Source organism: Nylanderia fulva, unplaced genomic scaffold (genome assembly GCF_048542155.1).
Source record: "Nylanderia fulva isolate GAGA-0341 unplaced genomic scaffold, ASM4854215v1 Scaffold156, whole genome shotgun sequence".
Lineage (NCBI taxonomy): Eukaryota > Metazoa > Arthropoda > Insecta > Hymenoptera > Formicidae > Nylanderia > Nylanderia fulva.
Window position 1 is genome coordinate 134,682 of NW_028189795.1, and position 72,089 is coordinate 206,770.

The 72,089-nt window shown below is 36.2% G+C and overlaps 4 protein-coding genes and 2 long non-coding RNA genes across 9 annotated transcripts; 5 read left to right on the plus strand and 1 right to left on the minus strand.

Annotated features, from left to right (window-relative positions):
• The first annotated feature begins 27,680 nt into the window (after window positions 1-27,680).
• On the plus strand, window positions 27,681-28,847 carry LOC114942155 (uncharacterized). Its single transcript, XR_003821761.2, has 3 exons — window positions 27,681-27,805; window positions 28,091-28,288; window positions 28,528-28,847. It is a non-coding gene; the product is annotated as an uncharacterized LOC114942155 (long non-coding RNA).
• A 2,438-nt stretch (window positions 28,848-31,285) lies between these two features.
• Window positions 31,286-52,712, minus strand: LOC114942154 (fatty-acid amide hydrolase 2-like). The gene is made up of 9 exons (XM_085480675.1): window positions 52,264-52,712; window positions 51,661-51,863; window positions 50,357-50,583; window positions 49,825-50,154; window positions 47,382-47,674; window positions 33,401-33,496; window positions 33,089-33,247; window positions 32,627-32,809; window positions 31,286-31,464 (listed from the first exon to the last, which is right to left on the minus strand). Exons 1-9 carry the CDS (start codon window positions 52,285-52,287, stop codon window positions 31,375-31,377), a joined length of 1,605 nt encoding a protein of 534 aa, XP_085336801.1. The 5' UTR covers window positions 52,288-52,712; the 3' UTR covers window positions 31,286-31,374.
• On the plus strand, window positions 36,455-37,122 carry LOC146723995 (uncharacterized). The gene is made up of 2 exons (XM_085480678.1): window positions 36,455-37,013; window positions 37,103-37,122. The coding sequence occupies exons 1-2, from the start codon at window positions 36,455-36,457 to the stop codon at window positions 37,120-37,122; spliced, it is 579 nt and encodes a 192-aa protein (XP_085336804.1).
• On the plus strand, window positions 43,591-47,195 carry LOC146723996 (uncharacterized). The gene has a single exon (XM_085480674.1). It carries the CDS (start codon window positions 43,838-43,840, stop codon window positions 46,949-46,951), a length of 3,114 nt encoding a protein of 1,037 aa, XP_085336800.1. The 5' UTR covers window positions 43,591-43,837; the 3' UTR covers window positions 46,952-47,195.
• Window positions 52,713-56,699: 3,987 nt separating the features above from the next.
• LOC146723997 (uncharacterized) lies at window positions 56,700-58,811 on the plus strand. Its single transcript, XR_014924251.1, has 4 exons — window positions 56,700-57,232; window positions 57,454-57,609; window positions 57,737-57,817; window positions 58,145-58,811. It is a non-coding gene; the product is annotated as an uncharacterized LOC146723997 (long non-coding RNA).
• A 391-nt stretch (window positions 58,812-59,202) lies between these two features.
• Window positions 59,203-66,667, plus strand: LOC114943181 (uncharacterized). 4 transcript variants are annotated; one of them, XM_029318764.2, is made up of 7 exons: window positions 59,914-60,180; window positions 63,183-63,386; window positions 63,539-63,958; window positions 64,662-64,769; window positions 65,073-65,332; window positions 65,407-65,566; window positions 65,655-66,667. In XM_029318764.2, exons 2-7 carry the CDS (start codon window positions 63,185-63,187, stop codon window positions 65,774-65,776), a joined length of 1,272 nt encoding a protein of 423 aa, XP_029174597.2. In that variant the 5' UTR covers window positions 59,914-60,180; window positions 63,183-63,184; the 3' UTR covers window positions 65,777-66,667. The 4 variants fall into 4 exon arrangements, with proteins under 4 accessions (XP_085336803.1, XP_085336802.1, XP_029174597.2 ...); XM_029318766.2 differs by lacking the exon at window positions 59,914-60,180 and having other exon boundaries at window positions 63,303-63,386; window positions 63,654-63,958; XM_085480677.1 differs by lacking the exons at window positions 63,183-63,386; window positions 63,539-63,958; window positions 64,662-64,769; ... (1 more) ...; window positions 65,407-65,566; window positions 65,655-66,667 and adding exons at window positions 60,986-62,077; window positions 62,145-62,209 and having other exon boundaries at window positions 59,203-60,180.
• The last annotated feature ends 5,422 nt before the right edge of the window (window positions 66,668-72,089 follow it).

Genomic DNA, 72,089 nt, shown 5'->3' on the forward strand with positions numbered 1-72,089 from the left:
ATCAATCTCCACACCATCGAGTTCATATCGAATTTCGTCAAACATGAATGCGATGCAATTATTTCTCAGTGTCACATTGTGTCAATTGGATGATTTATCCGCAATTCTCCTTAATGTAAAGAAAACTCTCATACGGCAACATATACAAATCCTGTTGTTGTATGGGTATTCTTATCTCGTCGCTGTGTCCAAATGTTGTGTTGGCAAACGAGTTGTATGTGTGAGTCTCAATCTTGACGATGCGATCGTCAAAGACTGGCTCTTCCTCGATGTTGAGAATCTCCGTCATTGTTCAGATGGCACGCACCGCAAATTCCAAAGATTGTAAAAACGCAACGTTTGACGAGGTAAGTCTCTTCTTCGTGGTTGATTTGATATTAGCAAATGATGTTGCTGCTAGCCTGATTGTGTTCTTCGTGTCTTTATTCAACACAAGCATCCCGTCACACGAGGTGTTATCGCCGTCGAACGTGCAATCTAACTGTTATCTCTTCGCCTCGAAAATCGAGCAATCGTCCCTCCTAGTCGACAACGCGTAACACTAAATCAGTAATGCTCCGTACAAAGACCGGCAGGTAAATGATCTGTGCCGGCGTTTCCGCCAGCATATATCCACCGAGGGTACCACCAGGATATATCTTATATCCTGGTGGTACCCTCGGTGAAAATTCATTTATTATATGAACGAGTTTACCATTGTTGTATGCACCCGCAGTCACGTTACACTCTATGCGGATAATGTTCACGTTGATAATATTAATCGGCATGTCCGATTCGTACCATTTTTGCGGTTGCAGTATACGATTCGAGAATCCCAGCAGAGATCCAATGTTGTTGAGCATGCAAGGGTCACTATTTATATTTCGGGAATAGGAACAAAAACAAATAGTTAAGCTGCGAATATATTTTTATTGTTTTTTAAAGTACTCGCCACGATGATCGATACACTTTTGCATGCGCTTAAACCAATTTTCAAAGCATTTATTCCATTCCGAATGAGGTATCTCCAAAACATGATTTTTGGACGCTTCAATAGCTTCTTCGGGCGATAAAAATTGTTGACCACGCAGTTTATTCTTCACGGATGGGAACAAAAAGAAATCATTGGGTGCCAAATCAGGGCTGTACGGCGGATGACCCATCAATTCGATGTTTTAAATGCTCAAATAGTCTCTTGTTTGAGCCGATGTGTGAGAGCTCGCATTGTCATGATGAAGAACAATCCGACGTCTCTTGTTTGTTTTCCTTATTTCACCGAAGATTTCTGGCAAACAGATGGTTGTGTACCACTCAGAATTTACTGTTCTACGATCCTCTAGAGGCACTGTTACAATATGACCAGTTTTTCCGAAGAAACAGGCCACCATTTTCTTTGAAATGCTTCGTGCGCGAACAACTTTTGTTGGATTTGGTTCATCTTAGAACACCCATACAGTCGACTGCTGCTTACTTTCGGGCTCATACGAATATATCCATGATTCATCATCTGTAACGATTTTATAAACGTCTTTTGAAGCACCGCGATTGTATTTCTTAAGCATTTCTTTGCACCAATCGACACGAGCCTTTTTTTGAGCGATTGTCAAATTATGTGGGATCCAACGCGAACATAACTTTCGCACAGCTAAGTGTTCATGTAAAATCGCATATATGCTGGTGGAACTAATGCTTAGGGATGCCTCAATCTCACAATAGGTTACATGACGATCTTGCTTAATCATTTCGTGCACAGCATCGATGTTTTCTGGCACTACAGTCGATTTTGGACGACTTTCACGAAACTCGTCGGACAGCGAACTACGACCACGATTGAATTCACTATACCAGCGATACACAGTGGTTTTTGATGGAGCTTCATCGCCAAAAGTCAAATTAAGTTGATTGACGCACTCTTGTTGTGATAATCCACGTCGAAAGTCGTAAAAAATCATCGCACGAAAATGTTCACGATTCAGTTCCATTTTTTGCCGAGACGAAACTTTCAACTAAATATAAAATAAACAAATAGCGTCCGTATGACAAAATGTTCTGAGTACGTATATCGTCAAAAATGTCAAACTTTACGATGGAACCGTCAGATGGACTCACATGACATCAGTATTGCCAATTCCCGAAATATAAATAGTGACCCTCGTAAAGTTTATTCTGTAGGCACATTTAATCTCACTTCTTATCGTGTTGTAATTAGCGCGGAGCACTATCGGGGAATCTTCATCGTCGACACTTTTATCACGAACAGCATTATGTTTCCGGGCAAGTGTGCGTTTCAAAAATTCATGTATCGCTTGCAACTCGTACGATCCCTCGGGAATAGTAATTTCCGCCTCGTCTTTGCCGTAGTAAAATTTATTATTCGAGGAATTCACATTCGATATAATGTAATAAGTTTCAAAGTCCGCCAGACCGAGCTCGTAGTCCGCGTTGCTTAAATCTATGGAGGGAAAGTAATTTGCCGCGAGGACGCTACTCTTCCCAGTCAATGTTAGTGTTAGTGACATGTTGACAAAACTGAGTTAAATAACACAATGTCAGTCTTTAAATTCACGTCAAGTTGAACTAAAATTCAACCTCTCGGAGAAACTGCAAGCACAATTGTCCGCAAATACTCTGATCATACGTTTGATAAGAGGTGTGATTGTATTCCAATTTCGGCACATTTAAATATCGCGCCAATTCCTCGGGTGGTTGAAAATTGCCAAAACTGTCGAAATAGATTGCGCGATCTCTCCTTTTTGCATTTGCCACCCAATGAGTGCCAGGACCGTCTGTGCTGTCTAAATTGACGATACCGCTCTCATTTTCTCGCGCGCCATTTATCGGTAAATTATTGCGCATGAAAACACCTTTAAAATATGGAATGTGCATACGTTTTGCAAGTTGTAATAATTGCACATTTGTAGTTACATCTTTCGGCATTTTAAACGTTTTTTTAACGTTTTTTTTTCCTCGCTCCTCATCCGTATGTGTAAGGGGCGAGATACAGTCCACGGCCTTCCATAGCGCGATTATGGCGTAGTATCTCTTGCAACTGACGTTGCGCGGATTTTCTGTCGTTCACCGCTTTTGCTACGCCAGCCGCTCCGCCAACCAGAGATCCGAGCGCGCCCAGCATTGGTAGAATCGGCAAAAATCCGCCTTGTTTCGCTGCCGAAAGTATCCATTTTCTCTTCTTCGTCCTCGTCTTCTTTTTTGTCCTCGTCTTCAAGCCCATGCCGAGCTTCGTCTTGGCTTTCATCGCTGCCCAGACAACTGTGGCCGCGGCTCTCTCACCGAGACTCGAGTCTTTCGCGACGATGCGAGTTTTCGCTTTCTCGGCGAATACCTTATCCGCCGCGTGTCTCTCGGTGAGATTGTTGTTCCGAGAGTATGCTATATCGTGTTCACGGCACGCCGCGTCCAATGAGTTGACACCTTGATCATCTCTAGCCAATCACTTTTTCAAACGAGTTTCCGGGCCACAAAATTGATAGCCGGGGATATGAAGCTCGACCGGAAGTGCGTTTATCGCACGATTTAATAGACCTGTGCCTATTTTCGTTGACATTTGCTGCAATCTCTAGACAATACTGAGCAAAGCGCGAGTCCGCGCAGCTATAAATAGGCGGACGTTGGAGGTCAAATCGGGAGTGAGAAAATGAAATTTGTGCGACAACCTCTGACGATACAAGTGATGAATTACGACGACAGAGTACGCTGCAGCGTAAACGAAGGTGTGCGCAAACACGGTACGATGCTACCGACAACTATACACGCGATCGTTTGCGGCCCCTCAAACTGCGGTAAAACCAACGTGTTGATAAGCCTGCTGGAAAGTCCGCACGGCGTGCGTTTCGAGAACGTGTACGTGTACTCGAAATCGCTGCAACAGCCGAAATATCGCTATTTGGAAAATTTATTGACGCCGATTGACGAAATCAACTACTTTACATTCTCCAATAACAGTGACGTCATTCCACCGAGCGATGCATGTTCAAATTTAATTTTTGTCTTTGACAATGTGGCATGCGACAAGCAAGATACGATAAGAGAGTACTTCTCAATGGGGCGCTATTCATGACGCGGTATGAGGGAGAGACACCGAAAAAGAGAAAACAAAATCATCAAGCGATATAAAGAGAAGGAGGAAAAGGAGACACCGAAAAAGAGAAAACATGTGCAAGATATTTCGAAGCCATTGGACGCTTCATTGCCGACAACCTCTACACCGAAAAGCATACAACTTGTGATACCCAAAACACTCGTAGACAAAAATGTTTTCAAAACTACGCATAATCCGCCCGAAATACCCCGAAGTACCCCTTCAAAACTGGTTAAAATCGTCGAAAGATCAACAAATGATGCAAAAGGAAGGCCATTAGGACAAGAGTACATAAATGCTCTCCTCGGTGCTGATGAAAAGATGGAATTGATAATGTGTACGGAGTCTATTTCGGCGAGAATGAAATGCGCATCGGAAACAAGCAATTCGCGATTAACAAAGATGACAATATAATCATAGGCGACACGCGGTACATTGAAACGCCAGGATTGTACGAGTTGATCTTCAAGAAAAGGCCTAATTACCGGGATAACGATTTGCGAAAATACAAGCACATATTATTGGCAACAAACGCGCATAAATGCAATTTTGATGCGCAAGGTCGTGTAAAGAGTAGCAAAAGGGATAAGTACAAATATATAATCGCACCGTTGACGCGGGTGGAATCGGACGACCTAAAATCTGGCTAGAGAATGCCTCGCGCTATGACGCTATAAGATTGATTACGTGCACTGGAACGACCCCAACGAGCTAATAAATCGCCTACGATTGCTCGACGCTTCGCACCAAGCCGGCAACAACGTGCATGACAACGACATCCTGTCGATCATCGAGGAACTTCGGGAAGCAAGCATTATTATAAATTAAACGGGGTCCCGACAATCTATTCAGTTTATCGCGTGACACTTTACAAAGCATTGAAAAAATGTCTATCAATAAATTTAAATCATTCGAAAGGAGAAATGATGCAACTCCTGGCACAAGCGAGCATTGGTATAGATTGATTAGAAGATGCGTGCGCAAAAACGCTCTGCATCGCGTCGCTACAGATTATGACACGAGATCGCGCAAGATTCGCCGTGTAGCGCTACCTGAAGCTACTGATGCCGTCAACAAATTGTACCTGGAACAGTGCTTTAAAACATTGATGATCCAACAGATAGAGTCAGATGAGAAGCTGGCTGCGTTAGAGAAGGATGTACGAGCGTTAGAGACTGCGATAAAAGAGTTTCTGTGTGCGCCAAACACTACCTCAGACACAGACATCTAATGAGCGGTTGACTCAGAAACGTCTATCAAACAGTTGTGAAACGGCTAGAAGGGATTCTCGAGTGATTGCAAATAGTTGTTGAACAGCTACAAAGGATTATCAGCGTACTACTAATCTACAATGAGTAGCGACGGTAGTTATGTGACCTCTGAAAACTGCAGTAAAAAGTCTAGCAGTGAACGGCGTATCGGCTGCTGCGAACGAGGCTACGTACAACTCACTAAGGGTTGCGAACGAGGCTACGAACAAGTACTTAAAGGCTGCGATCGCCTCAGATACGGCTGCGAACAGACCAGGGCGGACTTCGAACGAGTCAGAAACGACTTGGAATAAGGCTGCGATCGAGTCAGGAACAATTTTTGAAACTGTCAAAGACGTGAGTGAACGGCTAGCTAACCCGAAAGAACGAGAATCTAACCCGAAAAAAAACGAGGCAAGAACCCGAAAGAACGAGAATCTAACCCGAAAAAACAAGGCACGAACGCAAAAGAACAAAAATTTAACCCGAAAGAACAAGGCAAGAATGAAAATTTAACCCGAAAGACGAGGCAAGAACCCGAAAGAACCCGAAAGAACGAGAATCTAACCCGAAAGAACCCGAAAAAAACGAGAATCTAACCCGAAAGAACGAGATCGTTAAATAAAGAACCAAAATAAATAGTGAAAAGAACAACAAGCAACATTTGGAGAGACGGCAGTTGGTAAACGAGTTGCATGCGTCAGCGAGAAAAAATTTCTCTCGAAGACATGTCATAGTGCGGGGATACGATGATCTGTGGCAAACCGACATTGTCGAGATGCGTCCGTACTCTCGTTTTAACAGAGGTTACCACTACATACTCACCGTTATCGATGTGTTGAGCAAGTATGCGTGGGCTGTACCATTTAAGAGTAAAGGAAGAAGCGAGACAACTGACGCAATTGCCGAGATAATTCGGGATAGCAAGAGATGCCCAAAAAACATGCAAACCGATAACGGGAAGGAATTTTACAACGCCGATGTGCAACGACTTATGCGAAAACATGACATTAATCACTATTCTACATATTCGGTATTGAAGACGTCGGTGGTCGAGCGATTCAATCGCACGCTAAAGAACGACATGTGGAAAATGTTTACGCTAAATGGCACTTACAAGTAGATCGACATGCTGCCGCGTCTCGTATTGGATTACAACGCACGCAAGCATCGAACGATTGGTATGCGACCCGCCGACGTTACTCCCGTGATCGCCGAAAGACTCTTGGCTACCGTGTACAATCGTGTAAAAATTGCGGACCCGGCAAAGTTCAAAGTAGGTGATCAGATACGCGTCAGCAAGTACAAACAACTTTTCAAGAAGGGATACACGCCAAATTGGACAACTGAATTGTTTAAGATTGTTAAAGTGCAGCATACTAATCCCGTAACATATCTACTCAAGGATTATCGCAAGACATCTATCGCTGGAGCGTTTTACGAGCACGAGCTGCATCGCGCAAATTATCCGGATGTGTACCTCGTGGAAAAAATACTGCGCAGGAGGGGTGACAAGGTTTACGTAAAATGGCTGGGATGTCACAGTTTGCACAACTCTTGGATACATAAAAACAATGTTATTTAATGTGCATCATATTTTATTCAATCATTTTATTTTATAACATAATATATATATATATATATATATATATATTGTATAACATATATGAAATATATAACAAAAAATATATAATCCTTATTAATACATCCTTACAATATTTATAAACATGTGAAATATAATAAATATAATATAAATATAATATAAATATAATAAATATAATAAATATAGTTTATTTACAACGGTATTCGATAATGTCCCCACGGCAAGGTGTCGGTTGAATCAAGTACGACATACCGCTTGTCGTCGTAGGGACTTAGAGCAATTTTCGTCTCGCTGATGGTATACACTTTATGCAATTTCGATCTTATACATAACTGCTGACGCGTCATTTCAATTTCTTCATTAAGGCAGCGCGTATAATCGTCGAATGTTATACTATGCGCTACGACGTTACTTTTGACATCTTTTGCCTTTTTAATGTCCTTTTTATTATCCACCTGCAAAGCATACATTTTTGCTCTAAGCCCGACGAATTCGGTCATTATCGCGCCGTTATTCTCATCTTTCATCAGACCCGATACTTTTTTATTCTCAAGCGGTATACCGTACGCATTATTCGCAGCGTAATCGCTGGTATCGAATCAAGCGATATCGCGTTTCAAATTTTCATAGATATCCTGGCATTTAATTTGATATATTAAACTGTCCGTGTCGGTGTACATTACTCGACAATTGTCACGATAGAGCGGTGACATGTATGTATTCGTGATGAAGTTCGTAAAGACATACTTTCGATATGTCAAGTATGCACATGCCGACGTAGATTGGTTTGTAAAATTTAACTTCGAGTTTGCGTAATTCTATGGCAACTCATTTTTCCGAAAATATGCTTGTACTATGAAAATTTAGCTTCGCGATCATTGCCTCCGCACCGTACCGTCCGTCCCATTTTGTTAATAATTTTACATTCACATGATTGCGCACATTTTCCATCGTTTTACCAAATACCGCATTATTCATTAATTTATATAATTTTTTTTCAAAATCATTTTTCACTTCGGTTCTAAACTGTGTATTGAGTTCGATGTATTTTTGAAGCCACGCTGACTGAGTAAATTGTAGTATGCGGTATATTTCTGTTATGCAAAGCCCGTGGCGTGTGCACTGCTGCAGATTACGATGGTGTATTACGTAACGCTTTTTATCGTAAAGCGTTGCAAGGAGTTTATACTCCCGCTTGTCAGGCAGCTTGTCGCGTGTCGGGCAAAACGGTAGATCAATGTGCGCGTCATGAAGATGCTGCGAATACTCTAAATCTACTTCGACAACATAGTCTATAGGCGAATCGAGCGCGATAAATAATATATCAAAATTCGATACATCGTCGATTCATCGAAAATCGGCATACGGCAATGATTGACACATTGCCCATCCGAATACAAATTATTTACATCAAAATACATGATGTAAAATGAGGGTTTCGATGGGTCGTACGATTGCATGTACTTGTTATTAGCCTGTGCGTATCGACCTGAACATTGACTAAGGCCGCCGCGTATACCTCGTTCGACAAACATAACCATATCAATGTCTGTTAATAATTCAAATTTTATATTTGTATGTTTTAACATGGCATCCCATGTATATCCGGGAAGAATATAATAATACGCGGGATCGAGTCCGTAATTTTTTATACAACTGTCGCAAAAATTTTCAAATATATCAGCCAAGACATCTATTTTTAAATATAAATCACTATATTCGCCTAGCGTTCGAAGGGAGAATTGGCTCCAGACGGTCTCGGCGTGCGCGTAATCACTCTCGGATACTGTGTCGCCGGTCAGAGAGCTGTAAAATGAGTCGCGCGGCGGTAAACATGTGTCTTGCAATCTGTCCACGCAGTCTATGTATTCATACGGAAAGACGCCCTTCCGTGTCAATAAATTAAACGTATCTGTCGATAAATTTTGATATTTCGAATGTAAAATTTTTAGTTTTTCTTTATCCAAAAATGACGCTAATTTGTCAAGACTAGCACTGAGAAATTTATACGAATCGATAAACCGTAATTTAATATAATTTTTCGAATTATTGTCTTGCGTCAATCTAACAGTTTTCGAGAATGATATATATTTTTCCTTCGTTAGCGGCAGTAATTCGATTTCCCCTTTGAACGCTGTGGCTATGTCCTCGATAATAAAATGCGCGTAGTAACCTGATAAATTATGAAAGACTATAGGAATACAAAATGATTCTTTGTATATCGTTAGAAGAGATTTTTTAAAATAAATGATTAATCATTCAATTGTATAAATTTTAAAGATTCTATAGTATTTTTTTATTACAAAATATAAAAAAACAAGAAAGATATCAGCGATATCAAACTAATATACTAACTAAATTCGCTCAAATTGTTCATTTCAGATGAACAAGCTCAGAGTTACAGTGGTTACCGCAAAAAAACTTACAAAAAAATGCTCTCAGGAAGATTGCTAATCTTTTTGTTTTTTAATATTTTGTAATAAACAAAATACTATAAAATTGTAACGGTTCACCTTTCCCGACGCCGCGGATCGGCTCGCCGGTTCCAGGATTCGGGAGGAAGGGGGAGATTCAGACTCGCTTATTCCTTATTAACAATACTTTGGTTTATTCAAAAAGAAACAAGTAAACAAAATGATTGTTGGCATAAAGCCTAAATAGAGAAACTTATTGACTACTCGGTATAAACGAAATGTTTGTTGGCATAAAGCCCTAAATAGAGAAACTTATTGACTACTCGGTATAAACAAAATAAGGAGGCGTATAGCCTGTAGCGGTGTCCGGAAAAGATTTACAAATTACCCGGTATAACTTAGAGATACGGTGTACGGAGGCGTATAGCCTATGGCAGGAAGAAACCGGAAACCGGGAAACCCGGCGTAATGACGAGAAACCCGTCACCCGGTGTATAGCAGGAAGAGACCGGAAACCGGGAAACCCGGCGTAACAACGAGAAACCCGTTGCCCGGCGTGTAGCAGGAAGAGACCGGAAACCGGGAAACCCGGCGTAACAACGAGAAACCCGTTGCCCGGCGTGTAGCAGGAAGAACCGGAAACCGGGAAACCCGGCGTAATGACGAGAAACCCGTCACCCGGCGTGTAGCAGGAAGAGACCGGAAACCGGGAAACCCGGCGTAACAACGAGAAACCCGTTGCCCGGCGTGTAGCAGGAAGAGACCGGAAACCGGGAAACCCGGCGTAACAACGAGAAACCCGTTGCCCGGCGTGTAGCAGGAAGAGACCGGAAACCGGGAAACCCGGCGTAATGACGAGAAACCCGTCACCCGGTGTATAGCAGGAAGAGACCGGAAACCGGGAAACCCGGCGTAACAACGAGAAACCCGTTGCCCGATACTAAAGGTAGGAGGCCAGAAACCGAGAAACCCGGCGTAACAACGAGAAGCCCGTTGCCTGGCTAGGAGGTCCGGAACAGGACTGGTGCCGGCTCATCCGTCGAGCCGGCTTATATACCCTGCCGGCGGTTCCCCCACTCTACCTCGAGGCTGTGGTGGGGGTAACGCCGGCGTCGTAGTGGGGCGCCTCTGGGGGTTGTAGTGGGGCGCCCCTGGGGTAGGGTGACCCGTGTATCAGTTATGATTTTGTGCTTAGGGGCGCCTTAGGCGCCATAGCCTCAAGTGGCGGGCGGATGATCGGCCCGCGAGGCGTTAGTAACGGCTACGCCGTTACACTACCCCCTCCCTAGACGGTGGATCGCACGTGATCGGCCGAAACGGTCGAACCGTATCATCCACCGTCCAGTAGGGAAAGTGGCTCGGAACTTCCGAGTGGCGTGGGCGGTATGGCGCTGGAGGAATCACGGCGGCTGGTCCTGTCCTACGCCCCGATGGTTTCCTCGTCCTCTTCCTCGGATGCCGCCTTGAGGTCCTGCACATGGATGTGGCGGTGCCATCGTCCTCGGGCGTCCTTGAGGTCAACAATTACGGGGGATACGATCCTCCGGACAGTCATCGGTCCGCTGTACTTCGGGGCCAGCTTGGCGTTGAACGCGTTGGCCTTGCTGGACAGGGGGCGGTCGCGTTTCCAGACGCGTTCGCCCAGCTGCGGTCGCCAGTCTCGTCGCCGCAGGTTGTACGGCTTCTCTTGCCGCTGGAAGGCCCGGGCGAGGTGGATTCGGACCACCTTGTAGGCGTCCTCCAACTGGGTCTGGCGGGTGCTTGGTCCTGGTGCTGGTGCGGTTCCTGGTCGATCCTCTGGATGTGGGCGGGCGAGCTCTCGGCCGTGCAGGATGTAGGCCGGAGTGTATCCGGTGGCTTCATGTCGGGCGGTGTTGATGGCGAACTGTAAGGCGGGGATTCGCTCGTCCCAGTCTTTGTGCCGCCGGCCTACGTACTGGCTGATCATTGTTTTAACCGTACGGTTCGCTCGCTCTACCGGATTGCATTGCGGAGTGTACACGGGGGATGTCCGATGTTGTATCCCGTAGGAAGCTAGCAAGGCCTTAATGCGTTGCGCGACGAACTGAGTCCCGTTATCGGATACCAGGGCGACCGGACACCCGTGCCGGTATATCAGGCGGTCGGTGAGTGCTCGGGCTACGGCTACGGCGGTGGCTTTTCTAAGCGGGACCATCTCGATCCACTTACTGAACCGGTCTTGTATGGTTAATAGCCAGGTATGGCCGCTAGTGGATCGAGGCAGGGGACCGATCAGGTCTACGGCGGCTTGTTCCCATGGTGCGCGGACAGAGGTGGCCATCATCCGACCAGCCGGTCGTTGTTGACTGGCCTTGTGCCGCGCACAATTAGCGCACCCTCGGACGTAACGGGCAATTTCCCGAAACATGCCGGGCCAGTAATATAGCTGGGCCACCCGAGCCAATGTTTTGGAAATGCCTAGGTGCCCGGCGGCCGGGTCGTCGTGCATTCGCTGAAGCAGGGCGGGTCGTTGGTCTGTAGGCACGCACTGCTTCCATTGCTCTTCGGCTGGTGTTTCCCGGAAGTCCAGATCGTGGAGTATATGCCTGTACAATCGTTGATCCTGGATTTTATAGTCCGGGTGATCGGTCGGATGTCTCCGTACTTCGGCTAGTTTACGGTGGTACCACCGGCATTTCGGCCGGGTCACCGCCAAAGCTTCCGGGAGGCGGGAGAGAGCATCTGCCACCTGGTTAAGTGTCCCGCGCCGGTACTGGATGTCGAAATCATGTTGTTGTAATTCGAACATCCAGCGGGCTAGTCGTCCGGTAGGGGCCTCGATGTGTTGTAACCACTTTAAAGCTTGGTGGTCGGTCACGACGGTGAATCGGTAGCCCTCGAGGTAATCCCGCATCCGGCGTATACCCCACACGACAGCCAAGCACTCTAGTTCGGTAGCGCTATAATTCTTCTCGGCTGCGTTGAGGGTCCGGCTGGCGTACGCGATAACCCGCTCTCCTTCGCCGAGGTGTTGGGTTAATACGGCCCCTAACCCGTGGGCGCTGGCGTCGGTTTGTAGTAGAAATGGTCGCGCAAAATCTGGACAGGCGAGGACAGGTGCGGTGGTTAAGGCCTGTTTTAGTTTCCGGAACGCGGTTTCTTCTTCTTTTGCCCAGGTCCAGCGCGCTCTCTTTTTAGTGAGTCGAGTGAGAGGGGCGGCGATAGTGGAGAAGTCAGCGATGAATCGGCGGTACCATGACGCTACCCCCAGAAATTGCCGAACCCTGCGGAGGGTCGTGGGGGCAGGCCAATCGGTAATGGCTCGCACTTTTTCTGGGTCCGTCCGGATTCCGTGCCGATCGATAACGTGTCCGAGGTACCGAAGACTTGGCCGGCAGAAGTGACACTTTTCTGGGTTGAGGCGGAGTCGGGCGTCACGGAGGCGGCGAAAGACTTCGGCCAAGTGGCCTAGGTGCTCCTCGAAAGTACGGGACGCGACAACTATGTCGTCCAAGTAGACGAGGACGTGTGGTTCTAACTCGGGTCCTAGCACGGTGTCGAGCAGCCGTTGGAAGGTGGCCGGTGCTGAATGCAGTCCGAATGGCATGACGCGGAACTGCATCAGCCCTCTCCCTGGCACCGTGAAGGCGGTTGCGGGGCGGCTCTCCGGAGTTAGTGGCACTTGCCAATACCCGCTGCGTAGGTCCAACGTGGACAAGTAGTGTGCGCCTCGTAGCTTATCCAAGGTGGCGGCAATGTGAGGCAGCGGGTATGCATCTTTCTCGGAGGCCGCGTTTAATCGGCGGAAGTCTATACAAAATCGGTAGGTCCCGTCTTTCTTCTTTGCCAGCACTATCGGAGAGCTCCAGGCGCTGGTGGAGGGCTCGATGACTCCTTCGGCTTCCATCTTTTGGACCTCTTGGTCGATCACGGCTTGCATGGCCGGATTACGGGGCCGATATCGTTGTTTAATGGGCGGCCCCGGTTTTAGCCGAATTTGGTGCGTGGCTTTGTCGGTCGGGCCGCGGACCGATTCGAACTTTGGAAGTTCGTTATTTAGAAAGGCCTGTAGCCTTAGCGCCTCGCTGGTAGTTCCTGGGCTGATACTGGCTGTCGCGATTCCATCTTTAGTTGTTGTCTCGGTGACAGGTCTGGGCGGCGGGCGCAGCTCGACTCCTAATTTCGCCCAGAGGTCTATGCCTATTAGTACGGCGTTGTCTAGTTGTGGTAGTACGGAGAAGCGGTGGCGGTACGATTTTCCTCGTAACCTGACCGTTGCTTCGATGGTCTCGGCAATGGGGACTTGCGTCCCGTCGGCCAGGCGTATCTGGGCTGCCTTGAGATCTGGGCTAGACGGTGTGCGGTTGATTCGGCGGGCCGTTTCAGCGTTTACGAATGAGATTTCTGAGCCGGAATCGAGGAGGCCCCACAAATGTTGTCCGGCGATCTGGATCCGGAGGTGCGGTCTCGGGTTGTATTTTAGGCCGAGTCGGGCTGGACGACGGCCGCAACGTCTCCGGCCCGCACCCCGTTTCCCGTCGGGGGGTGGCAGTCACGGGTGAGGACCCCGTCCTTGCCACATCTCGAGCAGAATTTCTTCGGAGGTCGCTGGCAGTGCAGGCGTGTATGTCCTCGTTGCTTGCACCTCCAGCAACATTCCTCCCGACTGTAGACCGCGGAAGCTACAACCGGGGTGTGGCTTTGCGGCACGTCCCTTCGTCGTTCCTGTCTTCGGCGGTCGGCCTCTTCGTATTCGGTGGCTCGGATGCTCAGATCCCCGACGCTGAGCACGTCCGCCCGACGGATGTACAATTGGTACTCCGGATCCATGTTTTCGTAGAGCTGTTCCAGTTGGTCTAGGGGTGAATATCCCCCGGCGCGCCGCATCATGGTCAGGACCTCGGTGGCGTACTTTTGGAAGGACTCTTTAGGGCGTTGTTGACGTCCCTGGATCGTCCTTTTCATCTGTCTCTCATACCCGCTTGGCAGGTATTGCTGGCGGACAGCTTGGCGAAAGTCGGCCCAGCTGGCTATGGTATCGCGGATGTTGCGATACCACAGCAGGGCGTCTCCCCGTAAGAGTTCGGGTAGCCCTAACAGCATCTGGGCGTCGGTGTAGCCGTAGCCCAGGCACAGCTCTTCCGTACGCTCGAGGAATGCCAGGGGGTCCTTGCCCTCGAAGTGGCACCCCCATTTTCGGATCTGGTCCATGATCCTGGCTGGTTCAACAGGTGTCGGGGTGGTAGCTTCTTCGTCTTTGGTTGGGCTTCCGGTGGCCATTTCGACGTTGATAGTGGGCACAGGTAGATGAGTTCGAAATAGCGCGGGGTTTTGCCCGACAAATCGGCGGAGGCGTCGGCGGACCTCGTCTAAAGTTCCTTGGCTATCGATTCCGTGTCTTTTGGCCAAGGCAATAGCTTCGGATTTTGATAATTGATTTACCCACGCGGGCATCTGGATAGGCTTAAGCGAGTCGGGATCTCCACTGGGCAGGTCCCTGTTCGGGCGCCATGTAACGGTTCACCTTTCCCGACGCCGCGGATCGGCTCGCCGGTTCCAGGATTCGGGAGGAAGGGGGAGATTCAGACTCGCTTATTCCTTATTAACAATACTTTGGTTTATTCAAAAAGAAACAAGTAAACAAAATGATTGTTGGCATAAAGCCTAAATAGAGAAACTTATTGACTACTCGGTATAAACGAAATGTTTGTTGGCATAAAGCCCTAAATAGAGAAACTTATTGACTACTCGGTATAAACAAAATAAGGAGGCGTATAGCCTGTAGCGGTGTCCGGAAAAGATTTACAAATTACCCGGTATAACTTAGAGATACGGTGTACGGAGGCGTATAGCCTATGGCAGGAAGAAACCGGAAACCGGGAAACCCGGCGTAATGACGAGAAACCCGTCACCCGGTGTATAGCAGGAAGAGACCGGAAACCGGGAAACCCGGCGTAACAACGAGAAACCCGTTGCCCGGCGTGTAGCAGGAAGAGACCGGAAACCGGGAAACCCGGCGTAACAACGAGAAACCCGTTGCCCGGCGTGTAGCAGGAAGAACCGGAAACCGGGAAACCCGGCGTAATGACGAGAAACCCGTCACCCGGCGTGTAGCAGGAAGAGACCGGAAACCGGGAAACCCGGCGTAACAACGAGAAACCCGTTGCCCGGCGTGTAGCAGGAAGAGACCGGAAACCGGGAAACCCGGCGTAACAACGAGAAACCCGTTGCCCGGCGTGTAGCAGGAAGAGACCGGAAACCGGGAAACCCGGCGTAATGACGAGAAACCCGTCACCCGGTGTATAGCAGGAAGAGACCGGAAACCGGGAAACCCGGCGTAACAACGAGAAACCCGTTGCCCGATACTAAAGGTAGGAGGCCAGAAACCGAGAAACCCGGCGTAACAACGAGAAGCCCGTTGCCTGGCTAGGAGGTCCGGAACAGGACTGGTGCCGGCTCATCCGTCGAGCCGGCTTATATACCCTGCCGGCGGTTCCCCCACTCTACCTCGAGGCTGTGGTGGGGGTAACGCCGGCGTCGTAGTGGGGCGCCTCTGGGGGTTGTAGTGGGGCGCCCCTGGGGTAGGGTGACCCGTGTATCAGTTATGATTTTGTGCTTAGGGGCGCCTTAGGCGCCATAGCCTCAAGTGGCGGGCGGATGATCGGCCCGCGAGGCGTTAGTAACGGCTACGCCGTTACAAAATCTTCAAAATGTATACATTTAAATAATTAATTATGTATTTAAAAAAATCTTTCAGTTAAAAAAATTCCTAAAAATACATGATTTTTTCGACCTTACAGGTAGGTATAACCTCTTATTTCCATTGTGGTTGTGTACATGTCGTGCACTGTTAGTCTTTTGTAACGTCCTGTGACGTTTATTTGTGTGTGGGTGGGTGACTGTGGTCACCTCACTTACTGGGTTCGGCAGGGAGAGGGGTAAGGGCCCCGATCCCATAGCACGTCGACCCAGGGAAGTCCGGGGGGGAGCTAGTAGCCCGGCTCCCCTCGATGCCCTTTCGGGGCAAGGGATGTCCTCTCCGGGGGGATACTTGTAGTATCCTCTCGGGGGATGTGTCCTCCTATAGGACGCCGGTCGGGTTGTCCACCGTGAAGTAATGCTCACGCGGTTCCGCGGTGGACAATACCCATACGACCAAGGGCTTCAGTCAGGTTTTAGGTCGGTACCCCGTCCGATAGTCCTTCGGGATACTACGGGCGGGAATCCACCACGAAGCCTCCTGACCCTCCCTCAGGGGTCAGGACGGCGAAGTTTGGTTTAGGCAAATTTCCTGACTTAAAAAAAAAAAAAAAAAAGGTATAACCTCTTATAGAAGGATATCAAGGAACGGACATCAAGGAATAGCGAAGTGTCGGGCACGAGTACGAGCATCAGTCTGGTGGTTAGATATTGGAAATGATATAGAGACATTTGTGAATAAATGTTTTCAATGCATAAAAGAATCATCAAATGCCCGAGAGCCACTTATATGCCAACTTCCCAAAATGGCCGTGGCAGAAAATTGGGATGGACCTTTTTAATTTAAAACAAAAATGGTATTTACTTGTTTCTGATTATTATTCCAGGTATCTTGAAATAAAACAATTGTGGACATTGAAAAAATCGAAAGTTATTCTACATCTTAAATTCACCTTTATAAAAAAATCAGTCTTTACATTGGTTGAAAACACCATCCATTCAAATTAATATCTGCCAACCTCTAAATAAAGAATCGAGTGCTGACAAATTAAATTGCGAGAAGCTCCTAACAATCCCAACAATCCTAGCACACTGACTTCTCATTACAATTTCCTGAGTTAACTTTCCTCGCAGAAATTTTGTCAAAATCAAGATTGTTTCAGAGAATATATTTCCCTCAAAGCATCACAACTCTCTCTTAACGAGTTAATATCTCAATTAAAATTCCTATTACCAGAAGACTCTAGCCATAGACGAGTACGATAATTACTTAAATTACTAATGTAGATTATTCAAACTAATAAACTAAATTAACATCATTATTGTCTCTATTCTAAATGTTATCCGAATATACAAATTCCAAAATCCAACTTTTAACTAGCGGTAGTACTTATACTATTATTAAGATAATTATGGGTTTATTTTTTTTATCTTTGATTTTATAGAAGGAGTATTAGATATTGATCAATTTCTTATTTGTCTGGATAATATGCCTTTTGTCCACATAGACGTTGAATTCAGAAATTAAATGGACGATCATATATCACTTATAACTACATCTTTTATACAGATGAATTATCTGCATCTTAACCAAGGCGTAGATTTAGAATATGGCATAATCGTGTCATTGTTAATTAAAGCAATTTACGATTATTTAAAAGGAAATATCAGTTTGAACCAAGTAATCTCCATTTTAGAAGACATAGAAGAAATCATAATTACTGACGTCACGCCTACTTGTAATTAATATTCCCCATCTTAAGTCTTGATAAGTCCCTAGACTCTATACACTCAGTTCCTAGCTCTTGGTGGTCTTGAAGTATAACCGGTATAAGCAGGTTGCCCCGCAAAAATAGAGAGCTCCACTTTTTCCCTATCCGAGGCATAGAGAGAGAAAGGAAAGTGACCCAGACGTGACAATACCCTCGTAACAATAATAGACGTTACTTTTCTAAAGTATATTTTTAAAGAGTTATGCTTAATGGAGAAATCTATCGAAGGTAGTTAGTTTATTCACAGTCTACAGATAAAATATATTATTTTAGCTATAAATTGTTTTGCCAAATTTGTAACTCTAATTTGAGAAAAGAAAAATTTTAATGATTAGAAACATTTAGCAGAGCGTTTTAAAAGCCATGAAATATCCCCTAATCATTTACGCGCTATGGAAAATTGGCTAGAGGCTTCAAAACGCCTGAAATCGTTGAGCGGAAAAGACAAACATTTACAAAGGCAGATTAATGACGAGAAAATGCAATGGGTTTCTATTCTCGAGCGGTTAATCGAAATTGTTTTATTTTTATGAGGGCACAACTTATCTTTTCGAGGGACTTCTGATAAGTTAAACATTTTCAACAACGGTAATTTTTTAGGATTAGTTGAATTATTAAGAAAATTTGACCCTGTTATGATAGAGCACCTTCGACACATTATAAACAAGGAGACCTTTATTCATTATTGTAGTAAAACGATTCAGTTTACTTGGAGATAAAATTCAAAAAAATTTTATCGATATTGGATTATATTGGATTATACTTCTAATGTAAGTCACGTCGAACAATTTTCTCATTACGTTTTGTCGACGTTAACAAAGTCCACGTAAAAGAATGTTTATTGCCTGTAAGCCGATAATTGATTCTACAGAGGAAGGACTAACTGGTCTCTTCTTCGACTATATTATACAAAATTATGATTTAGATATGAACGATTGCCGTGGACAAAGATATGATAATGGAGTAAATATGAAAAGATAAGGGCGAGAATTTTCAGACAATTTCCAAGAGCTTTTTTAATTCATGTGATTGTTACAGTTTAAATCTAGTCGCAGCAGATGTAAAAACATCGGTAAAATCTATGTCCTTGTTCGGAATTTTTCAAAGATTATTTGTGTTATTCTCCGCCTCAATGAAGTGACAGGATATAATAAAAAAATATAAATTACTATCATTTTGTTGGAATAATAGATTAAATCTATTCTGTCACCTTCCGCGTTGTTATATTGTAACGCCATCTCGTGATTATCGAGATAGGCAAGGAGCGATATTTCCTCAGCTTATGTTCTCTCTCTACTGTTCTTCTTCTCTTTTCATGTGCCGCGCACGTATCTTTTTCTGCTGAGTCACATGTATATTTTCTTGTATTGCTAAGGTTCCAATTAAAGGATATACTTGCTAATTTTGCACATATATCTCTCGCGACTATTCCTTATATCCTACCACTCGCAACGTGAGATTCACACTAGTTCTACAGGTTATGGGCCCAGGTTTCGCCGAGCGTTGAGGTTAGTTTTTTTCTTTACTTTCTCCACGTGCTCGATTAACCTGTGTGAATTCACGCTTGACCCGAGTGTCTACACATTTTTTCATACAATGGCTTCTGCATCATATGGACCGTATCGTATCGAGTTGCTGTCGAAAGACAATTACGATACCTGGAAACTACAGGCAGAGGCATTGCTTACGAAGAATGATCTGTGGGAGTATGTATGCGGAGAGAAGGTTAAGCCAGAACCTATGTCTGGGACGGCAGCTGGAAATGCCCTCGCGCAGGCTTGGACTGTTGCAGACAAAAAGGCAAGATCAGATTTAATCCTTTCAATTCACCCTTCAGAATTATCGCAAATTCGTGGATGCGAAACGTCACGTGATATATGGTTAAAACTCGAGTCAATCTACGCTTCGAAGGGGCCCGCAAGGAAAGCAACGTTGTTAAAGCAGCTCATACATCAGCGGATGCAAGACGGCGGAAACATGAAGGACCATATCAACAAATTTTTTGACGCTGTAGACAAGTTAGAGGGTATGGATGTGCAGGTAAATGGAGACCTGTTAACTATAATGTTATTATATAGCCTTCCGGCGTCATTTGAGAATTTTAGATGTGCCATTGAGTCTCGAGATAAACTTCCCACGGCTGAGGAATTAAAGGTAAAGATTATGGAAGAAACAGAAGCCCGAAAGGCTGGAGAAGAGCTTGTTACTGCATTGGCTGTGAAACATGGCAAACCAAGAAGATTTCGACATCCCAGAAGAGAAAAGACTGATGAGAAGGGAACCGAGAATAATAGCCCGATAGTAAAATGTTATGACTGCGGTGTTGTAGGACACAAGAGGCCGGATTGCCCAAAAAGGAAGGAAAGTAAGTCCCCTCGAAAAGCTCAGCAGTCGGCAAGTGCCGTTGATGATTCGTATGCTGCCTGTCACATGACTGTGCCGATTGAAGAGGCATTTGGAGGCAAGTGTGGAATAACAACTCGACCTTGGATTCTCGACAGTGGATGTACTGCCCATCTGTGTGGTGACGAAAAAAGGTTTCAATGGATTCACGAATCAGGCAGAAACAAATTAAATTTAGCTAGTCACGCCGTTGCAGAAATTAAAGGCGAAGGCGACGTCATTCTCAATGCTGCGACTAAGCAGAGAAAACGATTGGTGCAGTTCCGAAATACGTTATACGTGCCCGACTTACGCACAAATTTAATTTCAGTGGCAAAGATAACAGACATGGGACACGACGTATTTTTCAATAATCGAGAAGCGCGAGTAGTGAGTCGAGATGGTGATGTGAGATTAGTAGCGGATCGTAAAGGCGACTTATACTACGTTCGCGAAGACGTAAAATGCGAAAATGCTGCGATCGCAACGGAGTGCTCCGAACTGTTGAAGTGGCACTGCCGATTGGGTCATTTAAATGCGCGGGACCTCTCGCTTTCGATTCGGGACCGCGTTTCGTCGAATGTAAACTTAAAAGATATTGATAATCTGTCGCGTTGTACCATATGTTTAAAAGGAAAAATGACTGCATTACCGTTTCCAAAGGATCGAAATCCGTGCTCTGAGCCATTGAAGATTGTACATTCGGATGTCGTTGGCCCATATCGTTCACAGGCTGCAAATGGTGCACGATATTTTGTAACTTTTGTTGATGACTGCACTAGATTGGCCGAAGTTTATTTTCTACGAAGAAAAGCGGGCGTATTAGAGGCGTTTAAATCGTATCAAGCTATGGTAGAACGAGTGACCGGAAGAAAAATAAAGCTTTTGCAGTCAGACAATGGCAAAGAGTATTGTAGCGCCGAGTTCGACCAGTATTTGGGAAAAATTGGCATTGAACGCAGATTAACAGTCCCTTATACTCCACAGCAAAATGGAGTAGCTGAAAGATTTAATCGGACTTTGCAAGATATAGCTAGATGTCTGATGCTTCAGTCGGGATTGACTGCAAGTTTCTGGACCGATGCCATCGCTACTGCTTGTTATATACGTAATAGGTGCCCAACGAGTGCCCTAAACGGAGACATTCCATTTGAAAAATGGACAGGTGAATCATTAAATTATAATAACCTAAGAATTTTTGGTTCCAAAGTTTTTGTTCTAGATAAAGATCCGACGAAGGATAAGCTAGCAGCCCGTTCATTGGAAGGCATTTTTGTAGGATATCCTAGAGACACAAAAGGCTTCCGGGTGTGGATCCCGTCGAAACATAAAACTATCATTGCTCGAGATGTTCGCTTCCTAGAGGAGATTAATAATCTATCTGATGATTCACAAATCTTGGATGAATTGACAGTGGAAAGTACAACGAAATTGAGTGAAGAATCCTCCAAAGATTCTCCCCGCGATTGTATCGAGCTAGTTCCTACCGACCCCACAGCAACGGTTCCACTGGTTGCCTCTCCTAATTCTCCGTGTGAACCTTCGATACAATGCGAAGGGCTCAAGCGAGCGCCTGGAAGGCCTAGATTGCTTCGCACCGGAAACCGAGGCCGACCCCAAAAATTATTCAGATCCCAGACGTCGACGGAGAAGGCTGAAGAGAGTCCGATAGAGATGGATTCAGAAGAGACAAGCGACCCAGACAATGTTTTTACCGGCGTGGCCGAAGTATCTGTTCAAGAAGCACTTGAGGGTAAGGATCGTGAAGAATGGAGAAGAGCTGTAGAAGAAGAGGTCGTAGGTTTGTTGAAGAATGATACATGGGATATCATCAAAAAATCCGAGGGACAGAACATTGTTGGCTGCAGGTTTGTGTTGACGAACAAATATCGTCCAGATGGACAGATTGAACGACGCAAGGCTAGAATAGTTGCAAAAGGATATAGTCAACGCTTCGGAGTCGACTATTATCAAACGTTCGCCCCCGTTGCAAGATTAGAAACGGTCAGGACCTTGATGGCCCTTGCTGCAGAGCTAAGGCTAAAAATCTGGCAATTCGATGTTGTCACTGCTTATTTAAATGGTCAACTCGAAGAAAAGGTCATTATGAAAATGCCTGAGATGCTTGAAGAGATGCTGAAAAGAATTGTTGCTAAGACATCGAATGCTTCAGAAGTTCACAAACGCGCTCAGACTATGTTGAATATGATCGAAAAAGGGGGAAATGCATGTCGTCTTAAACGAGCTTTGTACGGTTTACGTCAGGCTGGACGACAATGGCATGCAAGGTTGAGTCCAACAATGAAGGAACTTGGGCTCAAGGCCACAGTGAACGAACCATGCCTCTATTATGGCTGGCGTAATTCCGAAATCATGCTTGTCGTCGTCTATGTTGACGATTTACTCGTGGCAGCGCGGGATGAAACCTGGATCCAGGAGATCAGAGATCAACTACTGCAAGACTTCGAAGTAAAGGACCTAGGACCTTCAAAATATTGCCTGGGATTAGAAATTACACAAAAAAACAATGTGATTGAGCTATCTCAGACGGGTTATATCATGGCGTTGCTGAAAGAATATGGAATGGAAAACTGCAACGCGGTAGCTACACCTTCTGAGATGCCATCACAGCGTTCCGCAACCGAGCCATTGGTGAATAAGGCTCCCAACTCAGAAAAATGGCCGTATCGTGAGTTAATCGGTGCATTAATGTACCTGGCTGTAGCAACACGGCCAGACATCGCAAATGCTGTCTCCAGACTGGCTCAACATGTGAATGACCCTCAGGCTAAACACTGGTCAGCGGCTAAGCGAATTCTGAGATACTTGTCGGGGACGTCTGATCTGGCGCTTGTCTATACCCAAGCAGGCGACCCTATCCACGGATTTTCAGATGCCGATTGGGCGAACGACACATCTAACCGTCGTTCTTATACTGGTTACGTTTATATTTTAGGTGGAGCCGCAATCTCTTGGAGATCTCAGAAACAACGGACAGTTGCCTTATCGTCTACCGAGGCCGAGTACATTAGTCTCTCGGAAGCTACCAAGGAAGCCATCTATTTGCGAAGCCTGTTCCACGAGATTGGGATGGACGAATATGGAAAGATCGTTCTCTCTGTCGACAACCTCGGGGCATTATACATAGCTTCCGACCCTGTTCATCATGCTCGGACGAAACATATAGACGTCCGATGCCATTTCGTTCGTGAGAAGGTCGCATCTGGTAAATTGGAATTACAACACGTGCCCACAACACGTATGACTGCTGATATCCTCACTAAGGCACTTCCTCGTGTCTCGCACGAAAGATGCCTGAAAGAGTTGGGACTACTAGCTGCAAACTTCAAAAATCATTAACGCGCAACTTGAGAGGGCGTGTTGGAATAATAGATTAAATCTATTCTGTCACCTTCCGCGTTGTTATATTGTAACGCCATCTCGTGATTATCGAGATAGGCAAGGAGCGATATTTCCTCAGCTTATGTTCTCTCTCTACTGTTCTTCTTCTCTTTTCATGTGCCGCGCACGTATCTTTTTCTGCTGAGTCACATGTATATTTTCTTGTATTGCTAAGGTTCCAATTAAAGGATATACTTGCTAATTTTGCACATATATCTCTCGCGACTATTCCTTATATCCTACCACTCGCAACGTGAGATTCACACTAGTTCTACACATTTAAAAAAGTTTGTGAAACTTGATGGGAAAGCAGAATTTCTAGTCCTGAAGCCGTTCGTTTTCAGTATCCGAAAATGATCGGTGCCCTCATTAAACTCCACAAAGAGACAGATGATGCAGTCGCTGCGTCAGAAGCTAAATCGTCGGCTGAGCATAAGGAAGGGTTTGCATTCTTATTTATATTAGTTATTTGGTACGACATCTTATTCCAAGTCAACATTGTATGTAAGGCTATACAAGCGGAAATTATGGATACATCAAATGCGTCGAATTTGCTAGAAAAGCGCCTGACTTTTGTAACAGAGTATAGAAATATTGGTTACTCAACGGCAATAATTACGGCCAAGGATATAGCTAACGAAGCTAAAATTCAGCCAGTTGTTAAATCAGTCTGAATTCAAAGAGAGAAGAAAATGTTTGGTTACGAAGCAGCAAATAAAACGCCATCAAATTCTGAAGAATTATTCAAGACGACCATTTTCTACCCAATAATCGATACTATTGAAAGTGCTTTAAAAACTCACTTCGAACAACTATCAACATTTAATACCACATGGTCGTTTTTATAATTTCAAAACTATACCCGATAAGGACAGACTGCAAGAAGCATGTATTAACTTAGAATAAGCTACGTTTACAGATAGCGATGAATCTAATATTTCAGGAAACAAGTTAAAACAAGAAATTCTCAGTATTTTTCAAAAGAAAAAGCAAATATGTTAAAAGAAAATTATATATTTATTATATTTTATATTATAATATTTATTTCTTAAATTTAATATAAACTTTTTTATATTTGATGTAACCTGCATTTTTATAATATTTTTATAATATCTATTAATTTTTTTTTAGGAAAAACATTTTGATTTATCATACAAAGGACCCCGCAGAAAACATATGCAAAATGGCTTTTGGTAAAATTGGCTGAAACTTTGCCATTTTGTACTTCCAGTAATGCTGATCAAATAAGTTACTATAGTCACAAGTCAATCTTACGAGCCGTTTTTAGTCTGGAATAGCTCAAAATTCGATAATAGTGCCTATAATAATTTTTCGCTTTCAGCGTTATCCAGGATCAACGACGTGGACGTAAGGAGTATCTGATCCCTTTATGTGTATATATGTATTTGTGACTATGTGTGAGAGAGAGGGTAGATGGATATGAATGTGTGTGCTTGTGTGTGTTCGTATGCGTGTGTGTGTGGAGGGGTGGGTGAGGGTGGGTGGGCATGTGCATGTGCGTGCGCGTGTGTGTGTGAGTGGGTTGGGGCTGGGTGGGGGTGTGCGTGTCTATGTGTGTGAATGGGTGGGTGAGGGTATGTGTGTGTGCGTGTGTGTGTGTAAGTGGATGGGTGGGTAGGTATGGGGGGTGTGGGTGTGAGTGTTAACAGAAATAAGGATCCTACGGTGGGTCCACCCACATTAGCTACCGCGGAAGTGACGAATTGTGGGGTTCTTATTTCTTCTGACACGCACGCATGCACGCACACACACATACACACGCACACGCACACCCAGCCCCAACCCACTCACACACACCCCCATTCACACACTCACCCACACATACACATGCATATCCACTCACCCACTCACCCACACATACACACATATACACACAAAGGAATCAGAGACTCGCTAGGTCCACGTCGTTGATCAGTAAGAAGTACAAAATGGCAAAATTTCAGCCAATTTTACCGAAAGCCATTTTCCATGTTTTCTGCGTGGTCCTTTAATACGTAATTTAATACGTAAATTACATAATCAAAACACGTAGTTATAGTATATTTCTAAACTAAATTATTAATTAAGATATTTCTTAGTTTTTTCCAGTCTTCCCAGTCTTTACTTGATTTTACTTTGATGAAAACTTGAGCTATTCACTGATTCTATTCTATTGTAGACACGTAAGTTAACATTACATATTCTAATTATTCAAAATTATTTCTATAATTCGTATATGTATATGTATATGTTTAAAAATAATAATTAATATTTTTATACAGCAATTACTAAATGATTCCGATGAGCCATCGTCGTCATTGAAAGTGCTTCAACTGATTCACGAGAATAAGTGGCAAGACATTTATCATAATTTGTAGACTGCTCTTCGAATACTCTATTACAGTAACTGTAGCTTCAGGAGAACGAAGTTTCAGCAAATTAAAACTTATAGACATTTGCGTTCTACCATGCTCGAAGATAGATTATCAATAGAAAATGACTTTGCAAAATCCTTCAATTTCATAGAAATAATTCAACAATTTGCAGGTGGTAAAGTACGAAAAGTGTATGTTTAAGTATCTTCATAATAATACTTATATCGGAGGAGAATTCTTTAAAATTTGTTAATCTATAAAAATTTTTTAAAATATAAAAAATAAAAATACTATACAAAAAAATTATAAACTAAAATATACAAAAAAAATTAAAAAATATGGGATCCTGTTTGCCATGTCCTCGTCGTGATTCCAAGTAATGCAAAGAGCAAACGCGATCGAGAAAGCGTTAGAGTGAGAGGAGAGAAGGCGTCGTCCGGGAGATCGCCCGCATAAAGGCTGAAGCGGGGATTGCCCAGATGATACCTAGAATTAGGGGAGTAGGAATCAAGATGTCATCTTACACGACTGAGATACCATGGTTCCACGCTTCGCGGAGGAGGCCGCTTTAAACACGTTTAAGGATTAATAATGCGGTGGAGATCGGGACGGGACTTAAGTACTTGCGTCTGATCCTTGATAGTCGCTGGAGCTTGGATGCTCACTTCGCGAACCTATCCACTAGGGCGGACAAAACATCCAACGCGTTGGGACGGCTACTCCCTAATCTGTTTGGCTCTAGAAAGAGTACGCGCAGACTATGCTGGGATAGTCGCATCAGTGGCCCTATATGGTGCGCCGTTCTGGGCGGGAAATCTTAGTAGATCCAAGAAAAATGTGATGATTACGAGAATAATGAGCAGGATGGCAATACGAGTGACCCGTGGTTATCGGACGGTGTCATACGATGCGGTCTGCGTTATGACGGGTGTCCGCCCTCTCGAGATTGCCGCCGTGATGCGTACAGATACGATGTACGATGTCCGGCGGCGGCTCTGGAAAGAGGGACGCGTGATGACGAAGAGCTTCCTGAAAACGGTGAGGTGCCGATGTCGCGAAAGGGCTATCGAAAAATAGAGGCAGAGATTGTTGGAGTCTCGTATGTCTTCTCATTGAGTGATAGCTGCCATACTTCTTTTTCTATCCTTGCGAGCGTGAATGGATAAATGCTAGGGGGAGTTGAAAACTATGTATTTACTGTTATTTAAGTAATCAAGTTTTAAGAAGAATTATAGAAAATAACTTAAATGTGACCGAAATAGCAACAAATAATAGAGTCAGATACATTGATTTACATAAAAAAATTGGATGTTATCTAAAATATTTTATGAAAAAAAAAATTGTCGATGCAGGTGTAAGGAAAATTTTAAGGAAATGTTCCACATACCGCGCCGTTACAAAGAATTATAACATTTCACTACATATGCTAAGCCATAAAGTAAAAAAAAGTTCGTGCTAAAAGGCTTCATAACTAGGGGAAACTGGGGTTGGATCCGACAAATGCATTGACTTTTCGGCTGACGCAGGTGCTCTCCGGGCACGGATGCTTTGAGGAGTTCCTGTGTCGAGTCGGGAAGGAGGTGAATGGGCGATGTCCTCACCACTGTGACTGCCCACCGCTGGCCCGGGCCAGCGGCTTTACGCCATTGTAAAGTCTATTCGGAATACATGCCTGGGTGTTTGGCTGTATGAAGATATAGGTGTGAATGTGTGCATGCGCAATAGAGTGTAGCGGCCGCGGGGATCATAGGACTTGAGCGGGGGCTTAGGCGTCCATTGCACGTGGTCCCTGTGCGGTGGCAGTGTGGCCTTGCTTTCTCTCACGAGATACGAGTTGGTCTGGTCTAGTAGGACCTCTGGAAGTTATGTGTACGCGGTTCCCGCGGGTCTCTCCGCTATATATTTCTTACTTAAATGCATGATGATTATGTGACATCATTGACCAATTTATAATTAGCTTATACATATAATTCAAGAATTATTATGAATTTGAGTTTTTTATATTGAATCATTTAAGAAAAAAAAAGGAAAAATATTGAGCACATCGATTTTGATAATATTTTTCAGTTATTCTTTGACTTGTATATAAAAAAAGATTGACATTTTAGTTCGTAGAAAATGTATGCATCCCTATAATAATTCTTTAAATTTCAGTTTATTTAAATAAGGTTAACAAGAAACTGAAAGTATGTAAAGATTTTTCGGATTTACAATCTACTGAATTAGAAAATGAAATACAAAATAAGAAAAGAAAACCCAAACCAAATGTAAAATATATGAATTCTAGTAATAAAGATGAAGATCAAGAAAACTTTGATTCATTATAACTACTAGCAAAACATTATAAATCAGGTGAGAATATATATATTATTTTTATACTCTATATGATATTAAGTATTTACTGTTATTTAATTTCAAATAAAATATCGCATAACGATAGCTGTGAGATATATTATATGTATATTTATTAGTAATGTCGTGTATTCGTATTCATCTTTGGGAGAGTAACGTGGTAGAGTGCAGGTTGAAATTTCTTTGCTCCTTATTATATTGAAATACAACTTTACTTGATTACATGTTATCTGTTACAGAGTTTCCCGAAAAGTCTCTCCTTTTGTGACTCCTGACTCAGAACAAGAGACGGACTCCCCCCGATTCGCTCGCTCGATCCTACTCATCGCTACTCGCACCTGCGCTCTCATATTTGCGCTTCCTATTTACTCGAATATGTAACAAGTAATATTTTTAGAAATTAAATATTTTTTGTAAATAAACAAATTTTTCAATTTTTAGAATCTTTGATGATAGCGAAATTTACATCACCTTCATCAAGGAGAATTATGTCACGACGAAAAAGTCGAAGAGCAATTTGAAAAACCACAACCGAATATTTCTTTTAAACAAAAGATACTTGATTGGTCAAAAATATTACATGTCTCAATAATAAAATGTTAATAATTATATATTTTGAAAATAGTACATGATGAATTTCTGAAAACAGTTATACCGTGTTCTATTGGGAGAAACTTGCTAGCACTGGCAGCGTTGATTGTGAGTGAAGATATTTTATTGGTAAGATAAGTGAACATATTTGAAGTGATGCGCATTTCATTAGAAATGCAAAATACTCTGTGTGCATTGAATGCAGTTAAAGTGGCCCCGATTTTGATGGCAGGGGCCACGTCAGTGTTATACTGTTTGAATTAAACTGTTGTGACAAGAAATATAGACTTATCTGTAGCAAATAAATTTTTAGAATCTTCGTCTTCATCAAGTGAAGATGAAATTCTATTACTTACTGCAAACACAAAAAAGAATAAAGCTAAAAATTATGAATTATATAGATACTATTCACTTAAAGACCGATGATCAGGTAATATTTGATTTTTTAAGATTACATTTTTGAAAAACATTTTTCTTCCAATTAAAAATTCAAAAAATGTTAAAATGTTAGTTTGACACTTATATTTATTTTGGTTTAGAAGAAGCTCTTAAATTGATGATAAAGCCTAAATTTTAAATAAGCTTAAATCTTAAATTGATGATAAAGTGTATATAAAAATTAGTAAAGGAGAGTATCGACAATTCTCTCCTGATGCGAAATTAAGCAAAATAGCAAAAATTATGAAACGAAAATTACGAAGGCTTTGAGCGTAAGACCCATGTTCTCGCTAAAACCGCGTGCATAGCAAATTATGAATGAGAAAATAATTAATAAGCAATGTAATTGACTCACCGCGCAATGCGTGCCTCGTGTTCCCAAGAATAACAGATTTTTCGTGCAGCAGGGAGCGGATGTCTTCAAGCAAGTGATAGAATAGCAAAAGAGAGAGATAAGCAAGCCAAGCGTGCAGTCATGCAAATGATCAGGCGAAGTCCAGCGTTCTCCTCTCTCTCTTCGGAGTCTGTCTCAAGGATGGTACCAGCAAGTGCTCAAAAGCAAGTGGCCAAACCTTCCTTTCTGTAAGGTATGGCAAGCGAGTAATCTACTTCCACTCCCGATCAATAATTTTGATCAATGGATAGCGATGGCAACATCGTTCAGTAAGTCAATTATCGTAGAACGCCAATTCGCTGTCCATCGGCAATGTGTTACAATTTAAGATAAATTAATACGATCGATTAAGAAAGCATTCAATAAGCAACAAAAAATAACATTTAAATACAATAATTAGCGCGACAACTAAATAAAACAAACTAACAATAAACGCGATAACGTAATTAATGAGCGCCAAACAAAGAAGTAATTAAAATTTTAATTAATATTGACAGTGTACACATTTATAAAAATTCAAAACAATTTTGAATTATGTTACAATGATTGATAATGTTACGTCATGATAAGAAACATCCTTAAACCACAGGTTGACTATATATCATGGTGAATCTAAACAAAATTGTCAATAGGGGGGGGGGGATTTTTAAATGAATTTATAGAACTATCAAGTTAAATGACCAATAAAGTTACAAAAACTTTAAGCAATATTATATTCGGTAATCCCAAGACTAGTGATATTGGGTACAAAATCGTTTATTATTAAGTTATTTACTTCATGGTTTATCCCATCAAATTCCTGCAGAATTCCAAAGATAAGTTTTGATATTGTTTATGGTTCATGGATATTTTTTTAGTTATGGCAAGTTGCTTTAAACAAATACCGTCGCATCTTCATTCAAGTTAAAGAAATTAAACATAAATGTATACCAGTTGACTTTGAGAAAATAGGTACCGAAGATCGGTATATAGTGTTCGGAATATTCTTCAACTCTGGGACATCAGCTGAAATATCTTAAATTCTACGAAACACAAATTCCGTAAGTTAATGAAGTCAAATATCTGGGCATTTATTTAAATAGACGACTGAACTGAAAAAAACATCTTTATGAAACACAAACAACTAGGACTTCAATTAAGGAAACTTTATTAGCTATTAGGAAGCAAATCGCAATTAAATCGAGATAGCAAACTGACACTATATAAATGCATATTAAAAACTATTTGGACGTATGAAATACAACTTTGGGATACAACCGCAAATTCAAATTTAAAAATAGTGCAAAGATATCAGTCAAAATGCTGCGAATAATAGTTGATGCAGCGTGGTACGTAACAAACGAATGCTTCCATAAAAACTTAAATATCCCAACAATAAAGGAAAAATAAGTAATACGGCGTTAAAATATAAATGACGCTTACAGGAGAACCATTCAAACATATTAGTAAACAAACTCACAATTGCTAGTAACGCTAAATGCAGACTAAAGCGTAAAACCCTTCAAGACTTATTTCTAAACCCATAGTAATAGTACGATAATTAGGGAGTCATAGAACTCTTACCAAACAAGATATAATTTCTTAAACCATTGTTTAATGTATCCACATTGTGACAACTTATAATATAATTAGGAGTTTAAATATATATATATACACACACACTTTATGATGGTGGAACCCATCCACCAAATGTTGCTTCAAGTTCTTTGGCCACCGCAAAGCATAGATGATCATTATAAGGAGCTGCTACTACCTTCAATTAAAAAGAGAAACGTTATCTGAATTTTCCAGATTTAAAAAATTTTTAAATGTAATATAGTATAAAATATCCATGACTGAAAATGGCTAAAAAGCAAAAAAATTTTTAAAGAATAAGCTTTATAATGATGCGAGATATTTTGTATTTTATCGAAATATATCAGATTAAGATATAAAATATCTTGTAAATCGTTTTTTAATACAATATTATATTATTATATACATATATTACAATATATTATTTTTATTTTTTATTATTATTACTTATATACGAAAAAAATATTGTTTTAATTTGCATACTGTTCATGGGAAATATGTTCTTTTTAATGCAACATTGACGATTTTAAAAATAACAGTTTAAGGCGATACGTGCGCACGCGTATAAACGTAATAATAATAAAAATAAAAATAATAATAAATATTATGAAATATATGTAATATATTGTATTAATAATAATATAAAAATATAATATAAGCACTGTGAGAAAACCATTAGGATGGAGCGCAAATTGGCAGTCTTCACATTTATAGTCCGACATCTAATTCGCTACGCCATGCTGTGATTCGAAAAAACGCTTTACTGTAGTGGGACTAAAGGAGCGTACTAAAATTCTGATTTCTAGTCAATGGTTGAGAAGCGCGCATCGTCCCTATATACAGGGTGTATACTCAAATCTTATAAATAAATTCCATAATTTTTCAGGTGTGTACTTTTGTTCAAAGTTCCAAGTAAAATTAAAGTATTTAAAAAAATTTTAAATACAATTTGAAATTAAGTTTATTTTTGTTATACATAATTTTTTAACATAAATAAAATATTTTTTAATATAATAATATAATATTATATATTATAATAAAATATAATATGCTTCATATAAACCTAATAAATTTTATATTCCTTAAAGCTATATTTAAAAATAAAATCAAAGGGGCAATTTTTTAAAAAATTCCCTTAGTTCAAAATAAATTCCATAAATATTCCACGATTTTTTAAGGTAGAAAAAAATTTCCTGAGAATTCCAAGTTTTTCAGGTTTTTCCCGGGAGTATACACCCTGGTATAGTATGTGTTACTTCTATATAAATAGTACTATTACTATAAATATTATAAACAAATACTAATATCAATATATATAATAATAAAATAATTTTTCCTACCTGAATACCGACTGGCAAACCATTTTCGTCCAAACCCAATGGCACTTGGCAAACTGGGAATCGCAAAACATTAAATAGACACCAATAACCAAAGTTGTAGGGTCTTAAGTACGTAGAATAATGATAATTGGCGGATAATGGACTTGAAGGATAAAATAATACCCCATTATCGCCCAATTTTTCCTGTAAAAGAAAAAAAAGTTTCCACAATAAACATAACAATATAAAATTTAAGACAAAATTGGACAAAAAAATTAATAATGTAATTAATAATGTAAAAATTAATTAATAATGTAATTTTTTATAAGGATAAAAAATATATATAAATAAGGATTTAATAATTAATAAGAACTTATTTTCTTCCTTTTTTTGTTGAATTGCATTATAAATATTACTATTCTTATATTTTTATATTATTATATATATAATCATATATTTCTTTCTCATGATAATAATTCTTACTGCCAAGAACTGTTTTGCTTTTGCAGTGGTCTTTCTTGCCCATTCTTCATTCACTGGTGGGAAGAAGTCTTCATCTATCAATTTCAGTATAGCAGCCAATGTTAATTGTGAATTTCCAGTAAGTAGATTAAAAATTTCTCTTTTTGCACTAGTGATATACTGCAAAGTAAATGTTTTTGAGCCAAAAATTAAAACAATATTAACCGTAAGTGATTTAGAATGAGAAGTGCAGTGCTTAAATATATTACTTATTAGTACACAATACTATTGTGTTAAATATCACTAAACTTTGAAATAAAATTTAAAACTCACCTTTCCATCCGTTATGGCCAATTTAAAATTGAAATTTTCACGTGTCATCCAATATCTCCACAAGACAAAGCTATATTCAGAGCCTGGTATTTTGATCTGTAATATATGTAAACAAAGAATGTTTTTTGTTTTATATATTTATATGTTATATTATTGTGTAAAACAAACTTTGAATTTCTAGATATTTATAAAAGCAAAATAGTATTAAATATTGAGTATTAATTTATTGAAATATTAAAGTATTAAATATTAATTATATAAGTATTAAATATTACTTATATAAGTATTAAATATTAATTATTATATACTAATTAAATGCTCTTTAATTCAAATAAAGTATTATACATATAAAAGGCTAATAAGAGCAGAAGTAATATATATTACGGTTATAAAAACTAATTTATTACATTTAATCAATATGTACTGATATAAACAATAAAGTTTAAATTAATCTAAAATTATAAAAATAAACTCGAAAGTTAAAACAAATGAGAAAGCGAACGTTTCGATTCAATTTTTCGGATCTTCTTCAGCGCAGTACAAAAAACAAAATTAAAATCACCAAAGTCTAAATGTATTTAACGTATAATAAACATATTTAAACGCGGTTACATCAGTAAACGAAATAAAACGTCGTAAGATTAACATTAATATGACTCTCACTGAGCCATCACATTTACGTTATTGTGGGAAGCGATCCTCTTTAGTTTTCTGACTACGAGGTGGGCAGGTGTTAAAATATAAAATATTAATCGCATCCTATAAATTAAAATAATTTTCTCATTACACCTCACTAATTATAAGATCCAAAATCAAGTGCGTTATAAAACAATAATCTAACACATGGTATAAAAAAATGTTAATAAAAACTTACATATATTTATGATGTGACAATATTTTAATTGTAACAGTAACAAAAGTGACGCTAGTGTAATCCTCATGTCAGTAGAACGGCTCAGAGGAAACTGAAGCTCAGTTGGAAATGAAAAGTGACAAACAATTATAATCATTTTGTATTTGTTATTTAACCTTAGAGTTTAGGTAGTCTCTCTATATCTTCGATATAAATATCAGATAGATTTTCAGTATCAGTCTGTAGATTGAGACTATTATTTTGTCTTTTTATGTATATCATTTCTGATACTGATCTTTTTCCGTAATATATTTCTTTATCTAAAATATTAATGTTCTCCCAATCAAATTTATGGTTAAAATTAACGCGGTAGTCCGTTATTACTGATTTAGTATTAATATTTCTAACTATGTGTTTCTTATGTTCAGAAATTCTTGTGGTCAGTCTTCTACTAGTCTGGCCCACGTAAGAAGCGTCGCAGTTTGAACAATTAATTTTGTAAACAACGTTGGTATTATTCATTTTAGAAATAGTATCTTTATGTACTCGTATATATTTATTTAATTTATTAAAACTAAAGAAGGATAATTTAATATTCATGTTCCTAATAATATTTCTAAATTGTTCCGTCAAACCGGGTAAAAATGGTATAGTGAAAAAACGTCTTTTTTCTCGGGGAGATATTTACATTTCTTGTCTCAGCATCCATTTTGTCAAAAGCGGGGAACTATATACGGTCTAGTAAATAGAACAATTTTATTGTCACATCCACGATTTCATTATAAAAATCTCGTTACCGTTGTCAACATACTTTTAGAAAACTGTTATCCGCTTGACTTGATCTTTAATACTATTAACCAACGTCTAGTAATTTTATTCAAAAAATTAAAAAATACCACAATTAACGGTAACAATATTAATAATAATAGTGAAAAAACGTCTTTTTTCACTACCTGACTACAACCGGGTAAAAATGGTAAAGTGAAAAAAGACGTTTTTTCACTATTATTATTAATATTGTTACCGTTAATTGTGGTATTTTTTAATTTTTTGAATAAAATTACTAGACGTTGGTTAATAGTATTTATTAACTTTCGAGTTTATTTTTATAATTTTAGATTAATTTAAACTTTATTGTTTATATCAGTACATATTGATTAAATGTAATAAATTAGTTTTTATAACCGTAATATTACTTCTGCTCTTATTAGCCTTTTATATGTATAATACTTTATTAATTAAAATAAAATATCGACGGCAATCGGAGCCTGTGCGGATGTCATGCACAAAATTAATAAATTGAAATGAGATCTCAATTAAAACTCATTTATTAAATTTTAAACGTTTCGACCCACTTCGAGTCTTCTTCAGTAGCTACAACATACAAAAAATTCCAAAAATCAAAGATAGTCGTTACAATTAAAAAAATATAAACCTCATATACATACAATCCGCAAAACAAATTAAATGTTAATCTCCTCCCTATTCCCACTGTCCGGTCGTCGGAGTGTCTCCCCGACGGTGACCATCGTCAGGAAGGAAGCAGAGCACATAAGTGACTCCCTTACCCACACTAATCAAAGTCACAACATTATATAAATTAGACATAGAAAAATCACAAGAATTAAAATTTAAAAATCGGAGAGATCACTCACCCCGGCAGTAAAAACAAAGAGAAGACAATGTTACACGTGACACATCACTTTGACGACTGTGCGGTATTCTACCTCGGCACTATCGATACATATATCCGCAAAAAAAAAAAAATAAAAATAAAAATAAAATATAAAATGAAAACAACTAAAACTTATCGGCGCTCATATCGAAGGTCTAACAAAACACAGATATGCATGGTCACAGAGCTAGATTTTGGTAAATCTTTCAATTAAAGGATCAAACATATCATTTAATTTATCGGTGTCGCTGTGTAAATTTATACTATTCCTCTGACGTTTTATGTGGATCATTTCCGATATCAAACGTTTGCCCAAAAAAGGCTCCTCGTCTAAGACTTTTATAACCTCCCAATTAAAATCATGATTCAGCAATCTATGCTCCGATATGACTGATAACTGTGACGCGTTTTTTTTTATATTGTTACGGTGTTCTTTCGTCCTAGTTTTTAATAATCTACCCGTCTGCCCTACGTACGACGCATCACAATCCATGTTGCATCATTGTTCACTAACGTTCCTTTGGATATGGCTATTGATAGCTTAATAAACAGATGGGGGTATATTGAAAAAGAGTGTATGATTCTACGAGATGAATTTTTATTGGCAATTTGTTTTATCATGAATTCGACCTATTTTATGTTCAATAATGTTTGTTATAAACAGATTTTTGGCACGCCTATGGGTTCCCCCCTCTCACCGATCATTGCGGATATCACATTGCAAGATTTGGAGAGTAGGGCGATTGCTGCGATTCCGGTTTCACTTCCGTTTTATTTTAGATATGTTGACGACATCGCGTTGGCGGCCCCACCCTCCATGCTGAATATTGTACTAAACACTTTCAACTCTTTCCATCCGAGATTGCAGTTCACCATGGAGGAGGGAGTTGACAACCGACTGAATTTTTTAGACGTCACCATTATTGTGAACAATGGGAACATTGAATTTGATTTGTTTCATAAGCCGACGTATTCAGGAAGATATTTAAACTTTGAGTCGCAGCACCCTCTCTGCCATAAAAAGGGCACCATTATCAGCCTCATAGACAGAGTTTTTTGGCTCTCTCATCCGAAATTCCATGAGAGTAATTTTGAGTCTATGATTGAAGTTTTCTTGTCTAATAATTATCCTCTCAATTTGATATTTCAAACTTTACAAACGCGGTTAAAAAAGTTGTTCTTCCGCTACAGTAATAAGTGTCAAAACAATAGAGCAAATATATGCAATGATAAGATTCTAACACAGAAAAAAGTTTCGTATTTTAATATCCCGTATATTAATAATGTATCGGAGAGATTCAAAGACATAACGCGTGATTTGGATGTCATTCCATCTTATACAGGAATTAACAGTCTCCGTAAATTCATTAAAGTACACAAGGATAAGTTACCAAGGGAACTCCATAACAAAGTTGTAGCTACTGAAGAAGACCCGAAGTGGGTCGAAACGTTTAGAATTTAATAAATGAGCTTTATTTGAGATCTCATTTCAATTATTAATTTTGTGCATGACATCCGCACAGGCTCCGATTGCCGTCGATATTTCATTTTTATTGTAACACAATAATTCGAGCCGAGATCAAAAGTTTTTACTTTATTAATTATTATAAAGTATTAAATATTAAGTATTAAATATTACTCGTATTAAAATATGGATAAACTTTTATAATATACAATGTATCTAATTTTAATTAATATATTTTAATGAATAATTATTTTATTAATATAGAAAACTTTAGCAAAAAAATATTTTATATAAAAATTAAAATAAAAAAAGAGATGCATTCCAGATACAGTGGAAATTGGAGAAATGACTTGGAGTGTAATAATTATTTAGTCCACGATTCGCAGTTGATTATAGTACATAAAAGAAAGGAAAAAGAACGACTAGAATTCAACCCAAGATGAATAAAACAAATGTTCTTTCACGGCACAAATTTACCTTCGCCGATTAAACCGAATTAGTGAAATTACAATCATAGTATACATGTCGATTATTATTACTAACAATAAGAGAAGTTAACTACTAAACGCTAAAGACTCTTTGTCCTTCGGATCTCGGTGCGCACACGATTATCGACTTTTCCGGAAGTAAAGCCGTCTTCGAAAATTCTCGAACACGTAATGAGCTCCGTGAACTTGGCCCCCCGATTTGACTTTTTTTGAATTTATTTTCTTTTTAATCATTTGTAAGTCGTTTGTATGTGATTGTTAGATTAATAAAAACATTTGTTAGATCAGTCCTTCAAAAAATGAAAGATAAGAATTGCCGTAAAGTTAGCCTTTACAAATTAATTTTTGTTTGTATTTGAATTTACTTTACTAAAGGTTAATTTAATGCAAAATCGTTTGTTGGTACACTAAATGTGGTTTTTAGCATTTATTGAAGAAACGTCGATCTAACAAACGTTCTAATTAGAATATTCGTGACCAACAAACGATTTCGTATCGAAACCCTTAATAAAGTAAATTCAACAAAAATTAATTTTGTAGGGGCTAACTTTACGATTACTTTTATTTTTTGAAGAAGGACTGATCTATATATATATATAACAAACGTTTTTATTCATCTAACAATCATCTACAAACGACTTAGAAACGTTAAACGATTAAAAAAAAAATAAATTCAAAAAGTCAAAATCGAGGGGCCAAGTTCACGGAGCTCACGTGGTGAGAGGCTCGTTATACGTTAAAAGTTCGAATTATTCCTGACAGATGGGGAGCTATCAATAAACTGATGATAGAGTTCCTCTAGGGGAGAGCGAATGGCGAGCGGTGCAGAGCGGTCGGTTGCTAGCTTAGCTCAGTTTCAAGGAAGTTTTTCTATTATAAAATATTACTGTCTTTGGGATTAGACAGAATTGTGCTCTTTTCTGTGCACCGTTTCTCAAATACAAGATATTTTCTCGCTCTCCTTTCTGGTGAAAGGAAAAATAGCTGACAAAATTGTCGACCACACTTCCCCGCCCAAAGGGAGGTGTTCCTCCTCCGTTCTCGGACTCAGATCTATTTCTTAGTGATAATGAAGAAATAAAGTACGGAAATGTATCGGGAAGCCAACCCGTCTAAATATGTCTAAGGAGGAGGTAATGGAAGTAATTCTCAAAAGTTCTTCAAACCTGAGAAGAGGATGTTTTAACCTCTTTGACGATTCGTCGGTCACTGTGTCTTGTACAAACGCTGATGGAAATTTAAAAAAACAGGTGAAAATAAGGATAACCAAAAAATAAAGCCCAAAAAAGCAAAGCTTACTCAAGTACCCTCCCAGTAGGGATCGGACTCTCCTTCGGAGAATACCCACATCTCAAAAAACTCGACCAAAAACATCTACAATGATAAAAAGAACTCTTCATCAACCGACAACGAGTCTCCGTCAAACTCTCTCTGGTATGATCGTCATTACAAGGGCCCATTTATTGTTTACGCTAGAAAATTGGGATAGAAAATCCACTAAGGCTGTTTCAATCATAGAAGCTGCCAGACTTCTAAACAAGGCTAATGTGAAATATAACTTGGTCGAATATCGCTCATGGAATAAGTGAAAGGTTTCTTTCGACTCGTTCCAAGAAGCCAATTCTGCTATTCACAATAGATTCATTAAAGAACTAGGATTAACGCTCTTCATATCAAAATTCAGAATCCTGCGCAAAGGAGTCATAAAGGGTATCCCTGCGATATTCAATTAGAGAAGATACTTAAAGTGCTAGAAAAAGACAATCCACTTCTCAGAATTACTAACCTTTTTAGACTTAAAAGAAAGGACCCAAAAAAATGGATCGATTCCGAATCTATATGCATCGAGTTTAAAGGTTATGATATCCCAAAAAATATCAATTATGGAAAGTAAATCTCCAAGTTACACCATATATTCCTCCAATCAGAAGGTGCTACAGATGCGGCAAATTAGGTCACACTAACAAAGGATGCTCAGCAGAACAGGAAATATGTCTCAACTGTGGTATACCTCACCAATTTTCTTCTGAAAACTCTTGTCTGTCTTCTCCTAATGCATCAACTGCAATGAAAACCATCACACCCTTAGTAGAGAATGCCCAACTTTCAAACAAGGAGTGAAAATTAATAAAATCATGTCGGTTGACAATATTTCATATATGGATACATACAAGATTGTCCGAAAGTCAGGAAACACCAACAAGACAAGAAGTCTTCTTAAAGACCAGAGTAATTTCCCGTTCCTGAGCCGCAATTCAATGAATTTATCAAAATCCTACGCTGATATTTCGAGTTCGCAGACGTCTTCCACAACTAGGCCCCCCACAACTGCAATAGAAGCTCTGACGGACCTCTTTAAGAGAATTTCAACAGCTCCGAAGAATTATTAGTACAAAGACTCGAGAACACTATTAATTTGCATCTTTTAGGTAAAAATAATGCACCATCTCAAGTTAATAATAATGACAAAGGTAATGACCCAAAAACTTAAAATAGTTCAGTGGAATGCTCGGAGTTTCAAACATAAAAGTAACGAGTTAATTCCTTACTTACAAAATATTGATATCTTTCTTCTTATTTCAGAAACCTGGCTGAACTTTAGAGATAATGTGACCTTTAAGGGTTTTGATGTAATTCGTAAAGACTGAATTGGACACAGGGATGGGGGAGTAATGATTCTAGTAAGATCAAATATAAAATACTCAACTTTAGAGGACATTCCAGACTGTAGAGACGATTTGGAGGTGTGTGGGATCAGAATCTTTATACAAAAAGGTAAAATCTCTGTGATCTCTCTATATAGACCCCCGGATGGCCCTCGAATCAGCACCTTGGAGTGGAACAATTCTCATATTTTCAAAATCATTATGTAATAGGGAGAGATTTTAATTTGCCTAAGGCCGGGTCTAAAATAGGTGTAGTAAGCTCTAAGCCTCAAGAAATTGACCAATCACAGTCGATTATTCCCCTCATTTTTAACTGTGATTGTTGAATTTCTTATAGCTTAGAGCTTGCTACACCTGTTATAAATCCGGCCTAATGACTCAATAATTCCTCTTCAGGATAGTATTTCTGACCTTGATATAATTCTTTTAAACGACGATTCGCCAACGTACTTTGAGTGTGAACGTAATTTTTCCTCCATCTTAGATTTAATATTGATAAGTTCTTCTCTCGGACTAAATGCTGAATGGGCGGTGAACAATAATACATGGGGAAGCGATCATGCCCCAATTTTTATTAGCATTAACGGGATTTCAGTTATGAAACCTAAATTCAGAAATTTGCGTAGAATATATTCTTCTAAGACAAATTGGGATCTTTTCTATGATATAATTGAGAAGGAAATAATAGATTATGAACAAGAATTGCTAAATATCAAGGATATTCAGGTACCTTATACATCTTTTGTTTCTATAATTGTTAATAGTTTACAAAGAGCCTCCTCCTCTGATAAAAATTCTAATCCGAAAACTAATCTGCTGATTCAAGTCGGTCCCGCGGAAAGGTCTAGAATTTCTTACCACTCGCCTACGAGGACTAATTCACTAAAAAAACACAAATAATAAAAAAAAATTTGTAAACCATGCCCCTGGTGGAACGAAGAATGCAATGCCCTAATTCTAAAAAGAAAAAAGCTCTAGAACGCTTTAAAGAACACAACACAAGAGAAAACTTTCTGTTATATAAAAAAGAATCCACTAAAACTAGAGTTGATCTTAGAAAGATTAAAAAAAAGAGTTTCATTGACTTCTGTAAAAATTTAAGAAAATTAAAGCTTTCAAAAATAGATTTAATTCAAGTGAGTCCAAGAATAGATATATTTCGGCTGCTATCCAGAGTATTAAGGAGCAAATCTCCTCATTTTTAGTCATCTTACCCCAACTATTAAGTTTTTCTGACAAATATTGTGAGAAATCAATTTATAAAAAAATTAGGATAATTTTATTTAAAAAGAATTAAGTTAGCCTTGAAATAATATTTAAAAAGGCCTCAATTAAAATTCAGGATTATCAACAACTTTTTCCTTTTCTAGAATATTTTAATTTTTGTATAAAATATTTTTTTGTTACAAGTGCAGCCATAATTTCAGAGATATTCGATAATAATTCAAATGGAACTTACTTTACATGATACGTTCTTTTGATCACTTTATATGTATATAATTGTATAAAAAGATTTGTATATAGACTTCCGTTTCCGGTTGCGTGTGAGAAGGTTGAGGTGCTGTCAGTGTGTGTATTTGAGTGGAATATTAGAGGTGTGTGGAAGAGAAAGGGGGAGAGAGAGTGAGAGAGTGAGAAGCTGAAGGTGGCGAATGCAAGGGGAGTGCAGGCAAGTGGGGTGAGAAGGGAATAGGGCGGTGAGAAGGAAGAGGAGTGATGCAGGTAGAGTGAGGTGGCAGTTTGGAAGATAGATCAGGGGCACGAGGGGAGAGGAAGGTACTAAGAAAGAGGAGTGCAGGTGTAAAAGGAGAAGAGAGATAGGGGATAGGTGTAGGTGCGGGGAAAGTCTCTAGTGACAGAGGAACCAGTCGAGGATATAGGGAAAGTCACTAGCAGAGGAGAAAGTAACTGAAATAGGGTATAGGGAAAGTCACTAGGCATAGAGTAAAGGAGATTATAGATGGAAAGAAAAGAAATAGAGGAGATAGAAAGATTAAAGAAGACAGAGAAATGGGAGAGAAGAGGGAGCACAGGGACGGCAGAGGAGGTTATGAAAAGGAAAAGGGAGGAATTAGAGGAAATAGGGTTGAGAAAGGAGAGAGAAGAAAAAGGGGATTTGGAGTGGGCGTTCAGGAGAAGTAAAAAGGTAATAAGGTCGCCAGAGGTTGAAAGGAGGGAGGAGGCAGGAGGGATAGGGGAGATATTGAAAGAGATGGGGAGGGAGTGGAAGGAGGAGATAATTCAGGAGATGAGAGAGATAAGAAGAGAAATTAGAGAAGAGATCAAGGAGGGAGTAAGAGGGCAGGAGGAGTTAAGGGAGGAGGTAAGGGGGCTGAAAAAGGAAATGGAGGAGAGGGAGAAAAAGTGGGAGAGAGAAAGGGAGGAATTTATGGAAAGGATTAAGGAGATGGGGAAGAAAATGGAAGAATTAGAGATAGGAAAAAAGGGGGAGAGAGAGAAAGGGGAGAAGGGAAAGGAGAGTGAGGAGATGGAAGATAGGATTAAGAGGATGGAATGGAAATGGGAGAGAAAGGAAAGAGAAGAAAAGAGAAAGAATGTGATAATAAAAGGAATTAAGGGAGGAGAAGGGGGGGTGAAAGGGGAGGTGGAGAAATTATTGAAAGAGATAGGGGTAGGGGGGCAGGTAGAGGAAGTGAGGAGAATAGGGGAGGGGAGAAGGGACGGGACAAGTATAGCTTTAGTAAGGGTGGGAGAGATGGAGGTTAAAAGGGAGATAATGGAAAAGAAAAGGAGGTTGAGAGGAAGGGAGGAGAGGATTGAAGAGGATCTAACGTGGAAAGAAAGAAGGATGATGTGGAGATTAGGAGAGTTGGCAAGAGGGGAAGAAAGAGAGGGAAGGAGGGCATGGGTAAGGTATGGGAGAATTTGGATGAGAGGTAAATGGTGGAGATAGGACGAGGTGAAAGAGGAACTAAAGGAGGAAGGAGCAGGGGATGAGAGGAGGGAAGAGAGGAGAGAGGAGGGAATAGAAGAAAAGGGGATGGAAGCAATACAGGGGACGGGAAAAGAGGGGAGGGAAAGAGTGGGGAAGGAAGGGTGAAAAAGAGAAAGAGAGAGAGGAGGGAAGTGGGAGGTAAAGGGCAAGGGAGAGGAGGGGAAGAAGGAAAGGAGGAAGGAGAAGGGGAGGAAGGATGGAAGGTGGCATTCTGGAATGTGGCGGGATTAAGAAATAAGGACGCGGACTTCTGGGAAGCGGTGGGAGAATGGGACGTAATGTTTTTTCTGGAGACATGGGTAGATGAAAAAGGGTGGGAAAGGATAAAGGGAGGATGCCGGGAGGATATAAATGGGAGGTGCAATATGCGAGGAGGAAGAGTAAAAAAGGAAGGGCTATGGGGGGAATTATAGTGGGGGTGAGAAAAGGGGTAGGAATAGAAGGAAAGTGTAAGGCGGATAAAGAGGGAATGGTGGAGGTGGGGATAGGAAAAGGAGGGGAGAGATGGAGGTTGGTGGGAGTGTACATAAATGGGGAGATGGAGAAGAAGCTAGGGGAGATGAATGAATGGATGGAGGAGGAGGGAGACAGAGTAAGAACGATAATAGGGGGGGACTTTAATGCAAGAACGGGAAATTTAGGAGGAAGAGTGGAGATAGGAGAGGAGGAGGGAGAGGAAGGGAAGGGGAGAAAATCAAGAGATACAAAAGTAAATGGGGAAGGGAGAAGGTTGGTGAAGAAGCTGGAGGAAAAGGGGTGGGCGATAATGAATGGAGGAATAGCAGGGGATGAGGAAGGGGGGTGGACATATATGGGGCCGAATGGGAAATCGGTAATAGATTACATAATAGGTAATGAGGAGGTAAGAGAGGAAATCAGGAAGTTAGAGATAGGTGAAAGGATGGACTCGGATCACATGCCGTTAATAGTGTGGTTAGAAGGGAAAGGAGGAGGAGGAGAAAGAAAAGGAAAAAAGAGGAGGAGATGGAACTGGACGGAAGAGGGGAAGGAGGAATTTAGGGAGAAGATAGGGGAAATTTGGGGGAAGCAGAGGGATGAACAAGAAGAGGAGGGTGTAGAGGGAGAGTGGGAGGAGAAGAAAAAGAAGATACAGGAAGTGTTAGATAAGGGGAATGAGAGAGAAGGAAAGGAGAAGAAAGGAAAAAAGAGAGGGTGGTTTGATAGGGAGTGTAGAAGAGAGAAGGGGGAGGTGGTAAAGGAGTTAAAAAGGTGGAGGAGGATAGGGGGGAAAGGAGAAGAATACAGGAAAAGAAAAAAGAAGTATGAGAGATTATGTAGAAAGAAGAAGGAGGAGGAGAATGAGGAGTGGACGAAGAAAGCAATGGAAGCGAGGACGGAAGGGCAGGTTTGGGAGGTGGTTAGGAGAGAAAGGGGAAAAGGAAAAGGAGGAATGGGAGAGGGGATTGAGATGGAAGAATGGAACAGATATTTTAGAGATCTATTAGGAGGGGTAGAGTCGAGAGTGATAATGGGAGGAAGAAGGACGGAGAAGGAGAGAGGGGAAGATCAGATAGAAAAGGGAGAAATTAGGAGGGCGATAGGTAGGATAAAGGAAAGAAAGGCGGTGGGGGTGGACGGGATTCCGGGAGAAGTGTGGAAATTTGGAGGAGAGGGAATAGAGAAGTGGGTATGGGAGTTGTGCAATAAGATATGGAAGGGGGAGGGGTGGATAAGGGAGTGGAGTGAGGGGCTGGTGGTGCCAATCTTGAAGAGGGGTGAGGGAAAGGAGGTTTCGGAGTACAGGGGGGTAACTCTGACACCGTCTTTATACAAAGTATATGCGACGGTGTTGGCAGAGAGATTGAGGGGAGAGATAGAGGAAAAAGGGATGTTGCCACCGAATCAAACGGGGTTCAGGAAAGGGATGGGAACAGTGGACAATATTTATGTATTAAATTATTTAATAAACAGACAAATAAGTAGGAAAGGAAAGCAAATGGTACTACTGTTTGTGGACCTGAGAGCAGCGTTTGATTCGGTGGACAGAGTGAAGTTGATGGCGGCGTTAAGAGGGAGGGGGGTGAAGGAAGAGACGGTGAGGAGGTGCGAGGAAGTGCTAGAAGAGATAGGGTTCAGGGTTAGAATAGGGGAGGAGGTGGGGGAGAAGTTTTGGACGGGGAGGGGGGTGAGACAGGGATGCCCACTGAGCCCGCTTCTGTTTAACATGTTGATGGCGGACTTGGAGGAGGAAATGGAGAAAGGGAGATGGGGGGGTGTGAGATTAGGAGAGGGCAAGGTCTATACATTAGCGTACGCGGATGACGTGGTGCTGTTGGCAGAAGATGAGGGGGGGATGAGGTGTATGATGGAGAGGTTAGGGAGATATCTGGAGGGGAAGGGACTGGAACTGAATGAGAAGAAGTCGAAGGTGATGAGATGCAGAAGGGGGGGAGGGAGGTTAAAAAAGGCTAGTTGGTTTTGGAAGGGAAAAAAATTAGAGGAGGTAAAGGAGTACAAATATTTAGGATATGTGATTCAAAGGAATGGGGGGCAAGAGGGACAGGTAAGGGACAGAATAAAGAGAGGGGCAGCAATTATGGGACAGGTATGGGGAATAGGTAAGAGGAGATTTGGGAATAACTGGGGGAGGAGGTTGTGGCTCTTCGATGCGTTAATATGGACGGTTTTAGGATACGGGGTGGAGATATGGGGATGGGAAGAGAGAGAGGGATTGGAAAGGATACAAGAAAGGTATCTGAGATGGATGTTAGGAGTGGACTGGGGAACGCCTGGATATATGGTAAGGGAGGAATTGCAAAGGGAAAAGATAAGGACAAGGATGGGTAGAAGAGCATGGGGATATGAGAGAAGGTTAGAGGAGGGTAAGGGAGGATGGTTGGCGAGAATATGTTTGGGGGAGATTAAAGAAAGGGCAAAAAAAGGAGGGGAATTGTCAGGGTGGGAGAGAGAAAGAAGGGAATTTTTTGAGGGTAAGGGGATGGGATTAAGGGAGATAGAGGAAAGAAGGGAAAAGGGGGAGTTCAGATGGGAAGAAGTTGAGGAATGGGAAGGAAAGGAACAGAGGGAGGAGAGGGTAGGAAAAATGATAAAATCGGAATATAATAAGTGGTACAAACAGATTAAAGGGGAGGGGATTCCGGGCTATTTGAAGAAAGGGTGGGCGGAAGGTAGATGGAGGAGGATGGCAAGGTACAGACTGGGGAATGAAATGAAGGGAAATAGGTATTGGGAAAAGGAGGAGGATAGGAAGTGCAGGATATGTGGGAGAGGGTTAGAGACGTGGGAGCATGTGTGGGAGGAATGTATGGATTGGGGAAGGGAAGAGAGCTGGCAGGAAATGGTAAAGGAGATATTAGGAGAGGAGGGGGAAGGGGAAATATGGTTAAAAAGGTTAGAGGAAGCAAGAGGGAAAGGGGGGGAGAAGGAGAAGGAGGAAAAAGGAGGACAGGGGGATGAGAGAGGGTAGGAGATAAGGGGAGAGAGAGAGGGGGGGAGTGTGTGAGTGAGTGTGAGAGAGAGAGAGGGAGGGAGAGGAAAGGAGTGGAAGAATAACGGTAACCGGAAGCGGAGGTCCAACATAGGCTAAGTAGAATGTAAGATTGCGTAGGTTAAGATAATTTAGAATAAGAAAGGTTAGGGAAAGGCGGACGTGTGTGTGTGTAGGTAGGGCAGAAATGCGAGAAAAGATGAGAAAGACGGCGAAGAGGAGAGGCGTGGCGAAAAATGTAATTAGATTAAGTTTTAGGTATAAGTTTAGGCTAAGGAAAAAGGGTAAAGGAAGGAATAAAGGTTTGGGAACGCTCCTTTAAAAAAAAAAAGCGCCTTGTAATCCCCAATTGGGGCGGCAATAAATATATCTAATCTAATCTAATCTAAAAATATTTGTAGATTCTTACCTTTGTAGCCGAACCTGTGAGTTCTCTAAAATGTTGTACCGCTTTCATTAATGTGGCTTGCATAGTCCCATTAACTTTGCTGACTCTCAAATCGCCAGAACTTTCTTGATAGAACACCTTCAGATTCTTCACGTTCACTGGTTCGTCTAGTTTTAATCTATGTATATTAGGAGCGATTAATATTTTTAAGAAGGGTGCCAAATCTTCAGCCCTTTTGCATAGTGGCCCAGCTGCTACCATTGTGTCTGCATAATCATTTTCACGCAGTCCAATTCCAGCTACTGGAGTCAATCCTGATAATAATAATAACAACTAAATAAGTGATAACTTATTGATAATGATAATTCTTATTAGTAATTTAAAAATTTTATTAATATTTGTTCTTTTTTGGATAGTTCTATTTTTTAAAAAACTTGGTTAATGTTGGAATTATGACGTCAGAGGCGAAAAAATAAACGCTAAAAATTATTAAATATTATTTCGAAAAAAGATATTTTGGTGAAACAGAAGTTATAACTTTATTACACTCTTAAAATACTCGAAAACTTTCATTTTCCCTTTATAATCAATCAACAACTGCAAAATGACCAGGGTTGGATGACCTTTCATTCCCCAAGGAGAACAGAAGGTCAAAATGATGTCAATATTGACCAAAAAATGACATAAATTTAGTCAATATGACGTCAAATTGACATTATTTTGACTTTTCTGTTCTCCTTGGGTTCATACATTGATGGTAATCGCAAAGTCGCAGACAAATCGATCAATAATTACATTCAAGAATTTTTTTAAATACTTGACTGTGATTGTGCATAAAATGTAAGCTCCTCATATTTAAAATAATGTATAATTATTTTTAAAAAGTAACTGAAAAGTAACGACTCGTTACTTTTTGAGTAACTGTTAAACAGGGAGCATACACTTTTGCATAAGCGCATAAGCATATGCATATGCATAAGAAATAACACCTAAGAATTTTCAGCGTGTTTCCTCGCCTTTGACATCACAATCCAACATAGCCGTAGCGAGGATTAGGTGCTTTAAATAAATGCCTTAAGAGGGAAAAAAATGATAATCTTGAATGTCATATTATCAACTTTTTTCTCCCTCAAAACTTTTTAATTTTTGTAAGAACATTTTTCATCTTATTCTGTCCTATTCTACAAATTATGTTATTTTCAAACCATTGAAACTCGGCGAAAAATTATCGCAGATTAAAAATTAAAAAAGTATTTTGAAGCTTAAAGAGAGTGTCAACTTTAACTTGGTGATTTCCAAATTTTTTTTATTTTCCTTGTTCTACAAAATACAGATTTAGTTTCAAAATGCAACTCAGTTAAAAAATCATAGAAAAAATTTTTAAATAGCGTTTTATAAAATGTTATTGCAAAATATATAATATTGCAAAATATTGTAGTTTATGAAACTTAAGCAGAATTTTTCGAAAAAATTTGTTTATCAAGATTCAGAGTATCAAAAATACGTAATTTTAAGAAACAAAGTTTTTGTATGAAGTATTTTCTTGTACAGTTCGTTATAGTTTCAACAATATTTAACTATATTAATTACACTTTAACATCCCGAGTAAAACACTCTGTATATAAAATAATATATATAAATAAAAAATATACAAAAAATTTCCCTTTTCAAAGCATAGAACGAAAAGATAAAAAACCTATAAAAATCACCGATTCCGCGTTAAAGTTGAAACTTCAAACTTCAAAATGTATTTTTAATTTTTAGTCTACAATAATTTTTCAGCAGTTTAAAATAACATAATTTTTATAACAGGAAATATGTTCCCTATTTTTTTTTAGTAGTGTGTAGTCAGGGGTGTCCCATAGGAAATTGCTAAAACTATCAGCTGTCATTTTTTAATGCATGCAGTTATTGAGAAAACAAAAATTATGTTGGTAAAAGGAAAATCTAGTTTTTAATGGATATAAATAAAATGTTTATATACCAGTTTATTTTATTAATAAAAAGTAATAAAAAAGTACTAATAATCACATAAAATCACATAAACATGATGGTAGATATTTTCAACAGTGCCAGATTTAATAGCAGCTATTAAAAGGATCATTAATAACATTAAGAATGACATGATAGAAAAAGTTTTTACAAGTTTTCGTAAAAGAACAGAATTTTGTACAAATTCAAATAGTGAGCACTTCAAAAACATTTATAATTAGTAAATAATACGGCTAGAACGCTCTTATCCTTGTTATTTATAATTAGGTTACATATTTGATTATTAACACTTTTTTCAATATAATAAACCGGTATACAAACATTTTATTTATCCATTAAAAAATATGGACTTTCCTCTTTTCAACACAATTTTCGTTTTCTTAATAACTGCATGCATTAAAAAATGACAGCTGATTAGTTTCAGCAATTTCTTATGGGACTACCCTGTATCTTTAATAACATTAACATTAACCTTCACTAGGTTTGTGACCGAATAATCCATTAAAGAATGCAGGACCTCTCGTGGAGCCTCCTATGTCACTGCAGATAGAAAATGGAGCACCACAAGCTGATATTATAGCTCCTTCTCCACCACTGCTACCCCCCACTGTTCTGGTAATGTTGTAAGGATTATTCGTCTGTCCATACAGATTGTTTCTCGATTCCATCCATAAATTGAGTTCAGGAACGTTGGTCGTTGCAATCACAATTGCTCCAGCCTCCTTGAGAAAACGGACCACTGTGGCATCTTCCTCAGAACGATTATTACGGCGAGAGAGCAGACCCATGGAATGTATTAATCCTGATAAAATAATTAACAATTAGTTCAAGTGTTATTAAATTATTAATATTCAAAACGTGATTAATCCATTCTATCATATATAACTCTATCTTATCTATTCTATTCTATCATATATAACTTGTCCATATCTTTTACATTTTTTTAAATTCTTTTTTAAAACAGGAATTTTAAAAATAATTATTCGCGATGTTATTTTGCCTACCTTTAACGCGATTGCTTTCTTTTGTAGTAAAGGGAACTCCAAGGAAAGGTAATGTTATCCTAATTTTCTCCAAATCTCTACATTTTTCTATCGTGGCATCTGCTGCTTTGGCATCTTTAATTGCATCTGAATATCTATCTTCTACAACTGCATTTATCAAGCCATTCACTTCTTTGCATCTTTCAATATAAGTCCTCACAACTTCCTCCGATGTAACTTTTCTTGACCTACAATAAAAGCATATACATAATTTATAATTGTGTATATATTTTTTATTTATGTATATCTTTTTACAGAAAGTGTTTTATTCAGGATGTTATATTTTAATATAATTAAAAATTGCTGAAATTGACAAATTGCACAAAAAAATATTTTATACAAAAGTTAAAAGATTTTGAGTGGAAAAAAGTTGATAATCTTAAATTTTAAATAAAATCATCTTTTTCAAAATCATCTTAGTTTTTTTAATGGAATTAGCCATTGAATATTTTTTATACAATTATACAAAGTTGCCCATATAATTCTTAACAGCTTAATATTTCAGAAACTTATTGATTTTTAAAAGTTTAAGTTTTGAATTATGTAGATCTGAAATTTAAAACTTGAATTAAATATTAATCTTTAAACCTCGGTTATTATATCATTTTTAATAGGATATCCTATATAAAATTACATTTTTAAATTCTATGGAAGAAAATAATTTAATTCTATCCAAAACATTTTTTTGTCAAATGTTTCTATGAAAAAATATAATAATTTAAAAGTTTTGATTTATAGCTATTTGAAGCGCTAAGAAATCACATCAAATCAAAACTATAACATTCTAATCTAACTCATTTAATTTATGTAAATGTTCAAAATGTTCCTCAATGAATTCTTGTAAACATGTTTTATCCAAATTAATAAAATATTCCTAACATTTCATAGCATTGCATTTAGCAAAAAATTGTTGACTTTCAAATGATCTGGACAAAATAATTAAAATTCAAGTTTATCAGCTATCTTTTCTTTCAAAATCTTGTAACTTTTGTATAAAATATTTTCTCGTTATAGCTATAGCCATTCAACTATATTTATTAAAATAAAACATCCTATATATATATATATATATATAATTAAATATAAAATAAATATATATAAAAATATAAAATGTATATTAAATATAATATATATATATATATATATATATATATATATATATATATATATATGATTAGATATCTGTGGATGAATATTAAAATTCAGTCTTGATAAAATTATATATATATATATATATATATTTGAAACATAAAATATGATTTTACCTAATTTTTTCTGCTAAGGAAGTAGCACTTTCTAATAATAGATTGTTCTTTACTGATGGCACCTTCCTTGCTTTTGGTTTGTAATATAAGCCAAAAGCAAAATCCACAATGCAATCAAAGAGGAAGTGTATCTGTATGATAATACATCGCAAGACATCACAGCACAACTTTTTGACAAGTTGGGATACATCTTGTGAGGAATTCTATAAAAACAACAATACATTAATAAAGACATGTGCACTTGTATATTATACATATATTTAAAAAAATTATTTTTACAAATATATATTTAACTTCAATACAAAATTTTTATATTTTTTACCATGATTTTTATAAAATCATGGTAAAAATTAATTATCAATTTTATTACAAGTAGAGCAAAAATCAGGTTCAACATTTTATAACAAGATAGAAATATTCTTTAAAATTCATAAATCATTATTTGAGACACTCAAAGGATTGAAAACAATCTCGTTCAATCATCTGATTGAAGCATTTATTACAATCAAAATAAAATAAGCAAAATATGTAAATTTTTAATTTACACAAAATAATATTATTGAAAAATAATCATTGACAGAGCTTAGAAATCTTCAACCTCACCTGATTTGCTATAAAGGCGCACATAATTTTGTGAAAGCAGAGAAGAATAAAAAATTGATGTCTGTAAAGAACTTATTTATTAAAAAATAGATATCTCTGATTTATATCTTTCTTTTCACATATGTATTTTTCTCAAAATATAACTTATTATTAACACTTGTTTTTTTATATCGTTTTTCCTTTTCTAATACTTTATTTTAATTTACATGGAAATTCGACAAATCTAACCACAATGTGATAGTTTTCTAACATTACACAAAGTCTAAAAATCAATAGAATTTTATAAAATGCATGCAGTAAATTCAAGAGGTACAAAGTTACTACGTGACTTCTCGTTCTTGCTCGATTTGATTAGAGACAATCTGACATATATATAATCAGAGAGATTAATGACACAGATTAATAGACAGATCGCCAAAGGTCTGGATGAAGGAGAGACCAGCATTTCTCACTGATTTCAGCGCCATATCGTAGTAGTGGTCAATGCAGTAACTATTAATACGTTCTCAAGATAAGAGCGTCTCATGCTCATGAACTCGTCCGGCGGCATGTACGAAATTTATCTTTTCGTAGCGTTCGCGTATTTCGGAAAGGACAGAATTTTATGATGTTATAAATAAATAAAATATTAACCTGACCTATTATAATTATTTTTTAATAAATGTTTCATTATTATTATCATCTAAGTCTAAGTCGTTTAATTAATTTTTAGTTTTTTAATAATTAATTTAATTTATTCTAATCATTTTAATATGTGAAAAATACTAATACATATACGTTTTATAATGAATTAATATATTTCGAGAGTCGAATTATATATTTTTAATAATATAAAAGTGTTCAAAAATTATATTTGACTTTTAATTTTAATTATTTTAGCAAAGAGTTCCGAAATCTCTTACACACATAATAGGGATTTTGTTCATCCATATAATTCGCAATTAAGTATATATGTTAATTATTAATTTCAATAAAATACAAAATTAAAATTAAAGGTCAAATATAATTTTTGAACATAAATATATTTAATTCGTTAGAAAACGTATACCCGTAATAGTATTTTTCTCGTACAAAAATAACTAGAATAAATTAAATTACTCATAAAAAAATAAAAAAATAATTAAATAATTTATATTATCTATGATAATAATAAAACATTTTATAAAAAAAACAGATTCAATAAATATAAGTATATATATAACATGTACTTATATTTATTGAATCTATTTTTTAATAAAATGTTTTATAAGCTTAGAAAACTTGACTTTGACGTAACTAGCAAATTTTATTTAATTATTTCACGACGGTTTGACGTAATAAAATGTTTTATTATTATTATATAAAATATAAGTTTAAATTCTTTAATTAATTTTTAATCTTTTATGATTAATTTAATTTACTCTAATTATTTTTGTACGAGAAAAATACTATCATGGGTATACGTTTTATAGTTAATTTAATATATTTGTGTTTAAAAATTATATTTGACCTTTAATTTTAATTTTTATTTTATTAAAATTAATAATTAACATATATACTTAATTGCGAATTATATGGATGAAAAAAATCCCCATTATGTGTGTAAGAGATTTCGGAACTCTTTGCTAAAAAATAATTAAAATTAAAAGTCAAATATAATTTTTGAACACTTTTATATTATTAAGAATATATAATTCGGTTCCCGAAATATATTAATTCATTATAAAACGTATACGTGATATTATTTTTCTCACATAAAAATGACTAGAATAAATTAAATTAATTATTAAAAAACTAAAAAGTAATTAAACGACTTAGACTTAGATGATAATAATAATGAAACATTTTATTAAAAAAAGATTCAATAACTAGTAGGTCAGGTTATAATTTTTTATTTATTTATTTATAACATTATGAGCTATTAAGCTCATCATCACGTTCGCTCTCTGTCTTGCTTTCATTCGGCAAGTCACAAACGATATATGATACTCGTATGTTCCTACTTCAACTCTCGAGAATCTGAAACAAACGAAACTCGTGTCCAATATACAGGGTGTCCGGTAACTAACAGACCAATGATTACAAATGGATTCTTTGGTCAATTTGGGAACGATTTTTCCTCAGCGAAAATGTCGAAAAAGGTCATCATTTTTTACAACTTTCCAATCTTTGTCATTATGTATCTTTATAACTAAGCCTTAAATTAAAATTTTATTATAGTAAACTCTACCTGAAATTAACTGAAGAATGTAATTATGTTAGACTTTTAACTCCAAAACGTTTAGTTTTCAAAAAACCTATTTTTTTCAATCGCTTATAACTCGAAAATTATTGACTTCTCAACATTTTTGCTAAGGAAAAATCGTCTCCAAATTGGCCAGAGAATCCGCCCTTAATCATTGGTCCGTTAGTTACCGGACACCCTGTATATATTATATAAAAGTGTATAGCACGTCAGAAGCTTGTGAGCTTACAGCGATAAGTAAAAACAATTGCGTATCTATTTCATTGCGTTTATCTGTTTAAACGCGCGCTTTAATTTTTCCAACGTTTTTGCCTGTTTATATTTTAAAGGTCCTCTCTTCTAAAAATCTTGTTTTAAAGATCCTCTCCGCGAGCAAAATTCGAAAACATAAATTATTTAATATTTTTACTTTATTATTTGTAAATCCTCGGTAATTTCAAAATTTTTCTATTTGAAAATTATTAATTTTCTATTGCCAATTAATTTTATCACAGACTTTACTCTTACTCCCATTGCACTTTCGTTTGCGGTTTTCAGTATACGATTTTTTATCGTAGTTACTGAAAATTATTATTGTGAATTATACTTGTGCAATGATATGAAGAATTTACAATTCTGTTGAAATTGTTGATTTTTCAAAAAAATTACGAGATTCGCGGAAATTGCGTGCTTTCTTGGCATTTTCCGTTCGCGGCAGGCGGTTTATTTTTGATTGTTGCAAGTGTTTTTTTTTTTTTTTTTTTTTATTAAAATAGATAATAATAATGTGAAATAAATCACAATATTTGACAGATGTGCATATATATAGAAATTGTAATAATAATAATATTATATCATAAAATTGTAAATTGTTTCAATTTTTTATAGACTGCGATAAAAGATTTTACATTTGGATAAGAAACTGCGGTAAGTAAAAATATAAAATTCTTGAAAACGTACCAAAAATATTTGATAACGTAAAAAGGTGAACTTTGAAAAATAAGGAACTTAAAAATTGCACTAATAAATGGGCTATATGTGAGCCGTGCGCGGATGTAAGGTGTGTTATATCGAAATTTAATTAATAGAATTGAGAATTAATCCCAATTTTAAGTCTTACAAATGTCCAAGCTAATTTTTTGTACCTCGTGTACATTTTTGAAAGTTATATCAAAAAATTAAATTTTAATATGCGTCTTACATCTCACATTTCGCATACGGCTCACATATAGCCTATTTATCTCTTATACTTTATTTCAACCCTTATAGAAATTTATTACTAGTAACGCCAATTTATCACTTATTTCGAGTAATTAATCACTTTTATTTCGAATACTTAAATTACTGTATATTATAGTATTTTAAATACTCGAAATAAGTGATTAATTGGCGTAGTGATAAATTTCTACAAGAGAATAAGGAGCCTTTAAATTCTTAATGTAAAAAATTTCAAGTAATTTTCTTTAATAAAATTTAATTAAAAAATTTAATTAAAAAATTTTTGAACACTGTGTTAAATCACATTTAAAATCGTGATTATTTCAATAAAAAAACATTTTATGTGTAAAAAATATATTTTTTATATTTAATAAATTTTATATATATGTATATATATGCATATGTAAAATATTCTCTCTCTCTCTCTCTCTCTCTCTCTCTCTCTCTCTCTCTCTCTCTCTCTCTCTCTCTCACACACACAACGGGGGCCAAATCTCTCAAATTGGTCTCATGATCAATTAGCCTGGATTCGCACCAGGGGCAAAGTCTGTTGGTAATGTCAAACAAATTTAGCCTGGACTTGCACCAGGGGCAAAGTCTTTTGGTCGAGTCTACGAAATTTAGCACGGACTCGAACCAGGGGCAAAGTCTTTTGGTTCAAGTCTACGAAATTTAGCACGGACTCGAACCAGGGGCAAAGTGTGTCGGTAAGGGGCAAAGTCTATCGCACGAAGATGGCGGTCTCTTCTTTAGGCAGGCCTTTGGCGATCTGTCTATTAATCTGTGTTAATGATGACATTATAGGTCTGTTCGTTTTGACTACACTGGTCACACTAGTTCAGAAGTTGTCTTTTTTGCTCGACATTGGAAGGAAAAAGATAACCTCCGAATTAGTGTAACCAGTGTAGCCAAAACGAACAGATCTCATATGATGACACAGCACATAAAAAGAGAAAGACGAGTCATGTCATGTGCGCATGCGCAAGAACGCAAAAATGTCAAGTATAACTTCAAATTTTTGTATCTACTAGAACAAAACAAGCGCGCGCTACGCGCGCGTTATTTACTTTATATATAAATATTTATATCAAGAGACACGGTAGTGTCTCGCGACCAGTTAAGGGCGTAGCCGAGACACCGTGTATCTTAACGCGAGTCGGACATTTGAGTCTTTATAATATTTCGAATTCTCAATAACGGCTGAAGCAATCGAGTTTATACTAGACTTAATCGATAGATTGAGTTTGAATTATATAATAAAAGTGTCTTTATTTCTGCTCTACGTGATTTGTAAGCAGAGATATATAATTGCAAAGTCGAAATATGAAAAATTTCTTTTAAGAAACGTCCCCGTCATCATTATTATCATCATCGACCACGCAAACATAGTAGTATCGTGCTACACGTATTCACACGTATACAACACATGCGCACACATATATCACACGTACACAACACATGAATAGATGCATGTATTGGAAATGTCCATCTTGCACGTTTTACAACAGACGGCGATAGTTGCCCTCCGCTATATTGACAGCGTGCGGGGTTAGATATTTTCAATTTTCAATTTCAATTTTTACATTCAATTTTAATGTTATTATTTGCAAATTTATTGTCATAATAATTTATGTGCAAGTTTACAGTCTGTGATACAAAATCAGATATTTTGCTATTATTTCAATAATATTTCAATTATATAAATGCCTATGTATGAGTATGCATATATTTTTAATAATTTTCTTAATTAGCTTCTATATTTTTTTCAGTTGTACATCAAGCAGGTAGCATTATCAGCTCACTTGTGAGCATGGGTTGGGCAATGGCTAGTTATCATCGCAGCATTCGATTAGCTTAACAAGATAAATCTAATATCAGTGCTATAGGAACTATTTTACAATTTTTCTGGCATTTTCTTATTGCAGGTACATATATATCCAATAATTAATATACAAAATTAAATATTATTCATCACACACTTTGTATCAAAATAATATATTTTTTTAAATTTATTTTAAATTTATTTAATCATTTTTATCATTGTGATTGTAGTGGCAAGGATCTTATTGCTCAGTGTCATTGCAAGCATCTGGCCTGTATATACCATAATATATTGTGTAATACATTGGCTAAGTATGACAATATAGATTTTGATAGATTCCCATGGAATATTGGAATTTTGTCGGACTTACAGTCATCCACCACATATGCAGCCTACAATTAAAGAACGCATTTATTCCATATGATTTGCTTCCGTTATTGGAATATTTAAAATAAAAATTTTATTAATAAATTTCGATGAAATAATTTATAAGAGGTTGAAGAAACTATGAAACAAATTCAGTCTCATAAAAGGGTAGTTGGAACAATAGTGGTGAATGCAGAAGATATTACATGAGATCATTGACATGATTTACTTGTAGTTGTAAACAAAAATTTATAAAATTATATTTGTTTTAGGTATTCCTATAAAGTCAACATTAGATAATACGACAACAGTTCAATACGCAGATTTGATAAGTCAATTGTCAGATAAAGCTCGTTCAGTCGTACGTGACTTGAATCCAACAAATGATTTAACTTTCTTGCGCATACGTAGCAAAAAACATAAAATTATGATGGCACCAGATAAAGAATTCATATTAATAGTAGTACAAAATCCAGTTGATTGATATTTAAAAGAAACAAAAATATATTTCAAAGTTAAGATTTATTTTTTTGGTTGTTAATTTAATCTGTATGCTACATTGGATGTTAATATCTATTCAATTAAATAAAGAAAAATAAAAGAATAAAGCTTAAAAATTATACAAAATGCAGTATTTAATTACTAATTTAACAAATTATGAACTTTTAGAGTTTTTAAATAGTGCTTTCTTCTTTGGTAACAATATTATATTTTTAAGTTTGATAATTATGAAAATATGTATATATAGTAATTCATGGCATGTTTATTTTTGTATTTAATACAATTATAAATGTACATTTCTCATCAATAAAATATCACAGTATCTTTTTTATAATTTAATTTTAATATTGAGATTGTTTTTATTCAGTGGAAAAAAAATGTGTAGTTGGTCCCTATTAATTATACATACATATAAGAGTGTCGCACAAATAATTCTATGCAGTCTTTTTAAGATAATATAAAAATACTTATAAATATAATCAATTAAAATACATATAATCAAAATTGTATGTATTAAAATTCAATAGCATATAAAAAAGATTTTTTAAAATTATATATATATAATAAAAATGCAATATTTTATATATATATATATATATATATATATATATATATATATATAAATATATATTTATTTATTGTATATCATAAATATATATTTATTTATTTATATTTACCTATCTTTTTTTATATATATGGTAGAAATACAATGTATGAGTTATTTTATTTTGCAAAATTTTTGAAAGTTAAACTATTAATTACAATGAAATTATTTCATATAATACCGAGATTCTTTTCATAATAAAGATTAAGAGAGAGTTAGATTTTATCATAAGATTTATAAAAGTCATAAGATAAGGTTAATTGCATATTGTATAGTTTATCTCTCATTTTTAAAGTAAATAAATATCAAAGTTACATTGCTTGAACTGGTGCGTTTGAAGTATGTTGTCTTTTTGAGGGATGCAAGACAATATAGTACAAAAGCATTGCTGTAATTCCCAAGAAAAAGGAAATGATACAAATAATAAAGATTATATTAAAGTACTAACCCACACAACACATGTACGTCCTTTGGACGTCCAATATATGTCCTCACATGTCCCCCATTCGTGGGACGTCCAAAGTACGTTATTCGGACGTCCGATATATGTCCTCACATGTCCCCATTTGTGGGACGTCCAAAGTACGTTAGTCGGACGTCCTGTTAAAATTTCAACTGCGATGGACAGTTGTAGGACTTTAAAAAGACATATTCCGGACATCTTACAATATATCGAGTATATGTATACCCTGTAGTTGAAAACTTAATTTTTATCGATAACATTCGTTTAATACATATAAATTTTGGTTGTGTCTTTTTATATCCAAAATAAGACGTTTATTTTATGTCCTGTAGACATCCTCCGTTTAGTTCTGTGAGGACGTCTGAGCTGAAGATTCTAATTCTATTATTATTATTAATTATAATTTTCTTACAATAATTTTTATTTTTTACAATTTTTTTTAGAGTGACTTTTAATCCTGATAATTTTAGGCGCTAGTGCGCAATGCGCTGCGCATGTCCTGGTCGGCCGGGTTTTCACGTGTCACAACATGTTTCGTGCTCGTGCTCTCGTGTGCCGCTCGTATCTCTCATACCTCGTGTTATTGAACAAAGAGATATTTATTGCAGAGAATATATAGAAAAGTCTTAGTGAAAATATCAAGAATACCGGATTCTGTGTAAGTCAGTGACGCACCGCCAAAATACTACTGAATGACAACAATCATAACCTCAGATTTTACAGTTTGTGTTGATTAAACGGTAAGTTATTTACTATCATTTTATCTCCTGTGCTTTTTGTACTTTCGTGTTATCAAGTTAAAATTTAATTAGATGTATTTCAATTGTCTGAATATTCGAATTGTTCAATAGCTCTCTTTCGTTTAATGTCCAACAGCTCAATCGTCTGACCGTTCGTTTGTCCGAAAAAAATTCCACTGTCGTGGAATTGAACAATCAGACGATTAAAATACCGTTAATTTTGTTTTTTTAAATGTCAAGAACTTATTTTTTTGTTTATTAGTATACGTTACCGACTAGAGTAAAACATGCGTTAATAATAAAAAATGCTATTTTTGCATTTCAAATATGTATCAGCTATAGAGTCACTGTGTATTTTTACAAAGATTTTTCCCTTTTATGCAGAACTGAATATACTGTATGAAAACAAGTTGTTATAATGCAAGGAAAGATGTTTCATTTAACATAAGTATATATATGTATATATTGTAATAGTCCAAAAAGTTCATTAATAAACAAAAATTCAATTTCTCTATAGTATTCGTTAAAAACAAAATCAGGTTTCAGCAACTAATTTTTTTATTATAACAATTTGTACGTAATTTTTACAAAATTAATTTTTAGAATTGTACATTTAGAATTGTACTGGTACATTTTTTATTTTTTATTTCATACTTAGTATTATTTTGTAAATAATGTAAATCTTCTTTACTTATTTTAAATTGTATACAAATGCTTTAATTTTTTTCGACGTGCTTAAGTGTGCAATTTTTTAAAAACAAAGTATATACATATATTATGTATATTTATTTATTATGTTCTGCAGTTCAACTCCTTTAACGTAAACATGCCAAAATCAAGGAAACCTACATTTTATAGTCGTCAGCATAAGAATAGACTTGTAAGACATGCAATACACGATTTTGAACTGAATAATATACAAGATCGTGATGAAGTGGATTATTTGACTGAACCTGACGCGGCACAGTCAAACATTGTAAATTACAGACAACTGCAGCAAAATTCAGATTCTTTGTCCGAGTTACATGAAAATAATGCAGATTATCAATTAATACAACAGGAAATAGCAATAGAAGAGGAAGAAAATGTTAATATAAATGAAAATATTAATGAAAATGTTGAATTTGGCATACCATCAGATGAATATGAATCAGATGAAGATGAAGATTTACTTGAGTCGGAACACGAAATCAATAATGAAATTAATATCGCTAGATTACGCAAAAATTTAGTGCAGTGGGTTTATGACAATAACATAAGTATATCCGCCGTAACTAATCTTTTGCGTGTATTAAAGAAAGAAGAAATTATGAGCTGCCTCCCAACAGATGGTCGAACACTTCTAAGGACTCCCAGGAAAGCAAACGTAATTGAAATGGAATACGGCCATTTCCGTTATTTTGGAATAGAAGAAGGCTTACGACATACTATGAAAAAATGTGATATCAGATGTATACCTGAAGAAATACATCTGTCTGTTAATGTAGATGGATTACCGCTTGTAAAAAGTTCCAGGAGCGGACTGTGGACTATTCTTGCAAGTTTTCGCAACTTTGTTGACAAGACACCTTTTCTCGTTGGAGCATTTCACGGATTTAAAAAGGCGCCATCTGCTGCTGTATTTTTACACGATTTTATCGAAGAAGCTCAAAATCTGATGCAAAATGGATTCAATTGGAAAGATAACAGGATTAAATTTTTTATTGATAACTTCATATGTGATGCGCCTGCAAGGGCTTATATTTCTTGCACAAAAGCTCACACTGGATACTATGGGTGTCCTAAATGTGAAACTAAAGGTATTTACAGAGGAAAAGTAGTGTTTCCAGAAATGAATGCTCCGTTACGTACCGCGGAATCATTTGTTAATCAAACTCAGCAGCAACATCACAATGAAGTAAGTCCCTTATTAAATATTATCAAGGACATGGTTTCGGACATACCTCACGATTATATGCACTTAGTTTTACTAGGACAAACGAAAAAAATGCTAAAGATAATGACAGGAAAATTAAATCCAATGAAACTGGGGGCTCAACAAGTTAGCGATATTTCAGAGAGACAAATTGCTTTAAGAAAATATATCCCGTTTGATTTTGCTCATAAACCAAGAGCATTATATGAGCTCGATCGTATGAAAGCGACTGAATTTCGAGAATTTATCTTGTACACTGGACCAATCGTATTGCGTAAAATTATACGACAAGATGTATATGAACATTTTCTTAAACTGTTTGTCGCAATACGTGTCTTAGCAACGCCTGAAATAAATGTGGAACAAAATAGATATGCAAAAAACTTATTGGAAGCATATTTTATGGATTTTATAAAATTGTACGGAGAAAACAACGTTACATATAATACCCACGGTTTGCTGCACCTCGCTGATGATGCTTTGAAATGGGGAGCATTAGATGAATTTTCAGCTTTTATTTTTGAAAATCAATTGCAGCAAATAAAAAAATTGATAAGAAAAACCAATAAACCTCTTGAACAACTGAGCAATAGAATATTTGAAATAAGAAAAAATCAAAATAATTTTTACAGTATTGATAATACCATTAATACATACAAATTAGGTGCTGAATGTTACAATGGATGTTTGATAAATGGATGCAGATCGCCTATGTACAAGAAGATCAAATTTAAACATTTTACAATTACTACAAAAACTCCTAATAATTACTGCATTATGACTGATGAGAGCATTGTTATGGTACAAAATATATGTCATATGAATAATGATATCGTAGTTATTGGAAAAATGTTGAAAAATGGAACATCTTTCTTTACTTCTCCTGCGCCTTCCACTTGCTTTGGAATTGTGCAATTTTCCAATATATACAGTTCCCTGCGAGCATTTTCAATTAATTAAAAAACAAAGCCGTCGTTTTACCTATTTTTGATGAACGTTATCAATCTGAACACCGCCGCAATATTGTAATTTTTCCACTTATTCATAGTCAAGAAAATGTTTAATATGTAAATATACGGCTCCTCAGAGATGACTTTATCAAAATTTTGCATCGTTCATTTTATGGAAGAAGATACTGTAGAGGTTGTACCAGATTTTTGGATTAAGGAATCAGCCGGAATATTGCAATGTCAGTGGCCTAATACATCTTTTCCAGCAAAGAGTGTTATTCGAAGAACAATTCCTCATCAAGATTGGCCAGTTTATCAATGCAGAATTCTTGGCACATTTGGTATGCAATTTAAAATACAGTTAATGATATTTATCATAAAGAAAATTTTGAAATATGTGTTTAGTAAATTTACTGCTTCTAAATGTTCAAATAGTTAATTTTTGCGTCCATTTACATGAATTGAAAATAACATAATCGTAATCACTTTTCAGATGATTACGACACAGCTCGTTTAAATTTAAAAGAGGCTGAAGTTTTGTCGGATTTTCCGTCGAAAAATGTTCAATCTAGCAAACGATCACATAAACGTAATCCTCGATATTTCAGTGACGATGATTCATTGAGCGATGAAGTGAACATTAAAAAGAAGAAACCAGGTTCCTCGCATAATCAGTCGGTTACCAAGACTTCCATATATGTGTCAGATTCAAGCAATTCATCAAACGAACAAAAAGAAAATAGAAGGCCAAATAAATCAAATATTCAATTACCTAAAGCTTTCGAAGATAAACACAAACAAGTGCAGAAGGCAATTCTTCCTTCCTATGAAGCACCGACAAAAAAGAGTGCAACTTTGCCCAAGTCATCTTATTCTTCATCATCAGAAGATTATCGTAAACATGTTGCTGAAGGTAAAAGTATAATTAACTTACTTATTTTCTAAGGCGTTAATAGAAGTTCAAAATTTACTGATAACGTTACATTTAAAAAAGTAAAACTTTAACAATAATAAATACTATAAATAGATATACTATAAATAATAATAAATATAATATAAAAATATAATATAATGTAAATATAAAAATAAATAAATAATATAAAAATAATAGATAGAACTTTAATAATAGATTAACATAAATTATGAATCAAACTCAAAATCACAATTTTTTTTATAAAATCCAAAAATGATTAGAAAATCAACAAATTATCTATAAAATATATACACACATTTCTTAAAATAAACAGTGAAATCCGAGATGCCACGCTTTCAAAAATAATCAGTTTTGAAAAAAAAGTTTCATATAAAGATTTCAGGACATTATAAATGAATTAGCTAGTAATATTAAATTGAATTCGGAGTTACAGTAAACAGTCATAATTTAATCTAGTTTTATCACATTATCTAGTTTAAAATCGTAAATGAATGAAAAAATTAAATCGAATAAATTAAAAAATTTTTAATTGGACATTTCGAGATGAAACTGACATATATTTATACGTATATGAATACATTTTATAATATTTTAAAAGTTTTAATTGAAATTTTTTTAAATGATATTGTTTCTTTTGAAATATTGAATCATAAAAAACAGTAAATTTTTGTTTCTACTTTAGACAATACTCGTCAAGAATGCAGTATGTGGGATAATCAAGAAGATCAACGAGCAAATTCGTCGATTAGTAAACTGAAATTCCAGACGTCATCATATATTGGTGAAACTGGTAAAATATCTATTCTGATACAATATATAACAAACACCTCATTAAAGACCAATTCAATCAAGCTCCAATAAATTAATCGATGATTACACAGAGTTGCCAATATAAAAAGTAAAACATATTTGACATTAGAAAAAGAGAAAGACGATTACATTAAAAATTCTGTTGATATATATAATACTGTAAGTTAATCGTCGATTAATTAATATAAACTTGGTCAAAGCAGCTCACGTATTTATTTATCAGAAAAAGCTAAGTATTTATAATTGTTAATATTTTATGAATATTACATAATTTCTTGTTTAGAATTCGAAAAGCGAATACTTTGTAGCATAACACGATTACAAATTGACGTCAAAGAAATTCGTGATGTTGTTGAAAAAATTTATGAAGAGAAGTATTTACGCAATACACCAGATGTCAAGAAATATCCTCAAAGAAATATCCGAAACGCACAGGAAGAAGAATTGACAAACATTTTACCAGATTTTCCGTTAAAAACGTTAAATAATTGGCAGGAACTTGAAACATTATTGTCAAACAGCAAGACTGCGCGTGAACAGCTTGTAAGTAATCAAATGAAGTAACAATCTTAAAAATGAGATTCGACGCTACAGGTTGAATTAAATCTTTGATTCAGAAAAACATGTTTTTCAATCGTGGAGGAAAAAATGGTGGTGAGCATATTCGACGAATACTGCGAGCTATGTTTGAGCCATGTCTAGCCAAAAAAATATCCTGGCAAGGACTAAAAAATAATGAAAAATTTGATGGAACTCTAGTTTCATGTGTATTATTTGGTAAATATCATATGTATATTTAATAATTGATGACAAAAGTAGAATGTATATTATGTATTATATAATATTTGTAACTTTTTGTTAACAGATTCTGTAAAGCAGCATTTTAAAATTGATGATAGGAACATAGAGTTAGCAATAATTAATTGGTTCCGCCGTTCATCTGAGAGGATCTCCAAAAATCCGGAAGACAATAATAGTGATACATAAAAGTATCTGACAAACAATTAATGTTATTATTTTTACGTGTCATTTTTAATATTTTATTTTTGTTTTTTAGTTTTTTAAAAAATGGCAATAAATTGCAAGTTTAAAGGTAGAGTAATGTGAAATATGATCACATTTGATGAAAAAAAACTTTCTTTTATAGCTTATTTTGTTAAGCATAATAATGCATTTTTTTTATTTATATTAACACTGTTTACTTTGTTTGTATAGTATAGCAATGCATATCTTTTATTGATTATTTTGTTTGTATAATATATTGTAATGCATTCTTTTGTTGCTTACTTTGTTTATATAGTATATAGTTCACAGTTAACGCATGTAATTATGTATAAAACACAGTAACAAGTTTACAAAAAGTTTAGCCTAGAGCTTGATTAATAAATAAAATATCAATATGTTAACAATTTATTATTCTTCATAAGTCGATAGCCGAAACTTTCTATGATAAAATTTTCATAGATGTAAAAATTGAACTATATAACGTACTCTAGAATTCTGAAAACAGTAATGCATGGGTTATTTTCATATTTTACTACTCTAGAAATGATAAAGGAATTTAAATTGACAAAAAACACTGAAAGTTTATAAAAATTTACACATAATTGTATACGTTAACTTTGAACACTTTAATTGGAGTTTTTATTTTAATTTTTTTTATACTAAGTAAACTGCGTGAACATATAAAAAATAGCACGTCAGTAATATATTATTTTGTTTTTGTTACACTAACATAAATTTTATAAATAAACATATTGATAATTTTGATGAGCTACTGGTTATAATGCTGAAAGTAGTATACTTAAGATAATATTGCAAAAATTATATACATGTATTTTATTGATTTAAATAAATTCTAACTATCTAAATATATAATATGGTCTTAATAGTTTTCAATGAGCATTATTGAAACATTTGTTGCGTTCAGCAGAAAAAGCAGCTCATGCGGCGACTGTTGATTCTTTAATGTGATTATTTCCTTTAGTTCTTCGTTGGATCTAAACATAGAAACTAATCACATTAAAGAATTAATAAGCACTCATTGGCCGGTATTCATAGTCAGATCTTATATTTAAGATCGTCTTAAGATCTCGTTTAACCAATCAAATAGCCGTATAACGTCATTTGATTGGTTGAACGAGATCTTAAGACGATCTTAAATATAAGATCTGACTATGAATACTGGCCATTGTGCTCTTTTTCTGTTGAATGCAGTCATTATATCCACATAATTACATACTTTGGATGTCCGTAGTAAGCACTAAGGATATCCGCTGGACGTCCCATTTATAGCCTATGGATGTTGTTAGGCGGAACATAGGACATCCTTAATACATCCACAGGATGTACACGGGACGTCCATCGGATGTCCTTGGTGCTCGCTTCGGACATCCAAATTATGTTGTAATTACGTCCATGTGTTGTGTGGGAAGCCTCTTTAACTGCAGGAGGACAAGCATATTGCCATAATAAATTTGCTGCAATATTTTCAAAAAAGCAGATAACATAGAAAGATAGATGTTTTCAAAATGTTTTGCTATCTACAGCATTGAGATATATAAAAATGTGCACTATGCCAATAACGGAAGCAAATAATATGGAATAAATGCGTTCTTTAATTGTAGGCTGCATATGTGGTGGATGACTGCAAGTCCGACAAAATTCCAATATTCCATGGGAATCTATCAAAATCCATATTGTCATACTTAGCCAATGTATTACACAATATATTATGGTATATACAGGCCAGATGCTTGCAATGACACTGAGCAATAAAATCCTTGCCACTACAATCACAATGATAAAAATGATTAAATAAATTTAAAATAAATTTTTAAAAATATATTATTTTGATACAAATTGTGTGATGAATAATATTTAATTTTGTATATTAATTATTGGATATATATGTACCTAAAATAAGAAAATGCCAGAAAAATTGAATTTGCTTATTTATTTAAAGATGCTTATCATATACAAAAATGAATGATATAATCTCTAAAAACTCACCTTTAAAAAAAGGTAAAAAAAGGCGACCAGTTAAGGGCACGCCATTAACAAAAATTATCTATTGCAAACCCATGTACAATAGAATTGTATGAAAAATTATCGATTATAAACACATGTACAATCGTAACAAAAGTAATGAAATAAAAAAAAAATTGCGCCAAGTGAAAGTAGAAACTTGTACCAGTGGAAAATTAAAGTTGAAGACATATATAGAGTCGTATAATGAATCAATAAAAATTTAAATTCGCAAATGTAGAATTGTACCATAAAAAAACTTATCTTTTAAAAAAAAAGATAAACAAGATGCCAAGTCCATGCGCCATGTGAAAAAGTGTTAAACAAAAAAGTATTTTTAAGTAAAAAAATCTATCAATTGACAAAAATTTATGTTCTAAAATTAATATCTCTACAAAAAGTAATGTCCAATTATTGCGCGAATAAATAAACATTTTTATAAAAAATTAAAATTTAAAAACTTATGCAAATTTAAAATTAATATAAAATAAAAAGAAATAAAAAAATTTTAGTTAAAAAAACTGGGCGCGCTGCAATGAGTTTAAAAGTAACAATTTAATTTTAATATCATTAGAATATTATTAAACAATAAAAAATTATATTATATATGTGTATATATATATATATATGTATATATATACATATAATATAATTTTTTATTAACGACATTAAGTCGTTGACGAAACATCATAGCGATGGGACGTGTTCCTTTTTTAACTATTAATTTTAAATAAAATCGGTTTTATGTTGCGTTAATCTCATTTTAATTGATGGAATTCTCACTTGATAAGGACCACAACCAAATGGTCGAAACGTCGTGAAAGTATTGAATAAAATTGCTAGTTACGTCGAAATCAATTTTGCCAAGTTTAAATATATTTATTAAACATTTAATAAACATTTTTGTATAAAATATAATTACATAAAAAAATTATTTTATATAGTGAAGTAGTAGGTTTTGTTGATAGTATCGAATCTCCCTGTGAAGTTGGAAGCAACAAAAAATATAAAATTTTTTAATTTTATTAAATAATGGAGATGAGAAACGAATTCAGATTGTGGCATGGAATGATGAAATTACACGTATTTTACATCATATATTATTAAATTATGTAAATATTAATTTTTTTATATTATATATATAATTATATGTATGATTTATCTCTAACTGTTATATATTAGTCGTTATATACTGTTTTATTAAGATGATTATTTTTGCGTTACTTTCTTATTATATTATAATGACTTCTTAAGTAATATTTTAAATATTAAAAAAAACAACAAACAATATACATTTAATAAAAATATATATACAACAGTGCTCGGAATTAGTTGCTCTTTTCGAGCCGATTTCGCGAGCGACGTTGCGGGTCCCCCCACTACCGTCGAGGCTCGACGGCCGAGTCGTCGTCACTCTGGGCAACGCTATATCTCAGGAGCGTCGCTAAACATGCTAAGATTGTACCTTCCGTCAAATCGTCATTATTATTACATAATTTATATTTTTGTTAAATAACTGAATATTAACTTAATATTATATATATATATATATTTTTTTTTTTATTTTTCTTCTTTGGTTTATTTTAAAATTTTATATATATATTTTATAAATTAAACTTCGGCTCGTATACAATTAAAATATGTGATATAATAAAAGGCCAACTTAACGAGCTTATATGCTATTAATTGAAAAATTTATTTATTAATTTACGTCATACTATACAAAAGTTAAGATAAACGTTTCGACTGTACGACAGTCTTTCTCAATATCCTAATAATATGTTAAAAAATTAATTTAGTCATTTCGACCTTATTATAAATACAACAATTATAAGATTATATGACGAACGCAGTACAAAATTCATGTTTGTTGGCATGAGTTAGAGCGTCAGATGCTGTTATATTATGTAACGACATTTTTTGTCAACGAACATAACACTTTTTTTAAAAAATTATTTCTTTTTACTTAACATAATCACAATGTGTACTTTTTTAAAAAACAAATCGATATCTGTATCTTACAATGTCGGCGCGCTGTATATATACCCAATTTTTTTTATTTTCTTTTTTCTAAATTAATAAATTAATAAATAAATTTTTCAATTAATAGCATATAAGCTCGTTAAGTTGGCCTTTTATTATATCACATATTAAAATTTTATATTTTCTAATTATTTATAATTATTTAAATTATATAATAGTATGCATATATATACATATAAATATATGTAAATATACATTTATATATACATATAAATATTTTTGTTTTATATGTATATGTTATATATTGTCTTATAATATTTGTCTCTTTTAAATTAAATAAATTTATGTTTCAAACTTTATTCATTTTTAATTATAAGATTTATTATATTGTAGTTTATTAAATCACATATTTTGTATATTCTAATATATTTTTCATATTTTGCAGTATTGGAAGCTTATGTGAAAACAAACTTCGCAGAAATATACGATAACAAATTTAATAAAATGATTGATTACGGTTCCATTACAGATGGTAAATTTAAATTAAAAGTTTATATAATAAATTTCGATTTTAACGACTTTTTATCACTAAATATAACAAAAGGGGATAAAATACAAGTGACAGGTGTAATTGAATCAATAGGTGTAATATATTATTCTTATACTTATTATATTTATTATAAAATTTCAAATAATTAAAATTATAACAAAATAATATAAAAACAACAACAAAACAATATACAATAAATAAAAAACAATATAAATACAATATACAAGATTTCAATAAATTAGAAATTTATGTATATGTATATATATCTATTTATTTTGGTTTACAATGTGATTACTGAACACTTAGCTAGTAAACTTAAATTTTAGTATACTAAAATTTGTTAAAAAACATAATTTTAAAAAAATTGTGAAAGAAAACAGCATACAACTTATCTTATAGTTTATCTTTTTTATCTTTAACAGATAATCCGATATATCTACTTGTAAAAGATATTATAAACATAAAAAAACTAGATAGACACATACCATTACATGCACTGTTAAAAGGCGTATATTTGCCAATTAAGAGAAAAGGGGAAGAAGATTCAAATGAAGTAAATTGATTATTTAAATATGAATACTTTTTTATGTTAAAGATATCATTAATTATTAAATTTAAAAAAGTTAAGAATTATTTATTCAAAAATATATTAAAATAAATTAAGATTTAAAGAAATTGTTTTTTATCAGTTTATCAATTAATTAACAATAATAAAAAAAAAAAAATCTCGACGGCAATCGGAGCCTGTGCGGATGACATGCACAAATTAATAAATTAAAATGAGATCTCAAGTCAAACTCATTTATTAGAATCTAAACGTTTCGACCCACTTCGGGTCTTCTTCAGTAGCTGCAAAATACAAAGAAACAAAAAAATAAAAGATAATCGGTACAATCAGAAAATTATAAAACTCGTATACATACAATCCGCAAATAAATTAAATATCATTCTCCTCCCTATTCGAACCGTCCGGTCGTCGGAGTGTCTCCCTAACGGTGACCATCGTCAGGAAGGAAGCAGAGCAGTGACTCCCTTACCAACACTAATCAACATAGTATAAATTAAACGTGTAAGATCCCCAAGAATTATAAATTAAAAACCGGGAAGAACACTCACCCCGACAGCAAAAACAGAGAGAAGACGATGTTACACGTGACACATCACTCTAACGACTGTGCGGTATTCTACCTCGACACAGTCGATACATATATACGCAAAAAAAACACAAAAATAGAATATGAAAATAAAAATAAAAACAACTAATACTTATCGGCACTCATGTCAAAGGTCTAACGAAAAAATCCGGTTATGTCTAATCACAAAGCTAGATTTTGGTAAATTTTTCAATTAACAGATCAAAATTCTCGTTTAATTTGTCGGTATCGCTATGTAAATTTAAACTATTCTTCTGACGCTTAATGTGGATCATTTCGGATATCAAACGTTTACCTAAAAAAGGCTCCTCATCCAAGATTTTTATATCCTCCCAATTAAATTCATGGTTCAATAATCTATGTTCCGATATGACTGATAATTGTGACGCGTTTCTTTTTATGTTGCTGCGATGTTCTTTCATCCTAGTTCTCAACAATCTACCCGTCTGCCCTACATACGACGCATCACAATCCATACAATCAATCTTATAAACTACATTGTTATGGAGTTCCCTTGGTAACTTATCCTTGTGTACTTTGATGAATTTACGGAGACTGTTAATTGCTGTATAGGATGGAATGACAT

Excerpts from the sequence above, each read along its gene's own strand:
- LOC146723995 (XM_085480678.1), top strand. The coding sequence starts at position 36,455 with ATGGCTATTGATAGCTTAATAAACAGATGGGGGTATATTGAAAAAGAG. Across the intron at positions 37,014-37,102 it reads TCATCCGAAATTCCATGAGA|TTGTTCTTCCGCTACAGTAA; the intron begins GTAATTTTGAGT and ends CGGTTAAAAAAG.
- LOC146723996 (XM_085480674.1), top strand. The coding sequence starts at position 43,838 with ATGCCGGGAGGATATAAATGGGAGGTGCAATATGCGAGGAGGAAGAGT.
- LOC114942154 (XM_085480675.1), bottom strand. The coding sequence starts at position 52,287 with ATGTGCGCCTTTATAGCAAATCAG. Across the intron at positions 33,497-47,381 it reads TCACAGGTTCGGCTACAAAG|ATCAAAATACCAGGCTCTGA; the intron begins GTAAGAATCTAC and ends CATATATTACAG. Across the intron at positions 31,465-32,626 it reads GTTTGCCAGTCGGTATTCAG|GTAGTAGCAGCTCCTTATAA; the intron begins GTAGGAAAAATT and ends TTTTAATTGAAG.
- LOC114943181 (XM_085480676.1), top strand. The coding sequence starts at position 61,007 with ATGCCAAAATCAAGGAAACCTACATTTTATAGTCGTCAGCATAAGAAT.